The sequence below is a fragment of the Pseudophryne corroboree genome, chromosome 6 (assembly GCF_028390025.1).
Source record: "Pseudophryne corroboree isolate aPseCor3 chromosome 6, aPseCor3.hap2, whole genome shotgun sequence".
NCBI lineage: Eukaryota > Metazoa > Chordata > Amphibia > Anura > Myobatrachidae > Pseudophryne > Pseudophryne corroboree.
Window position 1 is genome coordinate 761,120,506 of NC_086449.1, and position 72,089 is coordinate 761,192,594.

The 72,089-nt window shown below is 47.1% G+C and overlaps 1 protein-coding gene and 1 long non-coding RNA gene across 2 annotated transcripts; one reads left to right on the forward strand and one right to left on the reverse strand.

Annotated features, from left to right (window-relative positions):
* Positions 1-18,332: 18,332 nt before the first annotated feature.
* On the forward strand, positions 18,333-21,707 carry LOC134933405 (serine/arginine repetitive matrix protein 1-like). Its single transcript, XM_063928557.1, has 6 exons — positions 18,333-18,552; positions 18,721-19,240; positions 19,315-19,821; positions 19,909-20,034; positions 20,110-21,189; positions 21,594-21,707. The coding sequence occupies exons 1-5, from the start codon at positions 18,352-18,354 to the stop codon at positions 20,430-20,432; spliced, it is 1,677 nt and encodes a 558-aa protein (XP_063784627.1). The 5' UTR covers positions 18,333-18,351; the 3' UTR covers positions 20,433-21,189; positions 21,594-21,707.
* LOC134933406 (uncharacterized) lies at positions 21,673-22,638 on the reverse strand. The gene is made up of 3 exons (XR_010179697.1): positions 22,510-22,638; positions 22,107-22,233; positions 21,673-21,830 (listed from the first exon to the last, which is right to left on the reverse strand). It is a non-coding gene; the product is annotated as an uncharacterized LOC134933406 (long non-coding RNA).
* Between the last annotated feature and the right edge of the window lie 49,451 nt (positions 22,639-72,089).

Below are 72,089 nucleotides of genomic sequence, written 5' to 3' on the forward strand. Positions count from 1 at the left end.
CTTTTTAACTATTACCTGAGTATTAACCACCCACGATAAACTGGAGGAAACATGGATACCAAGAATTTAAAGGACCAAACAGCCTTTATATTTAACCCATTTATGGATACTGGGAGTAGTGAAAAATCCCTACTTCGCCTAAAATCCATAACCAGGTCCTTGGTTTTATCCACATTTATCTAAAGGTGATTAACCTTACTCCAGGCCACCAAATTCTCAATTTCCTTACGATAACTCGCCTCATTCTCACCAGATATTAATCCAATACTGCTATGTCATCCGCAAATTTAATAATTTGCACACAATCAGAGGAAGACAAGCGGCCAGCCTTCAAAGGGTGTGTGGCCAGCCTCCACAGAGGCTTAAAATACACAATAGTTTAGTGCAGTGTAATGCAACATATCTACTATGTATAATACAAGTGCACAGTCTGGAACCTGATCCCTAGAGGAAGGAGTGGGCACTCAGGCAGTAGGGCCTACCGGTGGTTTCCCTGGTACCCCTGTGGGCAAGTCCGACCCTGCTTGAGTCGGCCCCCCAGGCTGAAAGTTGCCAGCCAGCCACTGACTCCCATACTAATAGTTACTATCTTAGACAGAAGGCTACCTAATTTTACATGCTGGGGTCTATTTGATAAGAAGTCTAGTAACCAATTACAAGTAGGTATACCAATACCTAAATCAGATAGCTTACCTATTAGTGACCAGAGAATTTAAAAGCTGAGCTAGAATTGATAAAAAGATTCCTTATACATTATTACACCCTCGCTGCTTCAAATGACTGAGAGCAATGCTTGTACAGTAGGTTGCATGTATGCATATGACCAATGCATGTAGGTTGAATGGGTAAGGGTAAGAATCTGTTCCATTTAGCGGTGTTCTGTCTCTTCAGTTCAGCCAGATTTGTTATACTCTATAACTAGATGTAATATGCTGGAGAAGGAAATTCACACAAGCACACAAAGAGAAGAAAAACCTTTTCATCTGAAAGGTTAGATTCATCCTGTTTCTTCCCATCTCTTGCAATTAACTTGAAGGGAAACATCACTGCTAATTGAGCAGTGCAGATCATGGCAATTAGGCCCTTTGACAGGAAGGACTGATCCAAGACTTAAAATTATACAATGTGGTTTCTATGGCAATATAACTTTACTTTCTTGATCTTCAGATCTCAAGTTGCTTAAATGCTAAAAAAACAAATTTAAATTCTTTTTTTTTTTTTATCCTCCAGTAATAACTTTACGGAAAGAAAGAAAAATGCTTTTTAATCAATATCAACCATCAGCTGGTGGCATTGGAAGCAATCAATATGCATCTCAATGTTTTAAGTACAGTTAAATCTATTATAATAAATTGTTACAATTTGGAGCTATTCCTGAAAATTTTAGAATCTGGTTTTCATGCTTGAAGTGAGAGTGCATTATATCTGACTCATCAATTGTGCATTTACATAATTTTACATCAGTGTAGCTTAACAGGGCAAATCCATATTTGCTTTGTAAATTATATTTTCTAATTGACAAATGCACATAATGTTCTTTCCAGTTAAAACCTGTTGCAACAGCTTACCTGGACAGAATTCTTCAAAAATTACATTACCATGATTAAATATACATGTTGAATGCATTCTTATAGATATCTAGGTAGGTTTAGTCTTAGTGATCCTGTGAGAAGCTGTTATTAAATCCATAACCTACACCAATAGCTGTCAAACTGACCCAATAGACTTGTCCCCAAAATCAATTGGATTATTTTCTGGTATTGTTATGAGCCAGGTCCAATTCAGATCACAGACAGCAAGACACAATCCAATAGTATTCAAGCAGTCTTTAGTGGATAAATCAGAACTGCAGTTTTTTTTTAGAAATGGTTCTTATACATGAAGTATGGACAGGACACAACCAGCATGATATCACTGTACATGGAAGGAAGAAGAGAACCCACTGCTGTCTGTACTCTGCCTGGATCCGAAGCATAAAATGCTGGTCCCAGGACTATTCCAGATGAGAGAGTGTTGGAAAAAGGAGACAGAATATCCCAATAAATGATGATCTATCACGGGATAGGTCAACATGCATTAAGTCGACAGGGTAACTAGGTTGACCTGGTCATTAGGTCAACCTGTACTAGGTTGACAGGTCTAAAGGTCGACATGAGTTTTTCACTTTTTTTTCATTTTTTGGATTTTTCCATACTTGACGATCCACGTGGACTACGATTGGAAGGGTAACCTTCCCGCACGAGGGGACACAGTGCATTAATTGAGGTTCCCCGTCACTTTACGAGGAAAATGACACAAAAAAAAATCCCAAAACTCATGTCGACCTTTTCACCTCTCGACCTAGTACAAGTCGACCTAACGACCATGTTGACCTAGTTACCCTGTTGACCTAACGCATGTCAACCTATCATGGTCGACCCTATGACTGTCAACCTAAGTTGAGTCAACCCAACGACCCATACCCTCTTTCACTAACTTGCCCATATTAATTAACACCTATCTACTTATATCACTATTTTTACTTTATGCTTATTATTATCTCTATTTTTATATTTATATTTATTTTTATTTTATATTTTTTTATCTTTATTTACTTTTACCTATATATTTTATATATATATTATTTTTATTTAATTACATTTATTTTATTTAGTTACTATATTTTTGATTTTGATTTTATATATATATATATATATATATATATATAGAAAACGCGTTTTTGACCGGCACTCCACAATAGAGACAGTAGCACCTGGGTGCCCTCCCAATGACCTTTGGCGGACTGCATGTAATGGAAACAAACGGGCGGCACTCCACAGGATTTCCAAAAGTAACACAACAGCAAACAGCTTGTTATATCAACGTTTCAGGCACGCTTTAGGCGCCAATAAAGCGTGCCTGAAACGTTGATATAACAAGCTGTTTGCTGTTGTGTTACTTCTGGAAATCCTGTGGAGTGCCGCCCGTTTGTTTCCATTATATATATATATATATATATATATATATATATATATTTATATAACCTTTATATCTTTTATATTATATTCTCGTTTTTAAATTTTCGTTTTCCTAACAGTGCATTTACATTAGTCAGTAATCATCATCTTTACACAGCATTACAATAATCTTCTGATACCTACCCTTATTTGACACTCATACCATACGTTAACTGGTAAAAGGATCATCACACCTATATCATTTTCTAATTGCTTAAATAATATTCATGGATCTTATATAGATGTATTGAGGCTTTTTTCCTAAAAATCACTCAGATCTGTTTTTTTTTCATTTGTGTGTACATTTTGATACTCCTATACCATTATTATGGGTATACTAATGTCTTTTCATTATATATCCCCTAAACAATGCTTAATAGATCCTTTAAAATGATTAATGGACTGTTCATGACACCCCCTTCTCCAATGAACTTACTATTATGTGCCCCCATAGACAATGTCTCCATAGAAACAAACAAACTGATTCTCCATATCTCGGGTGCGTCTAAATACCAAATAGCGCGTAATTGGAAAGTTGCTACAGCCCCTGACAAACAGGAGCTATTGAATAGAATATGGTTCATCTCAAGGATGGAATATATAACCAGTCTACAAAATAACACGATACTAAAGTTTCACTCCGTATGGCTCCCCTGGTATAGGCTTCACAATACCCCTCTTCCAGGTCTTGGTTGAGGCTCTGACCCCTTCCCGTTCTCTCCCCCCCCCCCTTTTTTTTTTGTTATTTATTAATACACCGACCTGTTAGGGACCTTCGCTTTTCATCTCTCACTGTTACCATTTCTTTCCTCTTCCCTACTCTCCTCTATTCCCCCACTTCCCCGGTTTATAGTCTTTCTCTAATTTATGTCTTTAGTCGTTTCTCAACATACTTTCTAGACACCTTTTCTCTTTTTTTCTATAAGAACATATGCTAGTTGACAACTTGACAGTATCTCTTTAAAGTTAGATTGTCGTTGTATACCAGTTTAGTGCATCTTTTTGGCTCACTTTACTTGTACATTTTCTTTTTTAAAACAGAGATGTCTTATTAGACAATGCAGGTGTGCATATTTGTGTGGGCGTATGCGTGTGCGTGTGCGCGTGCACGCATCCACCCTCTTTCTTTTTTCCTCTCTTTTCTTTTCCTATTATTGTATACCTGTATTGAACCGTTTACTCAACCTTTCCTGACATTTGGTTGCTACCATTTGACCATTCGCTGTCATCTCTGTGACTGTATTTTCAATAAAAACTTTATGATTGAAAAAAATGATTAATGGATTGTTAAGAATCTCTATAGCAACAGTAATCCTGGAGTACAGTGCTATAGGAGCATGAACATGTCAATCAAAGCTTCTTGTAGATGATTGGCTACCTTATTCCATTTTCCTCACCGTTGGAGCTTGTGGAGTGAGGCTCCCATGAACAATCCTAGCGGTGAAATGTACATTGGGACAGGCATCACTACGTGCCATCATTGCAGCCACGCCCCTTCTGGTAATGGGCGGCCACATCACAGAGGCTGGAGACTGAGGAGAGTGGGAGATGCCGGGGAGATGCATTTCATCCTGTAGACTTCTTCCTGTAGACCCTTTGAAGAAGTCTACAGGATGAAACACATTGGGCTCTCCCTTTATGTCCTCCTACCAATTAAGTTAAGATTCTCCTAAATATTACTTTTAATATAGCACCTGTTTTTTTAGTGGAGGATACTGATACTCCTTTTTATGCGATTTTATATATAGTAATCTACCATTTATTGAAGTTGTGTTAAAATAAAATATTTATTTATTTAGACGTATATGGTTTATATATATATATATATATATATATATATATATATATATATATAATTCAGATATTCTAACACCATTGGTCGCTAGAACCCTTATACTACATCGCCATACACATTTTTCAGTAACTTACCATTACTGTATACTTAAGGGACAGTTGACGTCCATGATAATTGGGAGTGTTTTTTTTATTTTAGGAGTATTAATCCCACAAGTGGCGCTTCATTTTCTCTTTTTTATTATATATATATATATATATATATATAGAGAGAGAGAGAGAGAGAGAGAGAGAGAGAGAGATATTCCACAGTGCGGCACTCGGGACATAGTCACGGCAACACAAGGGTAGATACCATATCAAAATATAATAAGTATATATATATTTTATATATATATATATATAATATACACTCAGACACACATTTAACATATATGTATGTACTGTATGTGCTTTATACATACAACTACATACACACTTAAGCAGAGCTGGGGACAGAAGCCCTCTCCTGACTGACTGCATAACAGTACAGCCGAGTGTCACTCTGCAGCCTAAACATCAGTGGAGACTTGTGCCTACCGCTCCCTTTGCTCCCATACCGAGTGACTGCTGCTCCCACAGCTGCTGATGACAGCCGCTCCCTAATGACTGACGCCACCGCTAAGTGCCCGCAGCTTTGTCTTACACTGTGCTATGCCGGCGTGAGGAGCTGCACGCAGTGAGGAGCCTCTCTGTGGAGCTGCACACAGTGGCTGAGATCCTGCTGCTCACCTACCGCTGCTCACTTCGTCAGGGGGGGTTTCTGGGTCCTCAGAACCCCCCCCCCCCCCTGTGTGCGCCACTGTCATACTATTTATGTCTTATATTTAAACATTAATGGAGTACGGACATGCAGCAATATTTTCACTATAATACAATGCCTTTCACTTTGATCCCAGCTGATTCATTCATGTCAGGATGCACGTACAGTACTTTGTTAACTAGTTTATTTTTTTATTATGAGCCTTTGATACTTTGTGTAATTCTGATAGGGATTTTAGGTTTTAGATGGTATCTAATAGGCAATGCAGAGCTTTTGATTCCAGCTGATTTATTCCTATTAGGATACATACACCTTGTTAACTATTTGATTTGTCTACTACTGTATGCACCTCTGATACATTGTCTATTTATGACAGTGATTTTCTATCTTTTATAGTTATTTGCTCACACTCAATTGAATAATATCAATATAAATGCAGATTCTCTGTTGGAACTCTTAAAACACACATGTAAAATATATATTTCTTTTGCAGAATATGTTTCTATAGTCTCGTGTGTAGCACAGTTATTGGGATATTTATTCCTTAAAGTACAGTATTTACTGAATTTTGTGAACATAAGTGCTTTTTGTGCAAAAATCTGTATGACACTTCTTTTGCAGAATATGTCATGCTTTACAGATTTGCAGCCTATTTGTTCTGTATGAAGCGAGATATTATCCTGCCTAGTGCCTATAACAACTATATTGAATTTATTCCATATACAGTGTGTATTATTTAACAATTTATTGGTTAGTGTCAATACAAGTGTTATTTTTGTTGAAATATAAAATCTGCAGGACACTGTTTGTAGAATATACTGCGATTTATGTCACATAGATCTGCAGCTCACTTATCATTATGTGAGAAGCAAGAAACCATTGTGCCTACAATAAATACATTGTATTTACTCCACAGACAATTCTTGTTGTATGGGAAAGTTTAATCCCTTAAACAATCGGCATTAGAGCATTTATTAAATTTACACAGTAATGTTATTGTCAATAATCCTAGAGCTCATCTGTGATGCATTCATTTTATTATCATTCTAAATTACCACAATCTTTATTATTTTATTAAATAATACTTTATCACTCTCTCATCTGACTGACAGCAGTACTGACTTGGGCCTTGCTCTCTTCAGTGAAATCATTGCAGTCACAACAGACAGCAGAAGTGTCTTTTCTTCCTTCAGGCCTGGGGATATGATGAATCAACCAGAGCCCTAATTGATACCCCCACTTTATTGGGATATTCTGTCTCCTTTCTCCAACACTCTCTCATCTGGAATAGTCCTGGGACCAGGATTTTATGCTTCGGATCCAGGCAGGGTACAGACAGCAGAAGTGGGTTCTCTTCTTCCTTCCATCATCCAGGGATAATCGGCAACAGCCATACTGTCCTGGACACGCCTGATCCTGTTCAAATTCGGAAGCTAATCAGGATACTGTAGGCCCAGTTAGTACTTGGATGGGAAACCACCCGGGAACACGGTACTGTGGGCCTTTGTTCATAAATGGATGAATACTTTACTCATCTATACTTTTCATCACAGATTATCATTGCAAATTAGAGTTCAATTTGGATATGGCATCCTGAACTATATTTTCACCATTTATCTTGACCCTTATTGATTACCGGGTGAATCAAGAATTTTAAGTCATTTGGACTATATGTCATTATTTTAAAGTTACCTACATCTGTTGTAATTTATCATGAGTTCTCCCAAAAAAAGTATTTTTGTCTTTTCTTTCTCTCAATTTCATTGTAGTATGACCTACAAAAATATTTTGGGAGCACCACCAATAAGTGACTGTTATAGATTGGTTTAATAGCAGTATTTATATTGGTTTCTGATTATAGTTATTATTCATATGATATTGTGTTAAATTGGTGCGGAACTGAATGTACGCTATCACTGTACATGATCAAAGGATGTGCAGGGAGAATTTCAGAAAGAATGACACAGGTGAAGTGAAGCACGCATGAATTATCAGAATATGAGGCAGGCTGCAGGGGATGTGATCAGGAAGACGGCGGTTGGTATACCGGCGGTCGTAATCCTGGTGGTCGTAATCCCGGCGCTGGAAAACTGACATGTGGCCAAAATACTGACGCTGGAACTCCGACACCAGCCGAAATTCTGACGCCGGAATCCCGACACCGGGCATCCTGATATAAGTAAGTATGTTGTTAGCCCGTGGGGGGTGGTTAGTTTTAGGCACTCCTGGGGATGGTTAGGGTTAGGCTGTGGGGGGAGGGTGGGTTAGGGATAGGCTGCAGGAAGGAGGGTTGGGTTTAGGCACACCGAGGAGGGTTAGGGTTCCGCTGTGGGGGAGACAGGGTTAGGCTTAGGCTGCGTGGTTTAGGGATCACCAGGGGGGTTAGGGTTAGGCTGCGGGGAAGGGAGGGTTAGGGGTAGGCTGTGGAGAGGGGGGGTTAGGGTTAGGCACTACCAGGGGGGTTAGGGTAAGGCTGCAGGGAAGGGAGGGTTAGGGTTAGGCTGCAGGGAGGGGGGTTATGGTTAGGCTGCGGGGGAGGGATGGTTAGGTTTAGACACCACTGGGGAGGGTTAGGCTGCAGGGGGAGGGTTAGGGTTAGGCACCACCGGGGGCGTTAGGGTTAGGCTTAGGTTCAGGCTGTGGGGAGGGGGGTTAGGCTGCGGGGGAGGTACGGTTAGCTTTAGGATGTGGGGAGAGGAAGTTAGGTTTAGGCGCCTCTGGGGAGGGTTAGGATTAGGCTGCGAGACTGGAGGATTAGGGTTAGGGGGGTATTTGGGGAGGGTAAGTATTCTTACCTAACCCCTATCGGGATTCTCTCCATCGAGATGCCGTGGTCGGTCTTCTGACTGCCGGCATCCCGAACGCCTGTAAAGTGTATCACATCCAGATGCAGTATTAGTTGTGATGTAATGTGGTTGATCAGATTTCCAGAAAATTTCCAGAAGTCTGTGATGTTACAGAAAGTGTTGTTTTTCTTGCAGATAATAATCCAATGAGATAAGCAGGTTCAGAGATCTATGGCAGAAAAGATATATTCAAACTTAGGGGGCCATTTATCAACAAGTTTTGGCTATTTAAAACTCGCTGCATATGATAAATGGTGCTTCAGCCAATCAACTCCCAGCTGTCATTTTTCAATCATGTGACAGTTAGGACCTGATTGGCTGGAGCACCATTAATCATAATGGGCCCCATAGTTACAAACACATAAGAATATCACCAGCTCAGAGCAGTCAGTGGAACCAGGCTTTAAATGGCCTAATTGTCCCATGTACTCATACCCATGATTAATTTAATCCAGGGCTGGCCAAACCAGTCCTCGAGATCTACCAACAGTTCACATTTTCCAGACCACCTAGCTAGTGCACAGGTGTAGTCATTACTAATTAAGATGTGCTGCATTCATTCCTAACTGACAATTCTACAGATCTCCAGGAGGCCTGGAAAACATGAACCGTTGGTAGATCTCGAGGACCGGTCTGGCCAGCCCTGATCTAATCAGTTGATCACTCAGTGTTCAAGTAACCATGGTAACAAGACACACTACACAGAGGGGCTGCACAGCATAAAGAATCCTGACTGGGACACAGGGGCAGATGTATTAAGCCTAGAGAAGTGATAAAGCAGTGATAAGCGGAAGGTGAAAACGCATCAGCCAATCATTACGGCTTTGAAAAATGACAGGAGCTGATTGGTTGGTGCGTTATCACCTTCCACTTATCACTTCTTTATCACTGCTTTATCACTTATCCAGGCTTAATACATCTACCCCACAGTGGCATGAATAATGCGGCCCTGCCCGTGAGTTCTAACAGGTATGCTTTTAAATCTATTCTGTAAATCTGTTGACCTACCCAATTGCACCCAATATTTCCCTATCAGTTGTCAATATGTCCTAGAGACTCGTCCCCAGGGCATGGAGTTCACAGTCTGGACCCATTTATAAATATATATATATATATATATATATATATATATAAATACTGACAGTGCACTCAAATGAATACACCACAGTCCTGGGAAAGTAGTTTAGTGTAACATGTATAATAATTAAGAACATGATGACGATCCTTTCTAATGCACTAAAACTCAATGAGAACTACTTTAGTAAATACAAAATATGTGGCAATGTTAAAAAACATAAACATAACACACTAAGCTCTTATCATTAGAATTTCTCAAATGTAGGTAAGTAAATGAATACAGTTCATTATATTTTAAGCCCACCACTAACGAGAGAAGGGGACAGAGGTGACTGATCCCCACTTTGATTGGCAGCAAGATGTAATTTCTACAAAATCGAAACAAGGAATTACGGTGACGTATGGAGGGGTGGGGCTGTCCCCAGGGCCCTGGCACCATGGTAAACACAGACTGATAACATTGTTGCACTACATACAGTATAACTTTAGTATCTTCATTTCAAGGTGTTTTGCCGATCACACACAAATACACGGCTAATTGTTTTTCAGAAATGCTCCACAGCAAACTAGCATAAAAAAGGTTATAAACATCTTAGTGATATTTGGTGGACCCCTTTCTTTGAAAGTAAAGCATTCATAATCATAACCAGAAATAACGACACTGAGACTTGAATTTTGGCAGAAAATTGCTAGCTATTTATTTGTCCCTAACCATTAGGAAACCTGTAATAAAGAGATTAATTTAATATGCCGCTCCAGCTGGCATATGGTGGCGGCCCAAAAGAACGGCTCACTTAATCTAAATTAAACTTAAATAACTCAACCCTATAAATTTACTAAAACTTACCATAAACCGGTAATAGGTGACAACCCAACCCCCACAGTGACTACCCACCGCTCCTGGGTGCCCTGCCGCTGCCTTCCCGGACGGGTGGTCAAGCGGCCATAAGTCGATGGAGGTGAGTGCACCTAAACCACAACCAACTGTAAAACACTACAGTTTTCTCTACAATACGAAACTGCCGTTCTTTTCCGCCAACAGCGAAAGACTCATCCCCACAGTCTTTCGCACCGCCACCATAAACCTACCCTAACTCCTGCAAAGCGAAACCTAGATCCTCCAGAAAAAACATCATCCCCTCATTGGATAGATGTACTCCATCGCGCCGGAAAAGGTGGCTGTCTTTTAACCGACTCCTCGGGTGGCGAACCACCCTCCCACCGTGGGACAGCACCCACTTTGCCACCGCTCCGTTCACCTTTTTCCGGGCCTCATCAATCTGGCGACCATCCGCCACACCCCACCAAAAACTCCTGCAAAGCGAAACCTAGATCCTCCAGAAAAAACATCATCCCCTCATTGGATAAATGTACTCCATCGCGCCGGAAAAGGTGGCTGTCTTTTAACCGACTCCTCGGGTGGCGAACCACCCTCCCACCGTGGGACAGCACCCACTTTGCCACCGCTCCGTTCACCTTTTTCCGGGCCTCATCAATCTGGCGACCATCCGCCACACCCCTCCAACACAATCTTGGCACCATCATGGAAAAAACCAACACACAATCGGTCCATGCCGCGGTCACACTTGCCAGATCCTGTATCATGGCCCACCGCAGATCCAAGGATGTCCTCTTCCCCAGGTCGTTGCCACCTAGATGGACAACCAAAAACCCTAGGGACTCCATGCTTGCTGGCCTGACTCACTAACCTACTCCTCAGCTCACCCCACATCATTCCTCGCCAGCCAAGCCATCTGACACCCTGTGCTCCAAGCAATGCCTGAGACCCTTCCGAGGCCACAAACCTGGCCGCCCAGTAAATGTAAGAGTGGCCAACCACCCAAATGGGCAAATAGTCTTCGAACCATTCTGAAGGGAAAAAGAGGGGTAGAATTGATTACTAAGAGGCTTATTAATTGTTTATACTGAAGGATCTGCCAAAAAAGAAAACTTTAGATCTCGCTATTGCAGCAGTCACGGCCTAGCCGACTGCACCATGTTTCGTAGCCAATTTAAAAGCGCAATTAAAGACACAAAGGGGAAAGATCAAATAAAATAAACGAAATAAAAACAGGGGGGGTGGGGGGGGGGGAGGCGGGGGTATAAAATGGGAAACACATGTAATAACTCAGCTGGAGGTGAAACGTAAAGACCTGCTGAGGGACTCTGATTAGACCAAATTAGCCGAATTGTAGATTAGAATTCAGTCCGTCAAGTCAGGCAAAAAATCGCAAATAACTCCAGACCCCCGCTGCCGACTCATGCCAGCAACGGCGAGTAGCTAATCCCTGAGTAGGATAAAAAACAAAAAAAACAAAAGGGGTAACACCAACAGACGCACACACCATAAAATCACAGAACTGTAACAACATAATACATTGCAAATTTAAACAAAGCCCAAGCGCAAACCGACCTCTCATGTGACGGGGCGAATATATCGTCTATAACTTGACGACTTCCATCGCCCCACCGCCTGTATTTCAGTTCTGGAGCAACCCGCCGCAGCAGCCAACGTCGCTGCGCCTATGCGAAAGGAATGGGTACCAAAAACAGTGGGTGGGAGGCCCAAGCCCGCCAAACAGCGACTCAGCATCCATCGAAACTGGTATTTCGTGACTGGCAGCCCATCATAATGCAACAGCCAAGACCCCTCCTTAACGGGTCGCACCACCACGTATTGCCTTGCCAGCCCCACCGGGCAAACGCTCTCCTCCAGCGCTGGAACCATTGTAACCCAGCGCCCTCTCCCCCCTTGATCCGTCTTGGAGCGTCGCAACCTGCACAGCAAGGACCTCTCACCCACTACTACGTCTCCGACCAGCATGCGCGAATCTGCTCTCTTGGAAGGCGCTACCAACTCAGAAACTCGAAAGGCCCCGTGGTAAGCCATTGAGAACGCCAAACTAAACAAAAGCGTCTAAAACCTGGACGACGCGACTCGCCCTACTGCCTCGATGACGGCCGGCAACAACGCCGCATCGATGGGCCGCCTCCTATCCGGTGGCGACGGCGCGACTCGCGCCCACCCTTTCATTGCCTTCCGCAGAACCTCGCTTTTTGTTACGTCAGGGACGCCTCGCAGCTTGCAGAAAAATGAGATGCCTGCCAAATACCGCGAAACCACTGCTCGTGACCTACCGGAGACGTAAAGCTGCCACATAAAAGAAAGCATCAGCCGATGCCTGCTCTTACCTTGTTGCTGACGACCTTGGACAAACTTGTCCCACTCATTCCAAGCATGTCCGTAAGCCTTGAGCGTGGCTGGCGCGACTGACCGCAACGCTATACCCTCCAGTCCGGCCCGATCACCTGCCAAACCTAACCGGGACAGTGAAAACCCTGCTCGTTGGCCTCAGGTGCAAACAACCAACACCTCTCCCACTGTCCTCGCGACAAAGCGTCGACAATACCATTCTCCAAACCGGGCACATGTTGCGCGCGGAACCACAGGTTCCTACGCAAGCATGTCAAAAGCAATTGCCCTAGCACCCGCATAACCACCAACGACTTTGCCCTTTGGTTATTAATCGCATGCACCACGCCCAGATAATCGCATCTAAACAAAATGCTGCGATTAGCCAGCCTAAAAGCGAACTCAAATGAGCCGGAAGGCGCCTGGAGCCTTCTTAGGAACCACCCCCACTGGAGAGATGACCAAGTCATCCCCCGAAGGAACACGCCGCGTTGTTAAACGCGAAACATTTTCCTTTTTTGTGGTGGCACGCCCCCCTGCGCGGACTGCCGACGTACCTGACTTGGCCAATCCGCCGTCCGCGCCGAACCCCTGGGAGGACGACCCTGCGTGGTGCCCGTCCGCCCCCGGCTTCCGGGGCTCCTCCGCCTGTAGCGAAGCCCGGGTGACCTTGAGCCCAACCTCAACGTCCTTGAACCCGAAGTCCATGACCTGCAAACCTTCCTGTTGTTCCCTGAATTCCTGATCGTACCTGCGCCACTCCGATCCCGAAGACGTGCGCTGCATGTCATGTATGAGATGCAGGTACCTTATTATATTCGTGTGCTCTGCCGGCCTGTCCTCCAGGTAAGATGCCGCGAAGACCCAGAACCCGGCCAGGCAATTATCGAAGGTACGGAATGCCTCAGCCCCGATGCCCTTCTTTGCGCCCCCACCTTATACTCTTTCTTCGCGACCTTCGTCAATACGAACACGTCCACGAAGTCCCCCCTCCAAATCTTCTTGCGGCAGCTATCTCGCAGCCCCCGCAGTACAGCAGTATAGACGAATCGCACGACACCGGGCAAATTGCGAGCTTCTTGGCCCTACGCACTTCCTCGCTAAGCCGCTTGCGCCTGTTCCGCTGCCCTCTTGGCGAATTTAGTTGCCCGCTTCTTTGCCCTAGTTGTGCTACTGACTTCGGACGCCTGTGACGACATTGAAGATGAAGAGGAGGAAGAGGAAGAACTACGCGAACTAAAGCTCGTGGAGGAACCCGAATACCGACTGCACCACCTTACCTGATGCCGCCGACTCCCCCGACATGGAATCTTCCGGCGCGTCCAAATCGTTGCCTTCCTCCTCGAAATCTGCCATCGCCTCATCCCCGAGCTCCCTTGAAAAAGAGGAAGAAGCGGAGGACCCCTCCAGTACTCGCGGCATATGCCGCGGCCTCCGTGCTGGGGGCGTTGCGGCCGTGAGATCCCCCGCGTCCTGCCCTGGACCCTGTTGTAATTCTGCTGTGACCGTCCCGAGCTCACGGCAGGCGCGTGCCACCCGCTGCGCCGCCATAGCCCGCAGCCCGCCGGAACGAACAGCCGTTCTAGGGGAGGCAGCCGCGGCTAGCGGCCCTAACACCTTCACCGCTGTGGCCAGGGCCGAGCCAGCGCTCCGGAGGGGTCGTGACTGCCCCAAAGCGCGGTCCTGGGTCCTTCGCCGGGGCCCGCGTGCGACCACGCGCTCGCCGCCCGACATGCGTGTGCCGGGCATCCGACGCACGCTGCCCTTGCGGGAAAGCGGAGGCACCGCTGTCGGCGCCCGCACTGCCCTCGCCTCTGAATTTGTCCCCTCTTCCCGTGTATCGGAACTATCCGATGCCGCAGAGGGGGGGGGGGGGGGGGGGACCGCCGCGAGTTCCTGCGGCGCGTGCAGCAGCCCCGCGGCCACTAACCCATTCCCTGTCCCCCCTCCTCCCCCGCAGGCCGCTAGATTCCGGCCCCGGGGGAGTGATCTGAAAAGACCGGGAACCCCGCGGCGCAGCAGAGCGCGCGCACACCGCTCCGCTTGCAGTGGACACGGGCTCGCGCACCTCCTGTGCACGCACCCCGTGACCTCTTGCTGCCGCACCCCTTCTCCTTGGTATCGCACTGCCCTGCCAGTGATCATAATTGCCCTGTCTCCCCTCTCCCCCCGACTCCCGCCGGATTCCGGCTGCCTGGGAGATAGCAGGGGAGACAGCAAGGCCGGCGGCGCTGCTGCGCACACACGTGCGCGGCTAGCGGCGCCAAAGGCGAGCGTGGGCGCGCGCCCCACTGCTCTCTGTCACCACAAGGCCTCTTGTCTGGGCTCCTGCATTAAGAGCCCCATTAGCTTAACCTGGTTGATCACTGCCTCTCCCCCTCCCTCCACACGGTGTTCCGGCTGCGGGGGAGAGGGCTGAGGAGACAAGGAGGAAAGCGGCGCCGCTGCGCGCACACGTGCGCGAGCGGCACCGCTGGAGCCGCGCGTGCGTCCCACCGCTTCCGGTCCGTGCTCTCTCAGCCGAAGCGTTTGGGGATGACGTCGTGCGAGGCCCTGCAACAGGCCTCGCTCTGCTGGCCACCGTCCCCCGCCCAGTGCCCTCCCCCCGCCTGGAACCACTAGCCGGCCCCGGCAAGGGGGAAGAGCTGGGCATCGAACTCAGTCTCCGGTCCCTGGATGAGCGCCCGGCGCGGCGCGCTCCCGCGGGCACCCGGCACTGGGGCTTCCCCGGCCATGCCCGGAGGCAAGGGCTGCTGCCCGCCCACCTCCGGGCGGCCTGACTCCCTCTCTGATCCTCCTCGTCAGCCACTCCCGCCAGTCACAGCCGGCCCGGCTTCCGCCAGATCCCTCGAGGAGGCCCTAGGGGACGGGACGCCGTCCCCAGGGCAAGCCAGCTCGCCCCCGGAACCAGCCCCCACCGCCAGATGAGCGGTAACGGGCTGGGGTCCCGGCGGACCGTCGTGGGCGAGTGGCAGCCAGAGCACTGATGTGTGACCTAAATGCAGGGGGCTGACAATAGAGATGGCTACTGACTCTCTGTCTCAACACAGTGACTGGAATCATCAGGAAGTGTGAATGACTCGAGTCACTCACTGTTTCATGAGTGGAGACAGCAGCAGCAGCAGCTTCTCTCAGACAGAGGGAGGAAACTCTGTGTCCTGTGTCCTTCAGTCAGTGTGTTCTGCTGTCTTTAGCTGTGATTGGCCAGAGGCTATACCAGGTGACACCCAGTGGGAGGGGGGAGGGAGCAGTCACGACTCACCAGTCAGTGAGTGCTCTGCTGCTGTGCCTGATCCATGTCATGAATCATGATTCATCCTGAGTCTGCCAGTGAGTGAGACAGTTGTACACTGTGTAGACTCAGTGACTCAGTGAATGAATCTGATTCATGCAGCAGGAGGTGGAGCCCCTGTGGTACAGGGCTCTCGGCTCAGTGCTCACTGATCCTGCTCAGTGTGATTGTGGGTGGAAAACTCCCTGGAGGCTAGATAGTGGATAATATAATAAATCCAAGCCCACCTAAAATCATCCAATTAGCAAAGTATGCAAAATAAAACATAAAAAAAAAAAAATGTTTTTATTTGGTTTAGTTACAGAATGAATGATGTGTTTCATGGCTGTTAAGCTTTCTCTCCTCAGCCAGAAGTAATGTCATATTCTATAACTAGTATGCAATAAGTGGTTATTAATAATATATCAACATAACAGTAAATCTATGTTAATATATTATTAACAATCAGGGCATAAGCAGCTGCCTCCCCCAGATACACTGCACAATCACTGCAGCTGAATAACTCCATAAGGTATATGCAATAGCGGGCGAATCGCGTCATTAGATCCGCCTCTGTATGATTCGCCCGCTATCGCCAGCCGCAGCCCTGTCGCCGGGACCCTGAATTCGCAATATTCAATGAAAAACTGATTCGCCCCTCCCGCAGGCGGATTCCGGCCAATCGGCGAGCAGTGGGCGTACTGAATTCGCCTTCCCTTCCAAAGCAGCACTATATTAGGGCTTGTTTGTTGCATGTGCTCTGCAGCCATTTTGTGAACCTGCAGAGAGGTGTGAGGAGGTGCAGAGCTAGCAATTTGGTTGTTTGCTGTGGATATCTTTGGACACCCCAGCAGGCTTTATTCCAGGACAGTCAGGAGGATTCCTGTTACCCCGGAGCAGAGCCATTTTAGGAGCTTTTACTACAGTTGTAGGTAAGTACCACATGTGTGTCTGGTGTTGCATGTATGTATGTGTTTGTGTAGTGGGGGTTGCCATGAGGTGTACATGGGGTGTTTGTGTATGTGTGCAGGTATGTGTATAGCCCCTTGCTTGTGTTGCTGCATTTTTAGGGGGAGACTTGTGTTTTGGGGTAGTTTTTCACGTTTTTTTTTTTTTTCTTTAATTGACTTTTTTGGGTCTTCTATTAGCATTGGTGTACCCCCTGAGTGTGTTGGGATGCTTTCTGGCCATTTTGGGGTGATTTGGAGCAAGTTTAGTCGACAGCCTGGTCGACATGTGCTGCTGACTGTTTTGCAAACATGTGTTTTCCCGCCTAATTTTGCTGTGGGGTGCCTCCTGAGTGTGCAGGGATGCTTTCTGGCCATTTTGGGGTGATTTGGAGCAAGTTTAGTCGACAGCCAGGTCGACATGTGCTGCTGACTGTTTTGCAAACATGTGTTTTCCCGCCTAATTTTGCTGTGGGGTGCCTCCTGAGTGTGCAGGGATGCTTTCTGGCCATTTTGGGGTGATTTGGAGCAAGTTTAGTCGACAGCCAGGTCGACATGTGCTGCTGACTGTTTTGCAAACATGTGTTTTCCCGCCTAATTTTGCTGTGGGGTGACTCCTGAGTGTGCAGGGATGCTTTCTGGCCATTTTGGGGTGATTTGGAGCAAGTTTAGTCGACAGCCTGGTCGACATGTGCTGCTGACTGGTTTGCAAACATGTGTTTTCCCGCCTAATTTTGCTGTGGGGTGCCTCCTGAGTGTGCAGGGATGCTTTCTGGCCATTTTGGGGTGATTTGGAGCAAGTTTAGTCGACAGCCAGGTCGACATGTGCTGCTGACTGTTTTGCAAACATGTGTTTTCCCGCCTAATTTTGCTGTGGGGTGCCTCCTGAGTGTGCAGGGATGCTTTCTGGCCATTTTGGGGTGATTTGGAGCAAGTTTAGTCGACAGCCAGGTCGACATGTGCTGCTGACTGTTTTGCAAACATGTGTTTTCCCGCCTAATTTTGCTGTGGGGTGACTCCTGAGTGTGCAGGGATGCTTTCTGGCCATTTTGGGGTGATTTGGAGCAAGTTTAGTCGACAGCCTGGTCGACATGTGCTGCTGACTGTTTTGCAAACATGTGTTTTCCCGCCTAATTTTGCTGTGGGTTGCCTCCTGAGTGTGCAGGGATGCTTTCTGGCCATTTTGGGGTGATTTGGAGCAAGTTTAGTCGACAGCCTGGTCGACATGTGCTGCTGACTGTTTTGCAAACATGTGTTTTCCCGCCTAATTTTGCTGTGGGTTGCCTCCTGAGTGTGCAGGGATGCTTTCTGGCCATTTTGGGGTGATTTGGAGCAAGTTTAGTCGACAGCCTGGTCGACATTTTGTGAGGGGCAGCCATTTTGTAAGGGGCAGCCATTTTGTGAGGGTCAGCCATTTATACATGTATGTATTTTTTTTTTATAACAGAGATGTCAAGGGACAAACAAACCCGATCCGCCCCTTCCCCCACCCCCTCGGATCTATCCCTGCAAAGCAATGAGGAGTGGGAGCCAACCCAGGAGGCGGATGCGACCGACCAGGCATCTAGTGACCAGCCGCGGTCGTCAAGGGCCCATGAGAAGTCCAAGAAAAAGCCTAGTAAAAAGGTACTTAACCACACCTGCAGACACAAATAGCATCAAACTTTACCCACTGTAGTTTGTGCAATGCCATGCACACCTACTGTAATAGGTGCGCAATGCCAGGGATACTGACACTCACAGGTACATACCGATCTTAATAAAATTTATTTTTATTTTTTTTAATCCCTAAAGGCAAGAAGCCAGCCAGAGGAGCAGTCGGAGGAGGAAGCCTCTGGTGAAGAAGCAGGACAGAAAAAGCCGCGTGGACCCAGATACACTGAGGCGGAAAACTGTGTCCTAGTGGATTGCGTCGACAGGTCCTACGACGTTTTGTATGGATCAAGGGCACAGAAAACAGCATTTAAGGTAAAGCGGAACATCTGGGAATCCATCGCCAGTCAAGTAACTGCAATTTCTGGAAACCGTCGGAGCACCCAAAATTGCTTGAAGCGGTACAGTGATTGCCGCAGACAGACCAAGAAGAAGATGGGGATTCAGCGCCGACATGAGACAGCTACGGGAGGTGGCCCGGCTCTCAATTTGAAGTGGCTACCCTGGGAGAACGTTATTAGAAGGCGCTTGAACCCTGCCATGGTCGAAGGAGTTCGCGGAGGTGTGGACTCCAGCCGTCCTGCTGGCTTTCTCGAGGAGGAAGAACCGCCCAGAAGACGGAGGAAGGCGGGAGACCAGCCGTCCAAAAGGAGGTCTGATGGTAAGAATACATTCACATGAGCTGTAGTTCCCTTTAAAATTTTTGTATGTGCTAATGTGTTTTTTTTTTTTCAGACAGACCTGCCCAGAGGACATCACCTGCGCACAGGACATCGCCAGCGCACGGACCGTTACCTGTGCAGCAGGCATCGGCAGCAGCGCGCGGACCATCAACTGCGCCGCAAGCATCGCGAGCACACAGATCGTCACCTGTGCGCCACAGTTCGTCATCGCGCAGTTGGTCACCTGTGCACCAGACGACGTCAGCGCACAGACTATCACCTGTGCGCCAGACACCGTCGGCGACCACACCACAAGATGGGCGCCAAACTACAGCTCCTGCGCGCAGGCCATCACCAGATCGTCGTCTCTCCAGGAGCTCTGGGACTGTGACTGAAGAGCCTCAAGACACAACCCTTGTGGACCCATCACTCGATCTGTTTGAGTCTACAGGGTTAACTGACGAAACTTTTCTTGGGTTTGAGGACAGCCGTGCAGATGTATCCAGCCAGACCCTTGAAAAGTCTTCCGAAACGAGGACAAGTGGAGCTCCTGGAGCAGCGGCATCACAGGATGGAGAAGGTTTGTTTGTTTTTTTTGTGGGGGGGGGGGGGGGGGCAGTAGTTGTGTAAAGTTTATCAACTTTTCCAAAATTTATTTTGCAAACAGTGGTGCCACGAACCAGCAGCGGACTAGCTTCGGGGATTGGTTCGTACTTCAGGCCGGATCTCCTACAGGGGTCGTCAGAGGATGACGAGGTGGAAGTGCAGGATGATCCAGTTGCTACATCCCTGCGTGAGTAAATTGAATTGTGAACCTTCCAAAAAATGTATGATGAATGTGGATAATATTGTCTAATTTTCTTTTCAGCTGCCCAAATGAATGTGGTGGCAGACATCCAGGAAGGGCAGAATCCCTCAACTGTTCAGAGGGTTCACACCCTGGCATCAGAGATTGGGACACGCCAGGATACATACACAAATGTTGTGGGAAGCAGACTGGACAACATTGAGAGGACAATGGAGAAAATGTCCAACAATCTGCATGAACTGCAGAAGACTATTTCCGACAGCACGGCCACAATACTACAGATCATAATTGAAGATCGTAGGGAGAATAGGAACATACTTAACATCATGTCCGATTCCTTGGTCAAGCTTGTGGAAAAAACCACGTTTGGCAGAAAGCAATAAGAACATGTCGGATAGTCATCGACACTCCTCTTCCAGCCAACAGCTCATCGCAACCACACTGCAGATGATCTATGATAAGCTCCCAGTACCAGCTCATCAACACGCTGGTGATCCACCATATCCGCCGTCTCAAGCCACAAGGACGCATCGTACCCTTCCTCAAGTCCCATCCCAGTACAGTCAGTCACAGATGTACCAGGGATATACAGGGATGTACCCCACCCCCCAGATGCCTCCACCACCAGCCGCACATTCTTCAGCAGCATGGGCACCGAGGGCCAGTCGACATACTCCCCAGCCTCCCAGGACATCCACGCCCTATCAGGGGGAAGAAGAGGATCCGGACAGACTTCCACCATAAACCCGGTCGTATTATTTTATTTTATTTTAAATGTTTTTCATGTATCCCTGTCTTCCCCTCCCATTAGTTTGTTGTTTTTCTTACTATTGTTTTTTCTTTGTTGGGCTTCCCCACCCGTGACCGGGTACTACCAAGGAGCTTTGTGTAGGCATACATGCGCGGGCATGTATGCGGGCGCGTGTGGTAACGGATGAAAGCTCCTTGCGGCTACATGTATGATGGGCCAAAGAGCTATTCTGATACCCCCTTTTTCTTCAAAAAATCCTTTTTGTAATGATGTACAGTAGACTTTCATTGTGTGAATTTACTATTCACTAGTCTGTGTTTTTGACTTATTCATAGGATTTGTGAGGAAAAATGAAGTGGACGGCATAAGATTGTGTTGAGCGTACCAAGGTGAGTAGAACCATGTTTAATTCAAGAAACTTTGAACCGCATGCCTTTGTAGAACAACACCGCCCAGCAATGGCTCATGCTGGGCTGTGTTGTTCCACAAATGTTAGCATGTCAAAGTGCTGACCACTGACGCCACTCTTTCACTTTGAACCGCATGCCTTTGTAGAACAACACCGCCCAGCAATGGCTCATGCTGGGCTGTGTTGTTCCACAAATGTTAGCATGTCAAAGTGCTAGACCACTGACGACATTCTTTCACTTTGAACCGCATGCCTTTGTAGAACAACACCGCCCAGCAATGACTCATGCTGGGATGTGTTGTTCCACAAATTTTAATTGGAAAAAAATGAACATGAATTTAGTGTGTTTTTACTTTAATATACTTTTTTTTCTTTTCCCCACAGATATCTATATACACAAGAAAAGAATGTAAAGAAGAACAAACTACTTTTTTGTTTTAATTAACTTTCAAACTTTATTAAAAAAAATTTTTCTTCAATAAACTTTTAAAAATAGAAGTTTCCTGTGGTTTTTATTAAAATTTGTAATGCAGTTGAATTGTATGTAAGTAGATTGCCCAGGGAACATCAGGGGATCTGTCTCTTCACATCCACGCCACTTGGGAAGATACACCGCAGGACCTGTGGAAGAGAACAGTATGAGCTACCAGATGTGGGTAATAGTGTCACCCTGGGACTGGAAAGAAGAGGTACATACAGTCCACACAACACAAGCGGGGAACAGTGGGTCCAAATGCAAACCTCCAGCACTTGCGTCACTACACATCCAAACATTCCCTGACCAGCATTGCTGTTTCATGGAATGTTTGGATGTGTAGTGACGCAAGTGCCGGAGGGCTGCACTTTGGGCATGCCAGGGTGATTTTGGATAAGGGAGTTTTGGGCAATACATCTCACCTGAGGGGGTTGTCTGCTACATGGCGGAGGGTCAGGTCCACATCACCAGTAGGGTCTCCCATGGAACATCAGGTGAAATGTCGTGTCTCCTCACATCCACGCCACTTGGGAAGATACAACGCAGGACCTGTGGAAGAGAACAGTATGAGCTACCAGATGTGGGTAATAGTGTCACCCTGGGACTGGAAAGAAGAGGTACATACAGTCCACACAACACAAGCGGGGAACAGTGGGTCCAAATGCAAACCTCCAGCACTTGCGTCACTACACATCCAAACATTCCCTGACCAGCATTGCTGTTTCATGGAATGTTTGGATGTGTAGTGACGCAAGTGCCGGAGGGCTGCACTTTGGGCATGCCAGGGTGATTTTGGATAAGGGAGTTTTGGGCAATACATCTCACCTGAGGGGGTTGTCTGCTACATGGCGGAGGGTCAGGTCCACATCACCAGTAGGGTCTCCCATGGAACATCAGGTGAAATGTCGTGTCTCCTCACATCCACGCCACTTGGGAAGATACAACGCAGGACCTGTGGAAGAGAACAGTATGAGCTACCAGATGTGGGTAATAGTGTCACCCTGGGACTGGAAAGAAGAGGTACATACAGTCCACACAACACAAGCGGGGAACAGTGGGTCCAAATGCAAACCTCCAGCACTTGCGTCACTACACATCCAAACATTCCCTAACCAGCATTGCTGTTTCATGGAATGTTTGGATGTGTAGTGACGCAAGTGCCGGAGGGCTGCACTTTGGACATGCCAGGGTGATTTTGGACAAAGGGAGTTCTGGGCAATCCATCTCACCTGTGTTGACACGCCGACTGCAACGATCTCCGACGAACCGAGGGTACCTGTCAAAAAATCATACTCACCTTCCAGCGTCCAGAGGTACATCCAGGTCCAGAGAGATAATCCACGTACTTGGCAAAACAAAAAAACGCACACCGATCCAGCGGACTAATGAAAGGGGTCCAATGTTTTCACATCAGACCCCTTTCTCCCAAATGCCGGGACAAATTTTAAACATGTTTTTATTGGTGTTTTTTTTTTTTTGGAATAGCAGATCTATTTATATTAGAAGGGATTAGGAACTTTTTTTTTTTTGGGGGGAGGCACAAATATTATTTATATATTTTTTAAAATAAATTTTTTTTTTTTTTTTTTTATTGCTGGAACGGTAAAATCAGGAAAAAAAATGACGTGGGGTCCCCCCTCCAAAGCATAACCAGCCTCGGGCTCATTGAGCTGGTCCTGGTTCTAAAAATGCGGGGGAAAAATTGACAGGGGATCCCCCGTATTTTTAAAACCAGCACCGGGCTCTGCGCCTGATGCTGGTGCCAAAAATACGGGGGACAAAACGAGTAGGGGTCCCCCGTATTTTTAACACCAGCATCGGGCTCCACTAGCTGGACAGATAATGCCACAGCCGGGGGTCACTTTTATGCCGTGCCCTGCGGCCGTGGCATTAAATATCCAACTAGTCACCCCTGGCCGGGGTACCCTGGGGGAGTGGGGACCCCTTCAATCAAGGGGTCCCCCCCCCCCCAGCCACCCAAGGGCCAGGGGTGAAGCCCGAGGCTGTCCCCCCCCATCCAATGGGCTGCGGATGGGGGGGCTGATAGCCTTTGTGATAAAAAAAAGATATTGTTTTTTCCATTAGTACTACAAGTCCCAGCAAGCCTCCCCCGCAAGCTGGTACTTGGAGAACCACAAGTACCAGCATGCGGGAGAAGAACGGGCCCGCTGGTACCTGTAGTACTACTGGAAAAAGAATACCCAAATAAAAACAGGACACACACACCGTCGACAGTAAAACTTTATTTCACACTACCGACACACACATACTTACCTATGTTCACACGCCGACATCGGTCCTCTTCTCCCTGTAGAATCCACGGATACCTGAAAAGCAAAGTTCAATATACTCACCTTAACCAGGGTCCAGAGATAAATCCACGTACTTGGCAAAAAAATAAAACGCATTTACCCGCACCAAAAACGGACTGAAAGGGGTCCCATGCTGACACATGGGACACCTTTCCACGAATAAGACCTGTCAGTGACAGCTGTCACTGACAGGTCTCTAAGCCAATCAGGAAGCGCAACTTCGTTGCGCTCACCTGATTGGCTGATCGCTGTGACAGCGCATCGCACAGCTCCCTCCATTATATTCAATGGTGGGAACTTAGCGGCTAGCGGTGAGGTCACCCGCCGGTCAGCCGCTGACCGGCGGGTGACCTCACCGCTAGCCGCTAAGTTCCCACCATTGAAAGTAATGGAGCGGCTTTGCGAGGCGCTGTCAGAGTACAGACGGCGTCCAACCAATCAGGTGAGCGCCACGGCAGTAGCGCTTCCTGATTGGCTGAAGGGACATCAGTGACAGGAGTCACGTGATGTCCCGGCATTCGGGAGAAAGGAGTGTAATGTGAAAACATTGGACCCCTTTCTAGTCCGGTATGGCTCGGTGATCGTTTTTTTTTTTTACAAAGTACGTGGATTTACCTCTGGACCTGGACCTCTGGACGCTGGAAGGTGAGTATAATTTTTTGACAGGTACCCTCGGATCGTCGGTGATCGTTGCAGTCGGCGTGTCAACACAGGTAAGTATGTGTGTGTCGGTGTATGAAATAAAGTTTTACTGTCGACGGTGTGTGTGTCCTGTTTTTATTTGGGTATTTTTTTTCCAGTAGTACTACAGGTACCAGCGGGCCCGTTCTTCTCCCGCATGCTGGTACTTGTGGTTCTCCAAGTACCAGCTTGCGGGGGAGGCTTGCTGGGACTTGTAGTACTAATGGAAAAAACAATATCTTTTTTTTATCACAAAGGCTATCAGCCCCCCCATCCGCAGCCCATTGGATGGGGGGGGACAGCCTCGGGCTTCACCCCTGGCCCTTGGGTGGCTGGGGGGGGACCCCTTGATTGAAGGGGTCCCCACTCCCCCAGGGTACCCCGGCCAGGGGTGACTAGTTGGATATTTAATGCCACGGCCGCAGGGCACGGCATAAAAGTGACCCCCGGCTGTGGCATTATCTGTCCAGCTAGTGGAGCCCGATGCTGGTGTTAAAAATACGGGGGACCCCTACTCGTTTTGTCCCCCGTATTTTTGGCACCAGCATCAGGCGCAGAGCCCGGTGCTGGTTTTAAAAATACGGGGGATCCCCTGTCAATTTTTCCCCCGCATTTTTAGAACCAGGACCAGCTCAATGAGCCCGAGGCTGGTTATGCTTTGGAGGTGGGACCCCACGCCATTTTTTTTCCTGATTTTACCGTTCCAGCAATAAAAAAAAAAAAAAAAAAAAAAATAAATTATTTTAAAAAATATATAAATAATATTTGTGCCTCCCCCCCCAAAAAAAAAAGTACCTAATCCCTTCTAATATAAATAGATCTGCTATTCCAAAAAAAAAAAACACAAAAAAAAACATGTTTAAAATTTTTTTATTTGTTTTCACCCTCCAAAGTGTGGCGGATTGAAAATCGCGAATTTGCTGTCTAAAAGCACTGCAGGCGAATTTCCAAACTTGAATTGAATATGCTGGAGGCGAATTGCAGCATCTGTACCATTGCAGAAAAGGCGAATGCGGAAAAAGGCGAATTGAGAAAAGGCGAATTTTGACGGTCCGTTTTTTTGCGAAAAAGTACTGCACTGCATAGGCGAATTGATTTTTTGAGGCGAAAACGTTCCGGAATTCGCCTTTTTTTGAAATTCGCCCGCTATTGCATATACCCCCATGAGTCCAGCACTGATCCTCCAGCACTGGCAACTCACTGATTCATGTGCAGTCTCTGCAACACATTCCACTACAGATGAGTCATGACTCATGTGCCGAGACACTGACTCCAGACACTTCACTGAACTGTAACTGTAACTTGCACAGCAAGAATCCCCTAATAAAACAAAGTTTTGCTTGCACTGCAGCACTCACCTAAACCAGATCACCAAGAGACTTAAAATGGCTTCACCTTCCCTATATATATCAAGCCCTCCCCTTAAAGAAGGCTGTACTTTCCTCACAGCTAGGTCCACCCCTCCCCAGATGTTTAACTCTTTCCTCTCCTATGCAGTCAATACTCTCTTCAAACGACAAGACAAGAAGTCCAAAGTTTCCATTCACTTTACATTAGCAGTTGCGCTCTGTGGGATTTTATATGCATTGCAGTGTATATGTTTTACGTGCATTATGAGGAAATGCTTAAGTTAACCCTGGGTCATTCTCAAGACAGAACACTGAGACGGCTCAGCGAATCAAAGTAATTACAATGCAAACATTGAATCAATGAATACAGTACCAGGGGCTTTAAAACAAAACTGAAATCCTAAAGTGTCTGAAAAACACGCTTCCCACCTGGGACGGCTTTACCAAAGGAGAGGGGTTGGGCCTTCCTAGTTTCAGAGTCCGCTGAATAAGGCATAGGCTGCTGTCAAAATCGAAGTTGTCTGCGCAAAGTTAACTTCAATTGAGATGACAGGTAACAACCTGCTGTGAAGGATTTCAAAAGCCTCTAGTGATTTTATATATGGTCACATACACGGCAGTTGTCCTGTAGCTCAAAGCTTACTAGTGCCCATCTGGTACAGATAAGCCTTGTCAGAGCACAAATGCCACCAATGATCTGAGAGGCTGTGACATGGAGCATTGTGTAACTTTACGGGGAAAAAAAATTCTATAAAAAAAAAAAAATCAGTCTTTTTTTTTTCAGTCCAAAATACGAGACCTGTCTTATGCAATTTGACCATTTGCACAGAAATATTGTAAGGCGTAAAAAAGAAAACTAAAATAAACAAACCGAAGCAGGACAGAACACAAATAAAAACTGATTTACCCTGAAGCGATTTTTAGGATGACCGGTTTGTTTTGAGTGTTTTTATCTATTTTTTTGTCCTTTCAGAGAAATGTATTTCTCTATTACTGTTCCGTCAGTAAGAAAGACTGTTGGCTGCAATAAAACAAATCTAGGGTTCAGCTGATCGTAGTCTATGGACCATGTATAACCAATAGCTTGGGGCTTTCTTTAGGTCCATGTCCATCTGTACGTATGAATAACATCTGTTCTCTATCATGTGACGGCGAGCCGACGAATGGCACAAGAGGCTATTTCAGTGTTAGTTCCTCACTAGGGACCGCTGTAAGGTTCAAGGAAACAGCTTAGAATGAAATCATTTAGTAAAGACTTTTTTTTTCCTGAGCATTCTAAATGAACAGACTTTGCTGAGTACACGGGAGCAGATCCTTGTCTTAATTAGCCTTGTGAATCCATCTGTTCAGCTTTTTAAACCAGCAAATAAGCTTTTTTTTATGATATATGTCTGAAATTATATTGCTTAGTATAAAAAAATCTGGTATGTATATTTGACAAAGGTGTTTTTTTTCCCACAAATAGAAAAGGTTTTAAAAAGTTTCATGAATGTTTTTGCAGCAATTTTGATAATTATTCTGTACAACTGGTCTGAGCTAATTACAGTATTATAAGAGTAACTGTCAATTCATATTTACCCTGATGTGCAGTGATACTGAAATATGCGTTTGTCAACAGCTCTCTAGTATGTAAGGTGAGTAGGACGCACAGACGCCCACACAGGTCAGATGGAGAAGCTGCGTCTGCTATAGGGTTGGTTTAAGTTTAAACGCTGCAAGTTGGCTTCTCAGTATTATGAAAACCGGCCTCAACATTAACCTGAGACTCAGCTCAGCCTCAAAGGACTTTATTTACAAATTCTGCAGCTTCTCAGAGGGTTTGAGGAAAGTTAATAGTAGAGATGAGCGGTCTGGATTCAAGGTAATCCGAGTTTGTTAATCAGAGCCGCATCCGAGTCCTGGCTCGGGGTTACCCACCAGGCTTGGATCTCAGATCGAGTCTGAACGGCATCCTCCCAGTGTTGGATTCTCGCAGGTTTTGCATTCCATATAAGGTGCCGCAGCCAGGACTCGTGCCATTTCACTCTAGTCCAGTCACGCATCTGCATGCTGCGCTTAGCTCTGCGGTGTTCAAGTGTGCTGTAGGCTGTGCTGCTGGGGCTGTGTACATCTCTAAGGGGCTGTGGTGCTGTCACTGTGTACATCTCTAAGGGGCTTTGGTGCTGTCACTGTGTACATCTCTAAGGGGCTGTGGTGCTGTCACTGTGTACACCTCTAAGGGGCTGTGGGGCTGTCACTGTGTACATCTCTAAGGGGCTGTGGGGCTGTCACTGTGTACATCTCTAAGGGGCTGTGGTGCTGTCACTGTGTACATCTCTAAGGGGCTTTGGTGCTGTCACTGTGTACATCTCTAAGGGGCTTTGGTGCTGTCACTGTGTACATCTCTAAGGGGCTGTGGTGCTGTCACTGTGTACATCTCTAAGGGGCTGTGGGGCTGTCACTGTGTACATCTCTAAGGGGCTGTGGTGCTGTCACTGTGTACACCTCTAAGGGGCTGTGCTGCTGTCACTGTGTACATCTCTAAGGGGCTTTGGTGCTGTCACTGTGTACATCTCTAAGGGGCTGTGCTGCTGTCACTGTGTACATCTCTAAGGGGCTGTGCTGCTGTCACTGTGTACACCTCTAAGGGGCTGTGCTGCTGTCACTGTGTACATCTCTAAGGGGCTGTGGTGCTGTCACTGTGTACATCTCTAAGGGGCTGTGCTGCTGTCACTGTGTACATCTCTAAGGGGCTTTGGTGCTGTCACTGTGTACATCTCTAAGGGGCTGTGCTGCTGGGGCTGTGTACATCTCTAAGGGGCTGTGGTGCTGTTACTGTGTACATCTCTAAGGGGCTGTGGTGCTGTCACTGTGTACATCTCTAAGGGGCTGTGGTACTGTTACTGTGTACATCTCTAAGGGGCTTTGGTGCTGTCACTGTGTACATCTCTAAGGGGCTTTGGTGCTGTCACTGTGTACATCTCTAAGGGGCTGTGGTGCTGTCACTGTGTACATCTCTAAGGGGCTGTGGTGCTGTCACTGTGTACATCTCTAAGGGGCTGTGGGGCTGTCACTGTGTACATCTCTAAGGGGCTGTGGTGCTGTCACTGTGTACACCTCTAAGGGGCTGTGCTGCTGTCACTGTGTACATCTCTAAGGGGCTTTGGTGCTGTCACTGTGTACATCTCTAAGGGGCTGTGCTGCTGTCACTGTGTACATCTCTAAGGGGCTTTGGTGCTGTCACTGTGTACATCTCTAAGGGGCTTTGGTGCTGTCACTGTGTACACCTCTAAGGGGCTGTGGGGCTGTCACTGTGTACATCTCTAAGGGGCTGTGCTGCTGTCACTGTGTACACCTCTAAGGGGCTGTGCTGCTGTCACTGTGTACATCTCTAAGGGGCTTTGGTGCTGTCACTGTGTACATCTCTAAGGGGCTTTGGTGCTGTCACTGTGTACATCTCTAAGGGGCTTTGGTGCTGTCACTGTGTACACCTCTAAGGGGCTGTGGGGCTGTCACTGTGTACATCTCTAAGGGGCTGTGGTGCTGTCACTGTGTACATCTCTAAGGGGCTGTGGTGCTGTCACTGTGTACATCTCTAAGGGGCTTTGGTGCTGTCACTGTGTACATCTCTAAGGGGCTGTGGTGCTGTCACTGTGTACACCTCTAAGGGGCTGTGCTGCTGTCACTGTGTACATCTCTAAGGGGCTGTGGTGCTGTCACTGTGTACATCTCTAAGGGGCTGTGCTGCTGTCACTGTGTACATCTCTAAGGGGCTGTGGTGCTGTCACTGTGTACATCTCTAAGGGGCTTTGGTGCTGTCACTGTGTACATCTCTAAGGGGCTGTGGTGCTGTCACTGTGTACATCTCTAAGGGGCTGTGCTGCTGTCACTGTGTACATCTCTAAGGGGCTGTGGTGCTGTCACTGTGTACATCTCTAAGGGGCTGTGCTGCTGTCACTGTGTACATCTCTAAGGGGCTGTGCTGCTGTCACTGTGTACACCTCTAAGGGGTTGTGCTGCTGTCACTGTGTACATCTCTAAGGGGCTGTGGGGCTGTCACTGTGTACATCTCTAAGGGGCTGTGGTGCTGTCACTGTGTACATCTCTAAGGGGCTGTGCTGCTGGGGCTGTGTACATCTCTAAGGGGCTGTGGTGCTGTCACTGTGTACACCTCTAAGGGGCTGTGGTGCTGTCACTGTGTACATCTCTAAGGGGCTGTGCTGCTGTCACTGTGTACATCTCTAAGGGGCTTTGGTGCTGTCACTGTGTACATCTCTAAGGGGCTGTGGTGCTGTCACTGTGTACATCTCTAAGGGGCTGTGCTGCTGTCACTGTGTACATCTCTAAGGGGCTGTGCTGCTGTCACTGTGTACATCTCTAAGGGGCTGTGCTGCTGTCACTGTGTACATCTCTAAGGGGCTTTGGTGCTGTCACTGTGTACATCTCTAAGGGGCTGTGGTGCTGTCACTGTGTACATCTCTAAGGGGCTGTGGGGCTGTCACTGTGTACATCTCTAAGGGGCTGTGGTGCTGTCACTGTGTACATCTCTAAGGGGCTGTGGTGCTGTCACTGTGTACATCTCTAAGGGGCTGTGCTGCTGTTACTGTGTACATCTCTAAGGGGCTGTGGTGCTGTCACTGTGTACATCTCTAAGGGGCTGTGGTGCTGTCACTGTGTACATCTCTAAGGGGCTGTGGTGCTGTCACTGTGTACATCTCTAAGGGGCTGTGGTGCTGTCACTGTGTACATCTCTAAGGGGCTGTGGTGCTGTCACTGTGTACATCTCTAAGGGGCTGTGGTGCTGTCACTGTGTACATCTCTAAGGGGCTGTGGTGCTGTCACTGTGTACATCTCTAAGGGGCTTTGGTGCTGTCACTGTGTACATCTCTAAGGGGCTGTGGTGCTGTCACTGTGTACATCTCTAAGGGGCTGTGGTGCTGTCACTGTGTACATCTCTAAGGGGCTGTGGTGCTGTCACTGTGTACATCTCTAAGGGGCTGTGCTGCTGTCACTGTGTACACCTCTAAGGGGCTGTGCTGCTGTCACTGTGTACATCTCTAAGGGGCTGTGGTGCTGTCACTGTGTACATCTCTAAGGGGCTGTGGTGCTGTCACTGTGTACATCTCTAAGGGGCTGTGGTGCTGTCACTGTGTACATCTCTAAGGGGCTGTGCTGCTGTCACTGTGTACACCTCTAAGGGGCTGTGCTGCTGTCACTGTGTACATCTCTAAGGGGCTGTGCTGCTGTCACTGTGTACATCTCTAAGGGGCTTTGGTGCTGTCACTGTGTACATCTCTAAGGGGCTGTGGTGCTGTCACTGTGTACATCTCTAAGGGGCTGTGGTGCTGTCACTGTGTACATCTCTAAGGGGCTTTGGTGCTGTCACTGTGTACATCTCTAAGGGGCTGTGGTGCTGTCACTGTGTACATCTCTAAGGGGCTGTGGTGCTGTCACTGTGTACATCTCTAAGGGGCTGTGCTGCTGTCACTGTGTACATCTCTAAGGGGCTGTGGTGCTGTCACTGTGTACATCTCTAAGGGGCTGTGGTGCTGTCACTGTGTACACCTCTAAGGGGCTGTGGTGCTGTCACTGTGTACATCTCTAAGGGGCTTTGGGGCTGTCACTGTGTACATCTCTAAGGGGCTGTGCTGCTGTCACTGTGTACATCTCTAAGGGGCTGTGCTGCTGTCACTGTGTACATCTCTAAGGGGCTGTGCTGCTGTCACTGTGTACACCTCTAAGGGGCTGTGCTGCTGTCACTGTGTACATCTCTAAGGGGCTTTGGTGCTGTCACTGTGTACATCTCTAAGGGGCTGTGGTGCTGTCACTGTGTACATCTCTAAGGGGCTGTGGTGCTGTCACTGTGTACATCTCTAAGGGGCTGTGGTGCTGTCACTGTGTACATCTCTAAGGGGCTGTGGTGCTGTCACTGTGTACATCTCTAAGGGGCTTTGGTGCTGTCACTGTGTACATCTCTAAGGGGCTGTGCTGCTGTCACTGTGTACATCTCTAAGGGGCTGTGCTGCTGTCACTGTGTACATCTCTAAGGGGCTGTGGTGCTGTCACTGTGTACATCTCTAAGGGGCTGTGGTGCTGTCACTGTGTACATCTCTAAGGGGCTTTGGGGCTGTCACTGTGTACATCTCTAAGGGGCTGTGCTGCTGTCACTGTGTACATCTCTAAGGGGCTGTGCTGCTGTCACTGTGTACATCTCTAAGGGGCTGTGGTGCTGTCACTGTGTACATCTCTAAGGGGCTGTGGTGCTGTCACTGTGTACACCTCTAAGGGGCTGTGCTGCTGTCACTGTGTACATCTCTAAGGGGCTGTGGTGCTGTCACTGTGTACATCTCTAAGGGGCTGTGCTGCTGTCACTGTGTACATCTCTAAGGGGCTGTGCTGCTGTCACTGTGTACATCTCTAAGGGGCTGTGCTGCTGTCACTGTGTACATCTCTAAGGGGTTGTGCTGCTGTCACTGTGTACATCTCTAAGGGGCTTTGGGGCTGTCACTGTGTACATCTCTAAGGGGCTGTAGTGCTGTTACTGTGTACATCTCTAAGGGGCTGTGGTGCTGTCACTGTGTACATCTCTAAGGGGCTTTGGGGCTGTCACTGTGTACATCTCTAAGGGGCTGTAGTGCTGTTACTGTGTACATCTCTAAGGGGCTGTGGTGCTGTCACTGTGTACATCTCTAAGGGGCTGTGCTGCTGTCACTGTGTACATCTCTAAGGGGTTGTGCTGCTGTCACTGTGTACACCTCTAAGGGGCTGTGCTGCTGTCACTGTGTACATCTCTAAGGGGCTGTGCTGCTGTCACTGTGTACATCTCTAAGGGGCTGTGGTGCTGTTACTGTGTACATCTCTAAGGGGCTTTGGGGCTGTCACTGTGTACATCTCTAAGGGGCTTTGGGGCTGTCACTGTGTACATCTCTAAGGGGCTTTGGGGCTGTCACTGTGTACATCTCTAAGGGGCTTTGGGGCTGTCACTGTGTACATCTCTAAGGGGCTGTGGTGCTGTCACTGTGTACATCTCTAAGGGGCTGTGCTGCTGTCACTGTGTACATCTCTAAGGGGCTTTGGGGCTATCACTGTGTACATCTCTAAGGGGCTGTGCTGCTGTCACTGTGTACATCTCTAAGGGGCTGTGGTGCTGTCACTGTGTACATCTCTAAGGGGCTGTGCTGCTGTCACTGTGTACATCTCTAAGGGGTTGTGCTGCTGTCACTGTGTACATCTCTAAGGGGCTGTGCTGCTGTCACTGTGTACATCTCTAAGGGGCTGTGGTGCTGTCACTGTGTACATCTCTAAGGGGCTGTGGTGCTGTCACTGTGTACACCTCTAAGGGGCTGTGCTGCTGTCACTGTGTACACCTCTAAGGGGCTGTGCTGCTGTCACTGTGTACATCTCTAAGGGGCTTTGGTGCTGTCACTGTGTACATCTCTAAGGGGTTGTGCTGCTGTCACTGTGTACATCTCTAAGGGGCTTTGGGGCTGTCACTGTGTACACGTCTAAGGGGCTGTGGTGCTGTCACTGTGTACATCTCTAAGGGGCTTTGGTGCTGTCACTGTGTACATCTCTAAGGGGCTGTGCTGCTGTCACTGTGTACATCTCTAAGGGGCTTTGGTGCTGTCACTGTGTACATCTCTAAGGGGTTGTGCTGCTGTCACTGTGTACATCTCTAAGGGGCTTTGGGGCTGTCACTGTGTACACGTCTAAGGGGCTGTGCTGCTGTCACTGTGTACATCTCTAAGGGGCTGTGCTGCTGTCACTGTGTACATCTCTAAGGGGCTTTGGTGCTGTCACTGTGTACATCTCTAAGGGGCTGTGCTGCTGTCACTGTGTACATCTCTAAGGGGCTTTGGGGCTGTCACTGTGTACACGTCTAAGGGGCTGTGGTGCTGTCACTGTGTACATCTCTAAGGGGCTGTGCTGCTGTCACTGTGTACATCTCTAAGGGGCTGTGCTGCTGTCACTGTGTACATCTCTAAGGGGCTGTGGTGCTGTCACTGTGTACATCTCTAAGGGGCTGTGGTGCTGTCACTGTGTACATCTCTAAGGGGCTGTGGTGCTGTCACTGTGTACATCTCTAAGGGGCTGTGCTGCTGTCACTGTGTACATCTCTAAGGGGCTGTGGTGCTGTCACTGTGTACATCTCTAAGGGGCTTTGGGGCTGTCACTGTGTACATCTCTAAGGGGCTGTGCTGCTGTCACTGTGTACATCTCTAAGGGGCTGTGCTGCTGTCACTGTGTACATCTCTAAGGGGCTGTGCTGCTGTCACTGTGTACATCTCTAAGGGGCTGTGGTGCTGTCACTGTGTACATCTCTAAGGGGCTGTGCTGCTGTCACTGTGTACATCTCTAAGGGGCTGTGCTGCTGTCACTGTGTACATCTCTAAGGGGCTGTGCTGCTGTCACTGTGTACATCTCTAAGGGGCTGTGGTGCTGTCACTGTGTACATCTCTAAGGGGCTGTGCTGCTGTCACTGTGTACATCTCTAAGGGGCTGTGCTGCTGTCACTGTGTACATCTCTAAGGGGCTGTGGTGCTGTCACTGTGTACACCTCTAAGGGGCTGTGGTGCTGTCACTGTGTACATCTCTAAGGGGCTGTGCTGCTGTCACTGTGTACATCTCTAAGGGGCTGTGCTGCTGTCACTGTGTACACCTCTAAGGGGTTGTGCTGCTGTCACTGTGTACATCTCTAAGGGGCTGTGCTGCTGTCACTGTGTACATCTCTAAGGGGCTGTGGTGCTGTCACTGTGTACATCTCTAAGGGGCTGTGCTGCTGTCACTGTGTACATCTCTAAGGGGCTGTGCTGCTGTCACTGTGTACATCTCTAAGGGGCTGTGCTGCTGTCACTGTGTACATCTGTGTCCACCTTATAAGTGATTGCCCATTTACAAAATGTCCCAGATCAGTTGTCATCCCGCACCTCCAGCGAACTCGGACTCCATTACATCCCGCCGATAACCTCTTCCAGAGAGGCCATGTTGAGGCAAAGTTGTGGGGCCTGATTCAGATGTGGCTGCATGGAAGCAGCAGCGATGCATTAGTATGGTAATGCAGCAGGAGGCGTCTGATATATGTAGATGCATCCTGCATGCATGTGTGATCCAGTGCTGCATCCTAGATCCAGCATCGCAACATCTGCAACACCATCGGCCGGCTGCGTGACCTGCCGCAGCTACTACTATGAAATTTCTGGCTTCTGAGACAAGTGTAGTACGGGTCCAGAGACAGATGCAACAGATCCTTCGGGATCCGAATCAGGCCCATTGTGCCATAGGCTGGTACAAGTATCGATGGTGAACTTGATAGGGCGCCATTGGTGGACTGTCTAGAACCATTGGTGGTGCCTCTGTGAGCAGGAATGCAGAAAAAATAGACATCTCAAGGCTTGCATATACAAGTGCCTGCTAGTACACAAAGGAAGGCTGAGAGTAGCATTTGCTTATTATCTCACCCACAGCTGCAGAATTGGCCGCAACAGGGTCCATCTCTCAATCGGGCCTTTTCTGCACACTGGTTATATAAATATATTTCTTTATAACTCCATAAAATAAATCATATGGGACAGCTTTAAGAAGATAACTGTGCCTCTAACTTAGAAACGTGCCAATTGCTTTTTTCTAACTACAATTTGCCGATACTTGATTAATTAGTTCTAACCTCTCTTGAGAGCTGAAAAACCTTCATTGCTTTTAACACCCCTGTGGATACATAGCTATATGTGTTTGCAGATCATATCATATAACACAGGATTAACCTTAATCTGGATTTTATTTAACCTATTAAGCCCCAGAAAGGAAAATGTATACCATAATTACTGTAATCTTTTTTCTCCCAGACAGAACCATGACCAGTCACTGGGAAGGGCTGAATTAGTTACTAGACCCCCTAGGAAGAGCTTCTACATCTATCAGTCATTTGCTGTCTGACAGTAGCAGTGAAAAGACAAAGTATAGAGATTAGGGAGGTCATGCGGAGCTCAATACTGTGATCTGACCGAGAAAAAGGACATTATTGTAGTTGTATAAATTTCCACTTTTCTTGAAACTGGTGGGCACCAAATGGGAACAAAAACTGGGGCCGGGGATATCATGTAGAAAATGACAGGTCTGTGGTCTGCGGCGCTATTGTCCCCAAATGTGACTGTTCTGAGGACAGGGTATAAGGGTAGTAATGGCACAATAATACATGGAGAGAGTATCAAGAGATCAAGTTCCAGGCCGTGCACCTGAATTAAACATTATACATATGTTACATTATACATATGTTACTTATACTTATACTGCACAGGCATATGGTGTATTCTCTACAGTGGATTGCTATTATTAATCTGGTACATTATCATGCATGCATTAACAATATTTACTATATATATATATTTATCAAGGGGCCCAGACCATGCACTCTGTAATGGTTAGCCAAACCTCTGTGGTGGCTGGCCACACCCCCTCTGGAGACTGTCCACATTCCTAAACATGGGCCCTACTACTGCATTCCCCTTGTGGGCCCTTCATGTCCCCATCCAACACAAAAAGCCATTTGCAGCAGATGCAGCCAGCACATACCTCCAATCCCTGTGTCTGAGTGAGTACTGCAAGAAATTGACAGCCCAGCCATGGGCCAAGTGTGTCCTTCAGCCTCCGCCACCCTTGTCACAGACTGAGCAGTGTTTAAATGGGTGCAGTCACACAAGGGGTGATAAAAGAATGAGTTTAATGCAGATCCAAGGGAGATATTTGTACTAAAGAGACTGAGTTTACCGCAAATCCAAGGGAGATATTTGTTCTGAAAGACTGAGTTTTATGCAAGCATAGACAGACAGTTATTTCTGGAAGGACTGATTTACTTATGCAAATACAGATCAAGCCCTGAAACTGAGAGAGACCGAGTTTGTTCTATCCAGAAGCCCCTCATTGTGAGTGAGTTGCCATTGTTAGAGGACCCTACCATTCCTTCATTAATAACAACTCCTTTGAATAAAGAACTGAGTATCATTGACATTTTTCTAACCCAGAATTCCCCCAATATCTGTGTGCCCATTCCCCCATTGACACGCTGTGGCGCAGTAGATTTCAACCAGAGCTCCAACGATATTTTCCAGTGAAGATATTTTCTAGAAAGTTATTATTTAGTTTTACTGAGTATATTGCTATTATTCTTATTATCACATTATAGAATGGAATGCACAGAGTCTGATTTTTTTTATGATTCCATCGAATGTATGTTAATTTGTGATTCCAATTATTCTTCATATGTGATTCCAATTACTTGCCTTTTGCATACTGGATGTTCTTTTGTGGTGTGAACTGTAGTGAATTGTATATTCCTGTTTTCTTGTATGTACAGTATGTATAAATTCTTCTGTTTGTGATTTCCTACCAAGCAACGCCACTTAATCAACTAATCATCCCAAATCCAGAGTTCATTGCAGATAAATAAAAAGACTTCCTGTTGGAATTGCTGACTGATTCATATCAATCTATCCTACCTCTCTGAGAATGGTACTATTAGACAAGGTACAGGGAACAACATTTCAGGTGAAATGTCCATCACATAGCCAAATAACACCTATGATACTACTCTCAACCACATAGACATACCCTGCCAACCCCGGGGGTGTTACACATGAATGTTTTGAAAGTTCTTAATGATACTAACCAGTGATGGATTTTATCTAAAATCCCTTACCCCATGTGGGATCATGCACCGGCAATGGCTATCCATTAAAGCACTACTTGCTATTCACACACAGGACAGGCAGTCCCAGACTGCAATTAATAGAGAGAAAACTTTCAATAGGAAGCCACTCCCTTAGCGTTAGCCCTACCCGGTTTCTAGGGGTTGCAGCATTTTTCTAAGTACATTCTATAAAATGATAGCTAAAACTGATTGGTTTCTAGAGGCTATATCTTCACCCTCTTTAGTATGTTTGATCAATACCCCCACCCTCAAACTAGAGCACTTGTTTTCCCTGCAACTGTAAAGAAATTTGAGTCTATTATTATTATTACCACCTCTACCAACTCATTACCTCCTCCCATTCCCACCTCCAAGATTTTACCAGTGCTGCTAACTACAGTACCTCTGGAGCTCTCTCCCTATCAGACTCTCCACCTCTCTACAAAGCTTCAAACGGACTCTCAAGACCACCTTCTTTATCAAAGGCTTCCATCTCTCACTACTCCATACTCCCTGTTCACTGTCTCTTACCTTTACGTCAACTCTGTCTGTTTGCCCCTCCCCTTCTAGACTGTAAGCTCTCATGAGCAGGGCCCTCTTTCCTCACTTATACCATTATCTCCTCCCCACTGTCTACAACAGTACCTAACCCTTGGGGTCTGCCATCCTACTGCTTATTTGAGTTCTATGACCATACCTCACAACTGTCCTGAATGCAGCGGGACAGTCCCACTATTCGGACACTGTCCCGCTGCCCCTTCCACATGCTGCAGTGTACTGCGGGTGTGGGGGGGTGCAGTTGGGGAGGGTTTGATCTATTCAGTGCTAGGAGAGGACCAGGGTGCTGCCCAGCTGCTCCAGGAGTGTTGGGCACGACCCCAAAATGCTGCACCATGGATCAGTGCTGCAAGGCTAAGCCCACTCCAAGGCCACTCCCTTTTATCAGGTCAAGCGCAATGTTGCGCGAATGTCCCAACCCACAAGACGCAGAAGTTGGAAGGTATGCCGTGACTGCTGATGCAGCAATATTTCTAAACCATGTCCTGCAATGTTCTGTATTGCGAGTCACTTTTTTCTTGTCTTGTTCATACTATTTCTGCTTATGTACTCTGTAAGGTGCTGCGGAGCCCATGTGGAGCCATATAATTAAAGGATAATAATTATTATTATTATTATTATTATTATTATTATTATTGTTATTATTCTCTAAAGTTGAATTACTGGGATTGAAACCTTTTAGAAACATGCATCTATGGAGGGTTTATACCATGAGGGCCCTACACACTTAAAGATTCGCCGCTGAGCTGCCCGGCGGCGGATACGGCCGACAGGCGACCCGGCGGCGGGGGGAGTTAAGTTACTTCACTCCCATCACACGGCTCCATAGAAGTGGAGGCAAATATGGATGAGATCATCCATATTGGCTTGCATGCACAGCCGACAGGGCACCAGCGATGAACGAGCGCGGGGCCGTGCATCGTTTATCGCTGGTGCCTCCATACTCAAAGATATGAACGGTATCTCGTTCATTAATGAACGAGATCGTTCATATCTTTGAGTGATATCGCCCAGTGTGTAGGGCCTATTAGAAGTGAATTGCCCACAGCAGCCAAATCAGATTTTCGCTATCATTATATTGAATGTACTAAATAAATGATAGCTACAATTTGATTGGTTGATACAACTTCATTTGCTTGCTTTGGAAGGTTTAATAAATCTCCTCTTTGGAAGGTTTAATAAATCTCCCCCAAGTCTTTTCGTTCCAGATTTTCAAGATATCTGACTTACAACAGCAATAAAAAGTTGTTTAACCAATTTTCATTATTTATCTATCTTTGCACACAACAAAAATGGATTTAATAGCAACATGCCTTATATAGTTCATTAGTAATTTAAATGGTTGACTCAGCGACAATGTAGAGCAAACCACAGAATATGATTAAAATAAAAAACATCCGGTCCAGCTCTTGCAATTCTGAGGGACACTTAGTTAGCCAGTGTATTGTGCCGCCCTGGCTTGCAGCCGCTTGCTACGTGCCAGAGCATTGTCTGATCTCATTCAGCTTTTTAAAAAATAATTTTGGATCGTTTATGAAAGAGCTATAAAATAGATCAAAAACTGTCTTTCTAAATGCACTTGCGATATGCAGCTAGCAGCAATTGCAAAGTCATTAATGCTCATTCTGACAATACTGCCTTTTATACTTTTCAAGTTCCCCTGGCAGAGACTGTGTACAGGAAGCAAAAGTAACCTTGTACAGTATATTGGTGGTCATTCCGAGTTGTTCACTCGCTAGCAGTTTTTAGCAGCCGTGCAAACGCTATGCCGCCTCCCACTGGGAGTGTATTATAGCTTAGCAGAAGTGCGAACGAAAGGATCGCAGAGCGGCGGCATAATTATTTTGTGCAGTTTTAGAGTAGCTCAATACCTACTCAGCTCTTGGGATGACTTCAGACTATTCAGTTCCTGGTTTGACGTCACAAACACGCCCTGCGTTCGGCCAGCCACGCCTGCGTTTTTCCTGGCATGCCTGCGTTTTTTCATACACTTCCTGAAAACGGTCAGTTGACACCCAGAAACGCCCAATTCATGTCAATCACTCTGCGGCCAACAGTGCGACTCAAATGCTTCGCTAGACATTGTGGGAAACGACATTGTTCGTTTAAATAATGCGTCGCGCGTGCGCATTGCTCCGCATACGCATGCGCAGAAGTGCCAATTTTTTGCCTCATCGAATGAACGAATGCAGCTAGCGATCAACCCGGAATGACCCCCATTGAACACTGACCCTTAAAGTTGTAGATCTACATTGTAGAACTTGTATTATTTCATAGAGACCACAAGTGACTTTCTAAAGGGTATCTGGACTCCAGGTCGACACCATATTAGGTTGACACCACTTAGGTAGACACCAATTGATTGACACGCCTTAGGTCGACACCAGAAATATGTTGACACGGACAAACGGTTGACATGAACAAGGTCGACATGGAAAAAGGTCGACATTAATCACTTTTTTTTAATTTTTTTAACTTTTGCATACTTTACGATCCATGTGGACTACGATTGGTAATAGTAACCTGTGCCGAGCGCAGCGGTAGTGGAGCAAGGCACCTTGCCCGAAGCATGGCGAGCGAAGAGAGCCATGCAAGGGGACACGGTGCACTAATTGGGATTCCCGGTCACATTACGAAGAAAACGACACCGAAAAAAACTCATGTTGACCTTGTTCATGTCGACTTTTTGTCTGTGTCGACCTATTTATGGTGTCGACCTAAGGTGTGTCGACCTAATTGGTGTCGACCTTGAGTCCCAGACCCTTCTAAAGCATATAGGGGGACATGTACTAAGCAGTGATAAAAGTGGGGAAGTGAGCCAGTGGAAAAGCTGCCCATGGCAACCAATCAGCACTGACGTAACATTTATCATTTGCATATTATAAACATATACAGAGCAGCTGATTGGTTGCCATGGGCAGCTTCTCCACTGGCTCACTTCTCCACTCTTATCACTGCTTAGTACATGTCCCCCATAGCTAGGTAACTCAACAATACATATGTATTAAAGGTGATGTACAGATATATTTCTTAAATTTGCCCCCCTTTTCTGCTGCACCCTGCTGAACTGAAATTAAATCGCTCTTCCTAGATTTGTTAATAATAAGAAAAAAACAGAGTCTGGGGTCGCACCTTCTGTTGTCATAAGGTATGCAAGAACCCAGACTAATTGCAAGACAAGAATACTGTTATATTTTTACTTTGTTGAAACAATGTAGCTGCACGATGGAAAACCAATAACCCTTGATTATGAAAGCAGTAACATCAGGCTCAATACAACAGTGGAGGATAAAATAAGACACACTGAATTTGTAAGGCAAATGCGCATACCTCGCAACTCTCCTGTCCGTGTCCAACTCACGGAGAGATACTTATGGCCCCACAATGTTGGAAACGGGAGCATAACCCGCAATTGCAGCACTTCCCATGAGGCTACAGTGGGGTGAGGCAGGTGAGGCAGAGCCTTTCCTGTCATATTTACGTTTAAACTAGAGTTTTGACTGAATAAAATATATGAAAAATACTGATAATTTGTTTGAAATATCTTCTTTGCATTATTCTAATAATTTTTATAGCCCAAACTCTGGAGTAAAAAGTCTATGGCAGGTGAGGCAGTGCCTCACCTGTGTATCCTTTCCACACATCTCTCATCAAAACTCACCAGATTTCCAGGAGTTTATACTGCTACACCTGTGTATAATGCCCAGATGTACCCTTTGGCTCATATATTGCATGTAAATCTGGCTCTGGGGTTAGCCAGTGCCTCCTGAGCCATTTAGCTCACCGCACGTCCCTGGGCTACACCCCCTATCCACGAGGGCACGCCCGTAATTACAGGTGCACGTCTGTGTCCTGCCTCCCAACTTTAGAAATTTGGGAGGTATGCATACGGAAGAACCAGAAGGTAAACATATTAAAAAATGTTTTTCGGATCAATTTGGAGATTTATTAAAGCTTAGAAAGAGATAAATTGGAGAGAAAGAACCAACCAATCAGCTCCTGTGATTTTCAACCTCTGTAAAAAAACACAGTACTTTATCTCTCTCCACAATATCTCTTTGCAAACTTTAATAAATCTCCCTGTAAATTACTGTAACGCCTTTTCCAAATCATCATGTTCTCTTGTGGTGTTCTGTTTGGACTTGATTTTCGACAAATATGTACTACAGGACAGATATGTTAAGTAACTGAAATGAAATTGAAATATGCTTCATGTGTAATTGCAAGAAATCCATACGTAGCAAAGCATTGAGACCAGTTGATCTACAACTTACATTATCCCCACCTTTCATTTTTAGGGGCGTAATCATCATGGTAATTATTGGGGGCCGAGCGCAATTCCTCGCAATTCCTCATTGCTCCGACTCTGAGATAGCTGTTGGGAAAGTCAGCTGTCTCCACGAATCTACGAAAGTAGCAGTGAAAAAAATGTGTCAGGGCTAGCACTAGTGCACTTATGTGAACTAGGGTTCTCACAGGCACACAAAACCCCCTGGGTGTGGCGAATGAAGCCAGGCCGGGACGGAGGGATCCAGAAGGATCCCACTTCACAAGCCATGACCGCTTCCCTTAGGTAAGCAGCGGGGGTGAGGGAGCATTTGCCAACTGTAGATGGTGAATGATCCTGCAGTCAAGTTCTAAAAATATTGTATTTTCGGAGCTTGATGAATGAGGTTCCCTAGCGTATGGGTTCTCTGGGTCAGCTCAGGAGAGAAAGGTAAGCAGGAGATATCTGTGATATCTCCTGCATTATCTTCATGATGAATGGCCACAAAACTTGATTTTTACAAAAGTAGGTGAACAGTAAACGTTCATTTTCTTTTTCACCTACTTTTGTAGAAATTAAGTGATGATAAACATGCCCTTAACCTTTTTTTTAGTGGAATCTGCTGCAATGGTTATTTTTACTGTAACTGCATCTGTGAAGTATTTACTAATCAATCTATAATAACAGGAATTATTTGTTATAGCAATCCATTTACCTCTGCAGGCACATTGATGTTTGTAAAAGTCCCATTTTACCTCTAAACATCCAAAACCTCTCTGCAATTTTATCCTGGTTTCTACAGAAAAGAGTATAAGGCGCTCATAACTTTATTGTGATTACATAAACCTTTTCTTTAAGCTAGCTTATCACTAAATTAAACAACACCACACACTGAAATAAAGACACGGACACAGTAGCTGGAGTTAAAGGTCAGACGATGTTTATTAATCGCTGACCAACTCTTTAAACTATAATTGTGATCGAATTAGAATTGATTTTGAATATGGACTTAAATTTAGTTTGGAGGATGGCAAACAGAAAGTCGCTGCCACACACCAGCACCCGTCACCTAGATGAAAACCACCAAACCAAGGAGGGGAGTACACATACCCCGCCTCCTTCCCGCATAACCCGCATTGTGCTGGCCTTACCCCTCTTTCTCTGGCAAACGTTCGGTTCCCGCAGGGGAACGTCTAAATGTCCAACCGCAAGAAAAGGACACACCTGCCGTCCTTCTAAAGAGGGAGCCCCACAATGACCACTTATGCCTGTGTGACAGCTGGTTGGTAGCGACTTCCCGCCAATCTGGCTTTCAAATAGCCAACTGCAAAATCAACAAACCGTAGCTGAAATCCGGGAGGGCGGGCGGGCATAAAATGAATGGCAAGAGGAAGTCTAGGAAAATGGCCCCCACCTATATACTATCCTAAGACCCTCCTATTAAGCTTGATGCACAACCTTCCAATCCAATAGGAAAAAACCAACAGGAAAAACTGATCTGCCTAGCAACTGCTTAGTCATTTAACAACCAATCACAAAAAGTGGATCTCTTATATGGCCTCAGGCTTATGCAGCCTTCAGCTTATCTAAGGCGCTCATAACTTTATTGTGATTACATAAACCTTTTCTTTAAGCTAGCTTATCACTAAATTAAACAACACCACACACTGAAATAAAGACACGGACACAGTAGCTGGAGTTAAAGGTCAGACGATGTTTATTAATCGCTGACCAACTCTTTAAACTATAATTGTGATCGAATTAGAATTGATTTTGAATATGGACTTAAATTTAGTTTGGAGGATGGCAAACAGAAAGTCGCTGCCACACACCAGCACCCGTCACCTAGATGAAAACCACCAAACCAAGGAGGGGAGTACACATACCCCGCCTCCTTCCCGCATAACCCGCATTGTGCTGGCCTTACCCCTCTTTCTCTGGCAAACGTTCGGTTCCCGCAGGGGAACGTCTAAATGTCCAACCGCAAGAAAAGGACACACCTGCCGTCCTTCTAAAGAGGGAGCCCCACAATGACCACTTATGCCTGTGTGACAGCTGGTTGGTAGCGACTTCCCGCCACAAAGGTTTACAACCGCCACCGCCATCCGCAACCAGCAACCAAAACCAACTAAGAACAAACTAAATAGCCCCTACCGAAAAGGACCAAAAATATCCTACAGGAAAATCTGCACTCCTTCCGGAGAAAGATGCACCCCATCCTCCTCGTAGAACTGCCTATTACGCAGCACAAGTAAAGGATGCCTGATCGCTACTCCATCTATGGCCCTAACGAAGAGAGACGCTGCCGAATTCACCTTCTTGCGGGCCTTCTCCAGCGCCGAGAAACGCACCGCAGCACGCCAATGAAAAACGCGGCACTATCTCCGACCAAACAATGCGCTTTCCTGGCCAGTGACAACGAATCGCCACCAAATCTGCCTTAACGGACGAATCAAACCTAAGCCCTTAACTCGACCTAGATCGTTACCACCTAAATGAAGGACAATCAACTAGGGCGACCCCAGCGGCGCTCCCGAGAAAAAGGAGCCGCAATAAATCACCCCACAACATACCTCTGACACCTAACCATCAAAATTCCCCAGACCCAAAAACTTCGGCTGCCACAAGTGCCCTGTGATGCCTTGCCGCCCAAAATTTATAGGCATGGCCAACCAGCCATATATGTTCCCCAAAATTGATGATAGCTGAAAAGAAAACATCCTAACATCAGAATTGTGAACACAATACATAGAATGCATAACATAACAAAAAACCCAAGTGAAGGAGAAAAATCAAAAAACCTCCCGTGGACCTTGATAGAACAGCCAATTGAAATTAGGCCCCCTCGGAGGAAAAATTTTAAAAATTCACTTCACACCCTCGATTCCTGAACGGTAGTCGTTCAAAAACCGACGAGTAAACATGTTTTTGGGTTAGCGCAACAGGCGCACCTACAACTTATCCAACTGACATAAGACCTATAGGAGGCAGACTTCCAACGGCCCAGCTCCCTAATAGCCGTAGGGGATTAACCCATAGCTGCTGCATGGGTAGCCGTCCCAATCCGAAAAGAATGGGTACCGAAGTCCGCCCCCCACAAATCGCCAAACATTTTGCAACACAGCAGCAAATTGAAACTTTGTCAGCGGGCCAACCTGCGCGTGCACCAGCAACTGGTCGCCCCCCGGAGGCCTCCACCGTCTATACTCCTGCGTCAACCGCAGCGGGCAAGCGCCCGTTTCCTCCTGGGCCTCCAAGGCCACTCCACGACCCCGACCTGTTTGATCTGTCTTGGACCGCACAATCCTACAGAGTAAACAGGCCATCCTGCATGCGCCCCTTTCCGTAGAGCAGACCCGAATCCACCTCGAATTCCGAGGTCGCAATTAGCGGCAGCACACACAGCAACTCAGTCAGACGTTGCACGTCACAGGTCTATGGGAGTCCGGGGGCGCCGGACGCAAACCTAGCCCAACTTTTCAGCGCTCTGGAAAGGACCAAAGACCCCGTGGGGTCCGTCGTCCCGTGGAGCCGCGAATGAAAAGCAATGCCCGCAAGGGCAGATGCCATGGCCGCTTTCGGCCTACCGGTTTGGCAACGTTCCCAAACAAAGACCATCACGGCGCAGCCGAGGACTCACCCGCTACCCCGTGCCTACTTTGAAAGACCGACCCATCGCGCCAGGTTGCATCATAAGCCCTGATAGTGGAGGGAGCCAGCGCGCACGTGGCTAGAGCGGCTAACCCGATTCGACCATCTGTCAGACAGAAGGCGGGCACCGTAAACCCTCAGCCGCCTCTCCCGGAACTTGTCAAAATGGAATCGAGACCACGCATCCGCCATTCCGTTGTTGATTCCAGGAACGTGACGGGCCCTGACATTAAAACTGCGCCGCAAACAAACCAATACTAGATGCCGTAGCAGCCGCAGAGCCTACAGGAGAGGAGGAACGCTGATTCTCAATCGCACGTACCACCCCCAAATTGTCGCAGCGCAACGAGATGTTCCTATCCGCGCACTGGCAGGCCCCTAAATCAAGAGCCACTATGATCGGGAACAATTCCAACAAAAGGAGGTTCTTGGTAAAACCTAGCGTTACCCCAGGGGCCGGCCAAACAGCAGCGCACCATGTCCCAGAAAGACCGTATACGTGCACCATTGTCGCAGCTTGCTGTAACAACAAGGTGCAGGCCACAAAAACCTCCCTGATGAAGGCAGGGCCGGCAAGAGAAATCTTGGGGCCCGGTACACCAATTTCTCCGGGGCCCCCCACCCTGCCTTGACTCCCCCCCCCCTTATAAAGCGCAAAGTCGCTGTAAAAAAATTATTTATATATATATATATATATACACACATATATACACACACACATATACTGTATATATATATATATATATATATATATATATATATATACACAGCTATAACCAAGGTTATAGCTGTGAATAGGATTCCTGAGAGAGCACTAAGGGAAATGCGTTTATAGACTCATTCTTATTCAAATTAAGAACTGTTCTTAACACATCCCAAAGGTCACTGTCACAGCAATTGCATTATTTTGTATATTGATGAATTATATATGGTAAATGCGAATATTATAAAATCCTTCATACCCACGGCAAAAAGCTGGTTGGGATTCAGAGATTCACAAACTCTTGACTACATCGCTTACGACCCCTGATGAAGTCCGGTGCGGACGAAACGCGTTGGGTATTTGCGCAATTGTGAAGTTGAACACACTTCTGAACACATTGGTAGAAATAACCATCACTAATGTCAACAGATAATTAGTCTGTATTTTCCATCTATGGTATAACGTTAAATACATGTTTTATTGAATTTTTTATGTATTGTTATAACATTTAATGTTAAATTTTAAAATAAATGTATCTCAAAGTGAATTCTGATGTGGTCTAGCTCCCAAGAGAAACCTTTTTCTTCTATATATATATATATATATATATATATACATACACATAGAACTCACCATACACACATTTATATAGCCTGACGTTGGCGGGGGAGCGGGCCGTCACTGCCCGACCCCGCCGTGGGCCCGCCGCCGCCGACCGCAACCCACGGGGGGGGGGCCGTACTGCGGGAACGGGTGCGGGGGTTGTACACTGCCTCACGAGGTGCCGGGAGGGAAGGGGGGGAAGCGGAACGGAGCGGACGCAGCATCAGGGGGGGGGGGGGCAGCAATACAACACAGGCAAAATCATATGGCAGGAAGGACCACCACAAGGAGGGGAGTGAATATGAAACAAATAAATCCACAAGGGAACAATTATACTGAGTGATGTCTATACTTATCCTTCCTGGGCATAAAATGAATGGCAAGAGGAAGTCTAGGAAAATGGCCCCCCACCTATATACTATCCTAAGACCCTCCTATTAAGCTTGATGCACAACCTTCCAATCCAATAGGAAAAAACCAACAAGAAAAACTGATCTGCCTAGCAACTGCTTAGTCATTTAACAACCAATCACAAAAAGTGGATCTCTTATATGGCCTCAGGCTTATGCAGCCTTCAGCTTATCTACTCACTGTAGCTTTGAAATACCATGGCCCTTAAAGGCACGATACTGTAAAATTGCATAATTCACAATCCACGGGGCGTATATAGAGCCTAATTCAGACCTGATTACTACTGTGCGTTTTCGCACAGCAGACGATCAGGTCTGAACTGTGCATGCGCCGCAGCGCGCCGGCGCATGCCAGACAGCCGACGGCCATCTCAGCCCTGCGATCGCCTCTGCCTGATTGACAGGAAGAGGCGGTCGTTGGGCAGGAGGGGACGGGCCGGCGGCGTTTGGGAGCTACTCATTCAGTACAAAAGCTTTGCCGCTGTGCGATGCTTTGGTACTTGTGCGGCAGAGCCAGACATGCGGGGCGGACTCGCCCTGTGCTGGGCGTCCCTCCGCATGTCTGAGTAACTGATCGTAGCCGTGATGCTACGATCAAGTCTGAATTAGGCCCTTGGAGAGAAGGCGGCCTGTGTGCAGTCCCCATCTGGGGCCCCTCCCCTCTAGACGGCAGTGCAGTAGTTTCTGTGCACTAGGTGATATATATTATTACACGTATTGGTCATGTCATCATTTTGAGATTCAGTAAGGATAAAGCTTTGTGCTGCTTCAGTAAAGTCTATGAAAGGTTAAGCACACAGCAAAGTCCTTTAGACTGGAAAGATGTCCAGCATGTTTTGTGCACAAGCCTGAAAGTGTGTGGGGAAAGAGTGTGAGACACAAGGAGCTGAAGAGAGGCTTCTGTCATGTTCTGCTGCCCACATGAGATCTGGAGAGTTTAGACGTGAGCAAAGGCTGTGTCTGCTTTGGCATCTGCCAATCCAGCTCCTTAGATGGAATTGGAAAACAGCACTGAATGTACCATCAGCTACTGTCACTTGTTAATGATCATTATATCCCACGCTTCCTCCGTACACATGATGTTCCATAGGTTCCATCTCTTAAGAGAAACACAACTGAAATGTTATATTCATTTGCCTAACTGTAAAACTGCAGAAAAGCCATAATGGAATCCATTTAATAATACATATCCGAAAACAATGCACAAATCAATATTAAAATTGTGCCGCTCTCCGCAGAAATGGAATTCATATAGTAGACTAACATTTGATGAGCAGAAAATTAATCTAGAGAAAAACATAATGTTATATCTAGTTGTATTCATACCAACAGCAGGGCTTGCAATCTATCCTATATAATAAAAGCCAAGTCTGCTCCTCACTTCTGTTATGTGCGCTGCCTGCCACTAGAGGTCGCCACACAGACCAAATTATTCCTTTGTGTGCTGGAAGCTGACTCAGCTCAAAGTGAAACTAATACTGCAGGGAGATGTTACAGCCTCCTACGCTGCTGGTAATATTAATAATACTGATCTGACTGTTTCACACTTGCTGTATATGGAGAGAAGGGTCTGGGGAGAGTGAGTGGGGGTAGGGGCAGATAGGGACTGGAGGCTGGAGAGTGGGATAGGGGCAGATAGGGACTAGGGAAGAAAGCAAGAGGGCAGGAGGGTTGAGGTAGATATGGACTGGGGAGAGAGGGGTAGAGGCAGATATGGCATGGGGATAGAGAGGGGGGGAGGAGTTGGGTTAGAAGCGACTGGGGAGAGAGTGGAGTGGTAGGGGCAGATAGGGACAGTGGAGAGAGAGATGCAGATTTTTTCAACATAGTCACCTCTGTGTGGCACGGACACACACACACTGCACCCCCCACCATATACTGCCCCTATATACACTGCACCCCCATCATATACTGCCCTTATATACACAATGCACTCCCATACTCTTCCATATAGTGCCCCCTATATACAGGGCACCCCCTCCTCCATATAGTGCTCCCGCCATATACCGCATATTCTGTACCCTTTCCTCCATATACTATGCTGCAACCCCAGGTTATTTGCTATCTTGGGACTCGGTAACAAGTAGCAGCAGTAACCAGGAAACGGATGTAGGAACCTCCAGACGGTCCCACAGCACTCAGAGTGGAGGCACCAGGGACACGTGTGGCCACTTACTGGTGGGGGGAGAAGGTGAATCAGTCTGGCAGGAAGAGGTGAAACCTTGTGTCGGATGAGCAGTACGGTAAGTGGGAGGAGATGGGGTCGGTACTGGGCCAGCAGGTGATGCCGGTAAGATGGAGGCAGATGGACGGAGGGGCAGGGTGCTGCGCTCGCCCCTCACACACCCCACACAGGCCATGCCCAGACCCCTCCAGCCAGCTGCTAGTGGATACCGGTGTCCTCTACCCCCCAGACTGTCCGGGAGCTGTGCAGGGATTGCTGAGCTTACACGTGCCAGTACTGGTATATATAGTGCAACATCATTATAGCCTGCCCCAGTGGCGTATCTATAATGGGTGCAGTGTGTGCTGTGCACATGGGCCCCTGGGTCCAGAGGGGGCCCACACCACACACACTGCACCCATTTCTTCTGTACTTACCTTTCCGGCGTCCATCAGTAACTGTGTGTGGGCCCCCTCCTCTCCTGTAGCCATCACCGCCGCTGCTAGTGCACTGAGCACTAGAGACTCTAGCACAGTGCCAGAGGCTACTGCGCATGTGCAGGACTCCAAAAAAATGGTGCGGCGGCCATTTTTTCGGCAAATAGCTGCTTCATTACAGTAGATTTAACATTGATATTTTTATATAGGATGTTTCTAACATAGAGACACCCAGGAAAATCCCCCGCCCTCAGTGAAGGAATGCAGTTGTCAAGGTGACACTTGCCCCCTCCTTCTGTATCACAGACCAAATTTGAAATAACATTTGCTTCTGTAATTCTGCTCAACACAAGCTGTTGGACGGCAGGGCTGTAAGCAAGGATGTGGGAGTGGTGCAGTTGCACAGGGTGCAGGTCTTTGGGACGGCACAGTCTCCCATGGCACCTAAATGTGGCTTACAGGGCACCACCTCGCAGTCAGTAGCGCTCAGAGCCACCCAGTGTATCCAACCAGGGCTGTTTCAGACAATTTAGCTCCCAGTGTGAACAGTAAAACAATGCGCCTCACCTCTATAGACATTAAAAAAAACTATTTTGTGAGGGGCGTGGCCTTGCTAAACTGGGCATGGTCTCACTAAAATGGGCATGGCCTCGCAGGAAAAGACTACCTTACACCCCAGTATTTGACCTGCACCAACAGACCTCGGCCACCACTGGAAAGAAATAAATTCCACCATATTAAGCCCCACACAGTAATGCCCCAGAACCCTATCATGCCCCGTGCACCATATTATGCCACACAGTGCAATGCTCGTGATACATTATACCCCACAGTAAGGCTTCTAATTACTTTTAAATTACTTGCTCCTTGCAAGAGGTTTAATGCTCTGGGTTCCATGCACATTGCCAGGGGTTTCATGCTCTGAGTGTCATGCTTGTTGCCAGGGGTTTCATGCTCATTGCCAGGGGTTTTATGCTCTGGGTTCCATGCGCGTTGCCAGGGGTGTATTGCTTGTTGTCAGGGGTTTCATGCTCTGGGTGTCATGTTCGTTGTCAGGGGTGTAATGCTTGTTGTCAGGGGTTTCATACTCTGGGTGTCATGTTCGTTGCCAGGGGTGTAATGCTTGTTGTCAGGGGTTTCATGCTCTGGGTGTCATGTTCGTTGCCAGGGGTGTAATGCTTGTTGTCAGGGGTTTCATGCTCTGGGTGTCATGCTTGTTGTCAGGGGTAAAAGGGCCCTAATTTGCACACCTTAATTAGGTAGTGAGGTGCTACTCTGCTTGATACTTAGTAAAGTGTACAGAGGGAAAAGGTAGCAGGTGCACTATCTCACACTAGCTCAACCTGTAGTAACCAGAGGCACTTAGCATATTCCTGGCCAGGGCTATGAGCTTACCCACCGCATCAAGGTAGCCTCTCATTGGGTAAGTCCCTAACACTAACTATAGGGGTTCAGGTCCGGGGGGGCAGGACACCCCAGAGCCACCCAGCCAGACAACCCCAGGGCATCACAGGGGTGATAAAAATATAGGGTTAAAGAGGTAGGAGCAGCTGTTGCTGCATGTGTGAATAATGTGAGGAGTAAAGGAAAATTATGTGAAGGTGTTACATATATATAAAACAAACTATAAGTGCCAAGGAGTGATGAAATAGTGTTAAATTGCGATGCCCCAGGGACACCCAGCCACGGTAGGCACAGGGAGCCCCGCACCCCAGAGAATTCCCCCCATTATGGACTGCCATATTAAACAAAATGTAGGAGTCTTACCTCAGTGTGCTCATTCCAAATGTAAAGGCTAGAGTGTTGGACTATTTAAAATCAGAGGGGTGGGTGGGGCAGGGTGCTAAATTAGGGTGAAGGTGTCTCATACCTTCAAAAATGTATGAATACATCAGTTACAGAGGGAAAAGGGCCCTAATTTGCACACCTTAATTAGGTAGTAAGGTGCTACTCTGCTTGAGACTTAGTAAAGTGTACAGAGGGAAAAGGTAGCAGGTGCACTATCTCACACTAGCTCAACCTGTAGTAACCAGAGGCACTTAGCATATTCCTGGCCAGGGCTATGAGCTTACCCACCGCATCAAGGTAGCCTCTCATTGGGTAAGTCCCTAACACTAACTATTAGAGATGAGCGGGTTCGGTTTATCGCGAGACTCGGATTCTATATAAGGAGCCGCGCGTCGCCGCCATTTTCACACGTGCATTGAGATTGATAGGGAGAGGACGTGGCTGGCGTCCTCTCCGTTTAGACACTTGATTTACTAATTTTGGGGAGCATTAGGAGTACTCAGTAGTGTACAGTGCAGAGTTTTGCTGATAGTGACCAGTGACTGACCACCACTTTTATTTATAATCCGTTCTCTGCCTGAAAAAAGCGATACACAGCACACAGTGACTCAGTCACATACCATATCTGTGTGCACTGCTCAGGCTCAGGCCAGTGTGCTGCATCATCTATTATTTATATATAATATTATATATCTGTCTGACTGCTCAGCTCACACAGCTTATAATTGTGGGGGAGACTGGGGAGCACTACTGCAGTGCCAGTTATAGGTTATAGCAGGAGCCAGGAGTACATAATATATTATATAGTGAGTGACCACCAGACACACAGTGCAGTTTATTTAATATATCCGTTCTCTGCCTGAAAAAAGCGATACACACAGTGACTCAGTCAGTCACATACCATATCTGTGTGCACTGCTCAGGCTCAGGCCAGTGTGCTGCATCATCTATATATATTATATATCTGTCTGACTGCTCAGCTCACACAGCTTATAATTGTGGGGGAGACTGGGGAGCACTACTGCAGTGCCAGTTATAGGTTATAGCAGGAGCCAGGAGTACATAATATTATATTAATATTAAACAGTACACACTTTTGCTGCAGGAGTGCCACTGCCAGTGTGACTAGTGACCAGTGACCTGACCACCAGTATATATAATATTAGTAGTATACAGCCCGTCCATAATTGTATATACCACCTAACCGTGTTTTTTTTTTCTTTCTTTATACATACATACTAGTTACGAGTATACTATCTCTTTATCAACCAGTCTATATATTAGCAGCAGACACAGTACAGTGCGGTAGTTCACGGCTGTGGCTACCTCTGTGTCGGCACTCGGCAGCCCGTCCATAATTGTATATACCAGTGACCTAACCGTGGTTTTTTTTTCTTTCTTTATACATACATACTAGTTACGAGTATACTATCTCTTTATCAACCAGTCTATATATTAGCAGCAGACACAGTACAGTGCGGTAGTTCACGGCTGTGGCTACCTCTGTGTCGGCACTCGGCAGCCCGTCCATAATTGTATATACCACCTAACCGTGGTTTTTTTTTCTTTCTTTATACATACATACTAGTTACGAGTATACTATCTCTTTATCAACCAGTCTATATATTAGCAGCAGACACAGTACAGTGCGGTAGTTCACGGCTGTGGCTACCTCTGTGTCGGCACTCGGCAGCCCGTACATAATTGTATATACCACCTAACCGTGGTTTTTTTTTCTTTCTTTATACATACATACTAGTTACGAGTATACTATCTCTTTATCAACCAGTCTATATATTAGCAGCAGACACAGTACAGTGCGGTAGTTCACGGCTGTGGCTACCTCTGTGTCGGCACTCGGCAGCCCGTCCATAATTGTATATACCACCTAACCGTGGTTTTTTTTTCTTTCTTTATACATACATACTAGTTACGAGTATACTATCTCTTTATCAACCAGTCTATATATTAGCAGCAGACACAGTACAGTGCGGTAGTTCACGGCTGTGGCTACCTCTGTGTCGGCACTCGGCAGCCCGTCCATAATTGTATATACCAGTGACCTAACCGTGGTTTTTTTTTCTTTCTTTATACATACATACTAGTTACGAGTATACTATCTCTTTATCAACCAGTCTATATATTAGCAGCAGACACAGTACAGTGCGGTAGTTCACGGCTGTGGCTACCTCTGTGTCGGCACTCGGCAGCCCGTCCATAATTGTATATACCACCTAACCGTGGTTTTTTTTTCTTTCTTTATACATACATACTAGTTACGAGTATACTATCTCTTTATCAACCAGTCTATATATTAGCAGCAGACACAGTACAGTGCGGTAGTTCACGGCTGTGGCTACCTCTGTGTCGGCACTCGGCAGCCCGTCCATAATTGTATATACCACCTAACCGTGGTTTTTTTTTCTTTCTTTATACATACATACTAGTTACGAGTATACTATCTCTTTATCAACCAGTCTATATATTAGCAGCAGACACAGTACAGTGCGGTAGTTCACGGCTGTGGCTACCTCTGTGTCGGCACTCGGCAGCCTGTCCATAATTGTATATACCACCTAACCGTGGTTTTTTTTTCTTTCTTTATACATACATACTAGTTACGAGTATACTATCTCTTTATCAACCAGTCTATATATTAGCAGCAGACACAGTACAGTGCGGTAGTTCACGGCTGTGGCTACCTCTGTGTCGGCACTCGGCAGCCCGTCCATAATTGTATATACCACCTAACCGTGGTTTTTTTTTCTTTCTTTATACATACATACTAGTTACGAGTATACTATCTCTTTATCAACCAGTCTATATATTAGCAGCAGACACAGTACAGTGCGGTAGTTCACGGCTGTGGCTACCTCTGTGTCGGCACTCGGCAGCCCGTCCATAATTGTATATACCAGTGACCTAACCGTGGTTTTTTTTTCTTTCTTTATACATACATACTAGTTACGAGTATACTATCTCTTTATCAACCAGTCTATATATTAGCAGCAGACACAGTACAGTGCGGTAGTTCACGGCTGTGGCTACCTCTGTGTCGGCACTCGGCAGCCCGTCCATAATTGTATATACCACCTAACCGTGGTTTTTTTTTCTTTCTTTATACATACATACTAGTTACGAGTATACTATCTCTTTATCAACCAGTCTATATATTAGCAGCAGACACAGTACAGTGCGGTAGTTCACGGCTGTGGCTACCTCTGTGTCGGCACTCGGCAGCCCGTCCATAATTGTATATACCACCTAACCGTGGTTTTTTTTTCTTTCTTTATACATACATACTAGTTACGAGTATACTATCTCTTTATCAACCAGTCTATATATTAGCAGCAGACACAGTACAGTGCGGTAGTTCACGGCTGTGGCTACCTCTGTGTCGGCACTCGGCAGCCCGTCCATAATTGTATACTAGTATCCAATCCATCCATCTCCATTGTTTACCTGAGGTGCCTTTTAGTTGTGCCTATTAAAATATGGAGAACAAAAATGTTGAGGTTCCAAAATTAGGGAAAGATCAAGATCCACTTCCACCTCGTGCTGAAGCTGCTGCCACTAGTCATGGCCGAGACGATGAAATGCCAGCAACGTCGTCTGCCAAGGCCGATGCCCAATGGCATAGTACAGAGCATGTCAAAACCAAAACACCAAATATCAGTAAAAAAAGGACTCCAAAACCTAAAATAAAATTGTCGGAGGAGAAGCGTAAACTTGCCAATATGCCATTTACCACACGGAGTGGCAAGGAACGGCTGAGGCCCTGGCCTATGTTCATGGCTAGTGGTTCAGCTTCACATGAGGATGGAAGCACTCAGCCTCTCGCTAGAAAACTGAAAAGACTCAAGCTGGCAAAAGCACCGCAAAGAACTGTGCGTTCTTTGAAATCCCAAATCCACAAGGAGAGTCCAATTGTGTCGGTTGCGATGCCTGACCTTCCCAACACTGGACGTGAAGAGCATGCGCCTTCCACCATTTGCACGCCCCCTGCAAGTGCTGGAAGGAGCACCCGCAGTCCAGTTCCTGATAGTCAGATTGAAGATGTCAGTGTTGAAGTACACCAGGATGAGGAGGATATGGGTGTTGCTGGCGCTGGGGAGGAAATTGACCAGGAGGATTCTGATGGTGAGGTGGTTTGTTTAAGTCAGGCACCCGGGGAGACACCTGTTGTCCGTGGGAGGAATATGGCCGTTGACATGCCAGGTGAAAATACCAAAAAAATCAGCTCTTCGGTGTGGAGGTATTTCACCAGAAATGCGGACAACAGGTGTCAAGCCGTGTGTTCCCTTTGTCAAGCTGTAATAAGTAGGGGTAAGGACGTTAACCACCTCGGAACATCCTCCCTTATACGTCACCTGCAGCGCATTCATAATAAGTCAGTGACAAGTTCAAAAACTTTGGGTGACAGCGGAAGCAGTCCACTGACCAGTAAATCCCTTCCTCTTGTAACCAAGCTCACGCAAACCACCCCACCAACTCCCTCAGTGTCAATTTCCTCCTTCCCCTGGAATGCCAATAGTCCTGCAGGCCATGTCACTGGCAAGTCTGACGAGTCCTCTCCTGCCTGGGATTCCTCCGATGCATCCTTGCGTGTAACGCCTACTGCTGCTGGCGCTGCTGTTGTTGCCGCTGGGAGTCGATGGTCATCCCAGAGGGGAAGTCGTAAGCCCACTTGTACTACTTCCAGTAAGCAATTGACTGTTCAACAGTCCTTTGCGAGGAAGATGAAATATCACAGCAGTCATCCTACTGCAAAGCGGATAACTGAGTCCTTGACAACTATGTTGGTGTTAGACGTGCGTCCGGTATCCGCCGTTAGTTCACAGGGAACTAGACAATTTATTGAGGCAGTGTGCCCCCGTTACCAAATACCATCTAGGTTCCACTTCTGTAGGCAGGCGATACCGAGAATGTACACGGACGTCAGAAAAAGACTCACCAGTGTCCTAAAAAATGCAGTTGTACCCAATGTCCACTTAACCACGGACATGTGGACAAGTGGAGCAGGGCAGGGTCAGGACTATATGACTGTGACAGCCCACTGGGTAGATGTATGGACTCCCGCCGCAAGAACAGCAGCGGCGGCACCAGTAGCAGCATCTCACAAACGCCAACTCTTTCCTAGGCAGGCTACGCTTTGTATCACCGCTTTCCAGAATACGCACACAGCTGAAAACCTCTTACGGCAACTGAGGAAGATCATCGCGGAATGGCTTACCCCAATTGGACTCTCCTGTGGATTTGTGGCATCGGACAACGCCAGCAATATTGTGTGTGCATTAAATATGGGCAAATTCCAGCACGTCCCATGTTTTGCACATACCTTGAATTTGGTGGTGCAGAATTTTTTAAAAAGCGACAGGGGCGTGCAAGAGATGCTGTCGGTGGCCAGAAAAATTGCGGGACACTTTCGGCGTACAGGCACCACGTACAGAAGACTGGAGCACCACCAAAAACTACTGAACCTGCCCTGCCATCATCTGAAGCAAGAAGTGGTAACGAGGTGGAATTCAACCCTCTATATGCTTCAGAGGTTGGAGGAGCAGCAAAAGGCCATTCAAGCCTATACAATTGAGCACGATATAGGAGATGGAATGCACCTGTCTCAAGCGCAGTGGAGAATGATTTCAACGTTGTGCAAGGTTCTGATGCCCTTTGAACTTGCCACACGTGAAGTCAGTTCAGACACTGCCAGCCTGAGTCAGGTCATTCCCCTCATCAGGCTTTTGCAGAAGAAGCTGGAGGCATTGAAGAAGGAGCTAAAAGGGAGCGATTCCGCTAGGCATGTGGGACTTGTGGATGCAGCCCTTAATTCGCTTAACAAGGATTCACGGGTGGTCAATCTGTTGAAATCAGAGCACTACATTTTGGCCACCGTGCTCGATCCTAGATTTAAAGCCTACCTTGGATCTCTCTTTCCGGCAGACACAGGTCTGCTGGGGTTGAAAGACCTGCTGGTGACAAAATTGTCAAGTCAAGCGGAACGCGACCTGTCAACATCTCCTCCTTCACATTCTCCCGCAACTGGGGGTGCGAGGAAAAGGCTCAGAATTCCGAGCCCACCCGCTGGCGGTGATGCAGGGCAGTCTGGAGCGACTGCTGATGCTGACATCTGGTCCGGACTGAAGGACCTGACAACGATTACGGACATGTCGTCTACTGTCACTGCATATGATTCTCTCACCATTGAAAGAATGGTGGAGGATTATATGAGTGACCGCATCCAAGTAGGCACGTCAGACAGTCCGTACTTATACTGGCAGGAAAAAGAGGCAATTTGGAGGCCCTTGCACAAACTGGCTTTATTCTACCTAAGTTGCCCTCCCACAAGTGTGTACTCCGAAAGAGTGTTTAGTGCCGCCGCTCACCTTGTCAGCAATCGGCGTACGAGGTTACATCCAGAAAATGTGGAGAAGATGATGTTCATTAAAATGAATTATAATCAATTCCTCCGCGGAGACATTGACCAGCAGCAATTGCCTCCACAAAGTACACAGGGAGCTGAGATGGTGGATTCCAGTGGGGACGAATTGATAATCTGTGAGGAGGGGGATGTACACGGTGATATATCGGAGGGTGAAGATGAGGTGGACATCTTGCCTCTGTAGAGCCAGTTTGTGCAAGGAGAGATTAATTGCTTCTTTTTTGGGGGGGGTCCAAACCAACCCGTCATATCAGTCACAGTCGTGTGGCAGACCCTGTCACTGAAATGATGGGTTGGTTAAAGTGTGCATGTCCTGTTTTGTTTATACAACATAAGGGTGGGTGGGAGGGCCCAAGGACAATTCCATCTTGCACCTCTTTTTTCTTTTCTTTTTCTTTGCATCATGTGCTGATTGGGGAGGTTTTTTTTGGAAGGGACATCGTGCGTGACACTGCAGTGCCACTCCTAGATGGGCCCGGTGTTTGTGTCGGCCACTAGGGTCGCTAATCTTACTCACACAGTCAGCTACCTCATTGCGCCTCTTTTTTTCTTTGCGTCATGTGCTGTTTGGGGAGGGTTTTTTGGAAGGGCCATCCTGCGTGACACTGCAGTGCCACTCCTAGATGGGCCCGGTGTTTGTGTCGGCCACTAGGGTCGCTAATCTTACTCACACAGCTACCTCATTGCGCCTCTTTTTTTCTTTGCGTCATGTGCTGTTTGGGGAGGGTTTTTTGGAAGGGACATCCTGCGTGACACTGCAGTGCCACTCCTAGATGGGCCCGGTGTTTGTGTCGGCCACTAGGGTCGCTTATCTTACTCACACAGCGACCTCGGTGCAAATTTTAGGACTAAAAATAATATTGTGAGGTGTGAGGTATTCAGAATAGACTGAAAATGAGTGTAAATTATGGTTTTTGAGGTTAATAATACTTTGGGATCAAAATGACCCCCAAATTCTATGATTTAAGCTGTTTTTTAGTGTTTTTTGAAAAAAACACCCGAATCCAAAACACACCCGAATCCGACAAAAAAAATTCGGTGAGGTTTTGCCAAAACGCGTTCGAACCCAAAACACGGCCGCGGAACCGAACCCAAAACCAAAACACAAAACCCGAAAAATTTCAGGCGCTCATCTCTACTAACTATAGGGGTTCAGGTCCGGGGGGCAGGACACCCCAGAGCCACCCAGCCAGACAACCCCAGGGCATCGCAGTCCATAATGGGGGGAATTCTCTGGGGTGCGGGGCTCCCTGTGCCTACCGTGGCTGGGTGTCCCTGGGGCATCGCAATTTAACACTCTTTCATCACTCCATGGAACTTATAGTTTGTTTTATATATATGTAACACCTTCACATAATTTTCCTTTACTCCTCACATTGGGGGTCATTCGGAGTTGTTCGCTCGCAAGCTGCTTTTAGCAGCTTTGCACACGCTAAGCCGCTGCCTACTGGGAGTGAATCTTAGCATATTAAAATTGCGAACGAAAGATTAGCAGAATTGCGAATAGACACTTCTTAGCAGTTTCTGAGTAGCTTCAAACTTACTCGGCATCTGCGATCAGTTCAGTGCTTGTCGTTCCTGGTTTGACGTCACAAACACACCCAGCGTTCGCCCAGACACTCCCCCGTTTCTCCAGCCACTCCCGCGTTTTTCCCGGAAACGGTAGCGTTTTTTCGCACACTCCCATAAAACGGCCTGTTTCCGCCCAGAAACACCCACTTCCTGTCAATCACACTCCGATCACCAGAACGAAGAAAAAACCTTGTAATGCCGTGAGTAAAATTCCTAACTGCATATCAAATTTACTTGGCGCAGTCGCACTGCGGACATTGCGCATGCGCATTAGCGACTAATCGCTCCGTTGCGAGAAAAAAATACCAAGCGAACAACTCGGAATGACCCCCATTATTCACACATGCAGCAACAGCTGCTCCTACCTCTTTAACCCTAAATTTTTATCACTCCTGCGATGCCCTGGGGTTGTCTGGCTGGGTGGCTCTGGGGTGTCCTGTCCCCCAGACCTGAACCCCTGTAGTTAGTGTTAGGGACTTACCCAATGAGAGGCTACCTTGATGCGGTGGGTAAGCTCATAGCCCTGGTCAGGAATATGCTAAGTGCCTCTGGTTACTACAGGTTGAGCTAGTGTGAGATAGTGCACCTGCTACCTTTTCCCTCTGTACACCTTACTAAGTCTCAAGCAGAGTAGCACCTCACTACCTAATTAAGGTGTGCAAATTAGGGCCCTTTTCCCTCAGTAACTGATGTATTCATACATTTTTGAAGGTAGGAGACACCTTCACCCTAATTTAGCACCCTGCCCCACCCACCCCTCTGATTTTAAATAGTCCAACACTCTAGCCTTTACATTTGGAATGAGCACACTGAGGTAAGACTCCTACATTTTGTTTAATATGGCAGTACATAATGGGGGGAATTCTCTGGGGTGCGGGGCTCCCTGTGCCTACCGTGGCTGGGTGTCCCTGGAGCATCGCAATTTAACACTATTTCATCACTCCATGGCACTTATAGTTTGTTTTATATATATGTAACACCTTCACATAATTTTCCTTTACTCCTCACATTATTCACACATGCAGCAACAGCTGCTCCTACCTCTTTAACCCTATATTTTTATCACTCCTGCGATGCCCTGGGGTTGTCTGGCTGGGTGGTTCTGGGGTGTCCTGCCCCCCGGACCTGAACCCCTATAGTTAGTGTTAGGGACTTACCCAATGAGAGGCTACCTTGATGCGGTGGGTAAGCTCATAGCCCTGGCCAGGAATATGCTAAGTGCCTCTGGTTACTACAGGTTGAGCTAGTGTGAGATAGTGCACCTGCTACCTTTTCCCTCTGTACACTTGTTGTCAGGGGTGTAATGCTCATTGCCAGTGGTTTCATGCTCTGGGTGTCATGCTCGTTGCCAGGGGTGTGTAATGCTCATTGGTGCCAGTGGCTCCTCCAGTCCCTGCTATTACCGGCTCCCCCTCCTCCTACCCATAGCACTCAACTCGCTGGGCGGAGTTTCATGAAAAGAAGCGGTTGCGTCGTGATGTCATGATACAACCACGTATTTTTGCGAATCTCCGCCCAGTAAGCAGAGTACTATGGGTGGGAGAATGGGGAGTCAGTAATAGCAGTTAATAGGTGTCGCAGTAGGCACCCCGATAGATCGCATGGCTTGCCCACCGGTAGAAACAACACTGTATCCAAGAGATGCTCCTGGGCAGGCACTCTGCAGCCTGTGAACGCTTCGGACCGTGGCCTACTTACTAAAGCTGGTGGCCTCGCCCCCTAGGACCGACACCCTAATGTTACGAGTTTAGGAGCCAACACAGGGTGCACTGCTGCCCTGCTAAGGCACTGTCGGGCGGCATACTACCATAGAAAACAATACCATCTTTGCCTACTAAATGCAATAACTTATTTTCAGTTTCTTCCTTATTAATTTTGATAAATTCTTTTTGGCATATACTGAATACTTTGTGTTGATTACTGGGAATGAATTTCAATTAAAGCCATCATGGTTCCCAAGTTGTAATTGTAACACAGTAGTATGTGACAAAGCCCAAAGGAGGGATTGCTTTTTATAGCCACTGTAGACAGCAACGTCAGTTTTCTATTCAGGTTTGGTAACAAGATCTGACTATCCAGCACTACTCAGTGTACACACACTCCAGAAGAGAGTGCTTGCATTCCTGGCTCCTACAGCACAGACCCATACCAGGACAGCACACAGACCCACACCAGCACAGCACACAGACCCATACCAGCACAGCACACAGACCTATACCAGCACAGCGCACAGACCAACACCAGCACAGCTCCATACCAGCACAGCACACAGACCTATACCAGCACAGCGCACAGACCCATACCAGCACAGCGCACAGACACATACCAGCACAGCCCACAGACCAATACCAGCACAGCACACAGACCCATACCAGGACAGCACACAGACCCTTTCCAGCACAGCGCACACACCCTTTCCAGCACAGCGCACAGACCCATACCAGCTCAGCACACAGACCCATTCCAGCACAGCACACAGACCTATAGCAGCACAGCGCAGACCAATACCAGCACAGCGCACAGACCCATACCAGAACAGTGCACAGACCTATACCAGCACAGCACACAGTCCCATACCAGCACAGCGCACAGTCCCATACCAGCACAGCGCACAGACCCATACCAGGACAGCGCACAGACCCATACCAGGACAGCGCACAGACCCATACCAGGACAGCGCACAGACCCATACCAGGACAGCACACAGACCCATACCAGAACGGCACACAGACCCATACCAGCACGGCACACAGTCCCATACCAGCACAGCGCACAGACCAACACCAGCACAGCTCCATACCAGCACAGCACACAGACCTATACCAGCACAGCGCACAGACCAACACCAGCACAGCGCACAGACCTATACCAGCACAGCACACAGTCCCATACCAGCACAGTGCACAGACCCATACCAGCACAGTGCACAGACCCATACCAGCACAGTGCACAGACCCATACCAGGACAGCGCACAGACCCATACCAGCACAGCACACAGACCCATACCAGCACAGCACACAGACCCATACCAGCACAGCACACAGACCCATACCACTACAGCACACAGACCCATACCAGCACAGCAACATGCAGAGACACATACTAGCACAGCGCACAGACACATACCAGCACAGCGCACAGACCCATACCGGGACAGCACACAGACCCATACCAGCACAGCAACATGCAGAGACACATACCAGCACAGCGCACAGACACATACCAGCACAGCGCACAGACCCATACCGGGACAGCACACAGACCCATACCAGCACAGCACACATACCCATACCAGAGCGGCACACAGACCCATACCAGGACAGAGCACAGACCCACACCAGGACAGCGCACAGACCCATACTAGCACAGCACACAGACCCATACCAGCACAGAGCACAGACCCATACCAGGACAGTGCACAGACCCATACCAGGACAGCGCACAGACCCATACCAGGACAGTACACAGACCCATACCAACACGGCACACAGACCCATACCAGCACGGCACACAGACCCATACCAGCACGGCACACAGACCCATACCAGAACGGCACACAGACCCGTACCAGAACGGCACACAGACCCATACCAGGACAGAGCACAGACCCATACCAGCACAGCACACAGACCCATACCAGAACGGCACACAGACCCATACTAGGACAGTACACAGACCCATACCAGCACGGCACACAGACCCATACCAGCACGGCACACAGACCCATACCAGCACGGCACACAGACCCATACCAGCACGGCACACAGACCCATACCAGCACGGCACACAGACCCATACCAGCACGGCACACAGACCCATACCAGCACGGCACACAGACCCATACCAGAACGGCACACAGACCCATACCAGGACAGAGCACAGACCCATACCAGGACAGCGCACAGACCCATACCAGCACAGTGCACAGACCCAAACCAGCACAGCACACAGACCCATACCAGCACAGCACACAGACCCATACCAGCACGGCACACAGACCCATACCAGCATGGCACACAGACCCATACCAGCACGGCACACAGACCCATACCAGAACGGCACACAGACCCATACCAGAACGGCACACAGACCCATACCAGGACAGAGCACAGACCCATACCAGGACAGCGCACAGACCCATACCAGCACAGTGCACAGACCCATACCAGCACAGCACACAGACCCATACCAGCACAGCACACAGACCCATACCAGCACAGCACACAGACCCATACCAGAACGGCACACAGACCCATACCAGGACAGAGCACAGACCCATACCAGGACAGCGCACAGACCCATACCAGCACAGCACACAGACCCATACCAGGACAGCACAAGGTGGCTGACACATTTTAATTGTAAAAGTGCATTGATAAAATGCACAGCAGCAACATGTAACAGAAGGTAGGTATACAGCTATAACGATCATATTGCCCACTCTCCCAGAATCCATATCCCAACAGTGGCATCCCGCTTGCCATAATGCCGGCAGCGGGGCGAGCACAAAGAGTACCCTTGCAGGCTTGCTGCCACAAGATCAATTCCCACTCGATGGGTGTCGTGGACACTAACAAGTGGGAATAGTCCTGTTTTGCCTGCTGGCAGGATTCTGGCGTTGGTATCCTGATTGCCGGAATCCTGACAGCTGGCAAATTGAACGGCTCCTGAATGTCTGGAAGACCCATATTGTAAATGCATGCTGTGCATCATGGGAGATGATGTCATGCCGAGGTGAATCGGACTAGTGGGAAGAGAAGAGGGTTGACTGCAGAGGAGCAGATAGATGGGGGAAGAATGGGGAGACTTCAGCAATAAGCTTCAACGTGAAAAAAGCATTAGCATTGGATATTATTCTCTATTATCGATCACCTAGCCTTGGATTGGCTCTAAAAAGTGCTTTACAGGCAGCTAGGCCCAGATTTATAAAGCCTTGGAGAGTGATAATAAATTGCATGATGATAAAATACCAACCAATCAGCTCCAAACTGTCATTGTTCTTTTTTTTTTTTCTACTGTCAGTAGTTTTTATTGAAAATATATTCAAATAATGGGGTACCGAAAAAAGAAGCAGGGTAAGAAAGGGGAACAAAGTACAGGGACGGAGGGATATACACAATGATATCATCAAAAATATACAAAATTAACAAGCACAAAGACAATGGTAAAGCATAAAGATTACGATACTTTAAATCGTCCAGTGTAGTAGACACTAGTGATGAGCGGGTTCGGTTCCTCGGAAACCGAACCCACCCGAACTTCACCCATTTTACACGGGTCCGAGGCATACTCGGATTCTCCCGTATGGCTCGGTTAACCCGAGCACGCCCAAACGTCATCATCCCGCTGTCGGATTCTCACGAGATTCGGATTCTATATAAGCAGCCGCGCGTCACCGCCATTTTCACTTGTGCATTGGAAATGTTAGGAAGAGGACGTGGCTGGCGTCCTCTCCGTTTATAGTTGAACTTGATTGATTGTGCTTTATTGCTTAATTGTGGGGAGGACTGGGGAGCAGCTGTATAATATAGGAGGAGTACAGTGCTGAGTTTTGCTGATCAGTGACCACCAGTTTTATCCGTTCTCTGCCTGAAAAAAACGCTCCTTATCTGTGCTCAGTGTGCTGCATATATCTGTGCTCACACTGCTTAATTGTGGGGACTGGGGAGCAGCTGTATATATAGCTGGAGTACAGTGCAGAGTTTTGCTGACAGTGACCACCAGTATACGTTGTCTGCCTGAAAAACACTCCATACCTGTGCTCACTGTGCTGCTTTATTGTGGGGACTTGGGACCACCAGTATAATATTATATAGGAGGAGTAGTACAGTGCAGAGTTTTGCTGACCAGTGACCACCAGTATACGTTGTCTGCCTGAAAAACACTCCATATCTGTGCTGCATTGTAGACAGTATATAGTAGGAGTACAGTGCATAATTTTGCTGACCACCAGTATATAATATATAGGAGTACGGTACAGAAGGCCACTGCTGTACCTACCTCTGTGTCGTCAAGTATACTATCCATCCATACCTGTGATGCATTTAAGTTTTGCACAGTTTGCTGACCACCAGTATATAATATATAGCATTACGGTACAGTAGGCCACTGCTGTACCTACCTCTGTGTCGTCAAGTATACTATCCATCCATACCTGTGGTGCATTTCAGTTTTGCACAGTTTGCTGACCACCAGTATATAATATATAGCATTACGGTACAGTAGGCCACAGCTGTACCTACCTCTGTGTCGTCAAGTATACTATCCATCCATACCTGTGGTGCATTTCAGTTTTGCACAGTTTGCTGACCACCAGTATATAATATATAGCATTACGGTACAGTAGGCCACTGCTGTACCTACCTCTGTGTCGTCAAGTATACTATCCATCCATACCTGTGGTGCATTTCAGTTTTGCAGTTTGCTGACCACCAGTATATAATATATAGCATTACGGTACAGTAGGCCACTGCTGTACCTACCTCTGTGTCGTCAAGTATACTATCCATCCATACCTGTGGTGCATTTCATTTTTGCACAGTTTGCTGACCACCAGTATATAATATATAGCAGTACGGTACAGTAGGCCACTGCTGTACCTACCTCTGTGTCGTCAAGTATACTATCCATCCATACCTGTGGTGCATTTCAGTTTTGCACAGTTTGCTGACCACCAGTATATAATATATAGCAGTACGGTACAGTAGGCCACTGCTGTACCTACCTCTGTGTCGTCAAGTATACTATCCATCCATACCTGTGGTGCATTTCAGTTTTGCACAGTTTGCTGACCACCAGTATATAATATATAGCAGTACGGTACAGTAGGCCACTGCTGTACCTACCTCTGTGTCGTCAAGTATACTATCCATCCACACCTGAGGTGCATTTCATTTTTGCACAGTTTGCTGACCACCAGTATATAATATATAGCAGTACGGTATAGTAGGCCACTGCTGTACCTACCTCTGTGTCGTCAAGTATACTATCCATCCATACCTGTGGTGCATTTCAGTTTTGCACAGTTTGCTGACCACCAGTATATAATATATAGCATTTTGGTACAGTAGGCCACTGCTGTACCTACCTCTGTGTCGTCAAGTATACTATCCATCCATACCTGTGGTGCATTTCAGTTTTGCACAGTTTGCTGACCACCAGTATATAATATATAGCATTACGGTACAGTAGGCCACTGCTGTACCTACCTCTGTGTCGTCAAGTATACTATCCATCCATACCAGTGGTGCATTTCAGTTTTGCACAGTTTGCTGACCACAAGTATATAATATATAGCATTACGGTACAGTAGGCTACTGCTGTACCTACCTCTGTGTCGTCAAGTATACTATCCATCCATACCTGTGGTGCATTTCAGTTTTGCACAGTTTGCTGACCACCAGTATATAATATATAGCATTACGGTACAGTAGGCCACTGCTGTACCTACCTCTGTGTCGTCAAGAATACTATCCATCCATACCTGTGGTGCATTTCAGTTTTGCACAGTTTGCTGACCACCAGTATATAATATATAGCATTACGGTACAGTAGGCCACTGCTGTACCTACCTCTGTGTCGTCAAGTATACTATCCATCCATACCTGTGGTGCATTTCAGTTTTGCACAGTTTGCTGACCACCAGTATATAATATATAGCATTACGGTACAGTAGGCCACTGCTGTACCTACCTCTGTGTCGTCAAGTATACTATCCATCCATACCTGTGGTGCATTTCATTTTTGCACAGTTTGCTGACCACCAGTATATAATATATAGCAGTACGGTACAGTAGGCCACTGCTGTACCTACCTCTGTGTCGTCAAGTATACTATCCATCCGTACCTGTGGTGCATTTCAGTTTTGCACAGTATGCTGACCACCAGTATATAATATATAGCAGTACGGTACAGTAGGCCACTGCTGTACCTACCTCTGTGTCGTCAAGTATACTATCCATCCATACCTGTGGTGCATTTCAGTTTTGCACAGTTTGCTGACCACCAGTATATAATATATAGCAGTACGGTACAGTAGGCCACTGCTGTACCTACCTCTGTGTCGTCAAGTATACTATCCATCCATACCTGTGATGAATTTCATTTTTGCACAGTTTGCTGACCACCAGTATATAATATATAGCAGTACGGTACAGTAGGCCACTGCTGTACCTACCTCTGTGTCGTCAAGTATACTATCCATCCATACCTGTGGTGCATTTCATTTTTGCACAGTTTGCTGACCACCAGTATATAATATATAGCAGTACGGTACAGTAGGCCACTGCTGTACCTACCTCTGTGTCGTCAAGTATACTATCCATCCATACCTGTGGTGCATTTCAGTTTTGCACAGTTTGCTGACCACCAGTATATAATATATAGCAGTACGGTACAGTAGGCCACTGCTGTACCTACCTCTGTGTCGTCAAGTATACTATCCATCCATACCTGTGGTGCATTTCAGTTTTGCACAGTTTGCTGACCACCAGTATATAATATATAGCAGTACGGTACAGTAGGCCACTGCTGTACCTACCTCTGTGTCGTCAAGTATACTATCCATCCACACCTGAGGTGCATTTCATTTTTGCACAGTTTGCTGACCACCAGTATATAATATATAGCAGTACGGTATAGTAGGCCACTGCTGTACCTACCTCTGTGTCGTCAAGTATACTATCCATCCATACCTGTGGTGCATTTCAGTTTTGCACAGTTTGCTGACCACCAGTATATAATATATAGCATTTTGGTACAGTAGGCCACTGCTGTACCTACCTCTGTGTCGTCAAGTATACTATCCATCCATACCTGTGGTGCATTTCAGTTTTGCACAGTTTGCTGACCACCAGTATATAATATATAGCATTACGGTACAGTAGGCCACTGCTGTACCTACCTCTGTGTCGTCAAGTATACTATCCATCCATACCAGTGGTGCATTTCAGTTTTGCACAGTTTGCTGACCACAAGTATATAATATATAGCATTACGGTACAGTAGGCTACTGCTGTACCTACCTCTGTGTCGTCAAGTATACTATCCATCCATACCTGTGGTGCATTTCAGTTTTGCACAGTTTGCTGACCACCAGTATATAATATATAGCATTACGGTACAGTAGGCCACTGCTGTACCTACCTCTGTGTCGTCAAGAATACTATCCATCCATACCTGTGGTGCATTTCAGTTTTGCACAGTTTGCTGACCACCAGTATATAATATATAGCATTACGGTACAGTAGGCCACTGCTGTACCTACCTCTGTGTCGTCAAGTATACTATCCATCCATACCTGTGGTGCATTTCAGTTTTGCACAGTTTGCTGACCACCAGTATATAATATATAGCATTACGGTACAGTAGGCCACTGCTGTACCTACCTCTGTGTCGTCAAGTATACTATCCATCCATACCTGTGGTGCATTTCATTTTTGCACAGTTTGCTGACCACCAGTATATAATATATAGCAGTACGGTACAGTAGGCCACTGCTGTACCTACCTCTGTGTCGTCAAGTATACTATCCATCCGTACCTGTGGTGCATTTCAGTTTTGCACAGTATGCTGACCACCAGTATATAATATATAGCAGTACGGTACAGTAGGCCACTGCTGTACCTACCTCTGTGTCGTCAAGTATACTATCCATCCATACCTGTGGTGCATTTCAGTTTTGCACAGTTTGCTGACCACCAGTATATAATATATAGCAGTACGGTACAGTAGGCCACTGCTGTACCTACCTCTGTGTCGTCAAGTATACTATCCATCCATACCTGTGATGAATTTCATTTTTGCACAGTTTGCTGACCACCAGTATATAATATATAGCAGTACGGTACAGTAGGCCACTGCTGTACCTACCTCTGTGTCGTCAAGTATACTATCCATCCATACCTGTGGTGCATTTCATTTTTGCACAGTTTGCTGACCACCAGTATATAATATATAGCAGTACGGTACAGTAGGCCACTGCTGTACCTACCTCTGTGTCGTCAAGTATACTATCCATCCATACCTGTGGTGCATTTCATTTTTGCACAGTTTGCTGACCACCAGTATATAATATATAGCAGTACGGTACAGTAGGCCACTGCTGTACCTACCTCTGTGTCGTCAAGTATACTATCCATCCATACCTGTGGTGCATTTCATTTTTGCACAGTTTGCTGATCACCAGTATATAATATATAGCAGTACGGTACAGTAGGCCACTGCTGTACCTACCTCTGTGTCGTCAAGTATACTATCCATCCATACCTGTGGTGCATTTCAGTTTTGCACAGTTTGCTGACCACCAGTATATAATATATAGCAGTATGGTACAGTAGGCCACTGCTCTACCTACCTCTGTGTCGTCAAGTATACTATCCATCCATACCTGTGGTGCATTTCAGTTGTGCGCAGTATATATAGTAGTAGGCCATTGCTATTGATACTGGCATATAATTCCACACATTAAAAAACGGAGAACAAAAATGTGGAGGTTAAAATAGGGAAAGATCAAGATCCACTTCCACCTCGTGCTGAAGCTGCTGCCACTAGTCATGGCCGAGACGATGAAATGCCATCAACGTCGTCTGCCAAGGCCGATGCCCAATGTCATAGTAGAGAGCATGTAAAATCCAAAAAACAAAAGTTCAGTAAAATGACCCAAAAATCAAAATTCAAAGCGTCTGATGAGAAGCGTAAACTTGCCAATATGCCATTTACGACACGGAGTGGCAAGGAACGGCTGAGGCCCTGGCCTATGTTCATGGCTAGTGGTTCAGATTCACATGAGGATGGAAGCACTCATCCTCTCGCTAGAAAAATTAAAAGACTTAAGCTGGCAAAAGCACAGCAAAGAACTGTGCGTTCTTCTAAATCACAAATCCCCAAGGAGAGTCCAATTGTGTCGGTTGCGATGCCTGACCTTCCCAACACTGGACGGGAAGAGCTTGCGCCTTCCACCATTTGCACGCCCCCTGCAAGTGCTGGATGGAGCACCCGCAGTCCAGTTCCTGATAGTCAAATTGAAGATGTCACTGTTGAAGTACACCAGGATGAGGATATGGGTGTTGCTGGCGCTGGGGAGGAAATTGACAAGGAGGATTCTGATGGTAAGGTGGTTTGTTTAAGTCAGGCACCCGGGGAGACACCTGTTGTCCGTGGGACGAATATAGCCATTGACATGCCTGGTCAAAATACAAAAAAAATCAGCTCTTCGGTGTGGAATTATTTCAACACAAATGCGGACAACAGGTGTCAAGCCGTGTGTTGCCTTTGTCAAGCTGTAATAAGTAGGGGTAAGGACGTTAACCACCTAGGAACATCCTCCCTTATACGTCACCTGGACCGCATTCATCAGAAGTCATTGACAAGTTCAAAAACTTTGGGTGACAGCGGAAGGAGTCCACTGACAACTAAATCCCTTCCTCTTGTAACCAAGCTCCTGCAAACCACACCACCAACTCGCTCAGTGTCAATTTCCTCCTTACCCAGGAAAGCCAATAGTCCTGCAGGCCATGTCACTGTCAAGTCTGACGAGTCCTCTCCTGCCTGGGATTCCTCCGATGCATCCTTGAGTGTAACGCCTACTGCTGCTGGCGCTGCTGTTGTTGCTGCTGGGAGTCGATTGTCATCCCAGAGGGGAAGTCGGAAGACCACTTGTACTACTTCCAGTAAGCAATTGACTATCCAACAGTCCTTTGCGAGGAAGATGAAATATCACAGCAGTCATCCTGCTGCAAAGCAGATAACTCAAGCCTTGGCAGCCTGGGCGGTGAGAAACGTGGTTCCGGTATCCACCGTTAATTCAGA

What these genes read in the sequence shown, in the direction of transcription:
- LOC134933405 (XM_063928557.1), top strand. Translation starts at nt 18,352, where the DNA reads ATGTATTTTTTTTTTATAACAGAGATGTCAAGGGACAAACAAACCCGA. An exon ending in AGAAAAAGCCTAGTAAAAAG is followed by an intron (nt 18,553 to 18,720) that starts GTACTTAACCAC and finishes TAATCCCTAAAG; the next exon opens with GCAAGAAGCCAGCCAGAGGA. An exon ending in TCCAGTTGCTACATCCCTGC is followed by an intron (nt 20,035 to 20,109) that starts GTGAGTAAATTG and finishes TTTTCTTTTCAG; the next exon opens with CTGCCCAAATGAATGTGGTG.